Below are 69,292 nucleotides of genomic sequence, written 5' to 3'. Positions count from 1 at the left end.
GGCCATGGAAAACACTTTGGCTTTTTCTCTGAAAGAGATGGAGCCACAGCCAGGGTCTGAGCAGAGGAGAGCCGTGGACTGACTTGGGTTGTAACAGGCCCCTCTGGCTGCTGTGAGGACAGACTGAGGCCCCTGAATCAGATTAGCGATCATGTTGAACTGTGGAGAGCAGGGGCCCCGGGGGCCAGCACCATAGCCACTTGGCAGACTTCCCTGGGAGGCTATGCATTCTCTCTGGAGTGTACGGTAGGGTTCCACCCCTCCTCCTGTCCCCTAGAAATGCAGCACATGCTGGGGAGAAGCCATGAGTGAAGATGACCTCACTGTGGGACCTCAGGCCAGCTCTGCCTTCCCCTGGGTCCCGGATTTCCCCCTTTGGGGGTTTCCCCTGAGTATAATCATTCCTGCCTGGCCAGTCTTTCTAGCGTCTCTACTCACCTATTCTCTCCAACCACATCACCCTCTTTAATGTTCCTCAAACACACCAAGCATTATCCCACCTCAGGGCCTTTGCATCTGCTGTTCCCTCTCTGCTTGGACACTCTTCCCAAGATATGTATATAGTTTACAGCTACATGGCTGCCCCCTTTATGTTCTTCTTTTTCCTGCTTAAAGATCCTATCCTCAGGAAGCTTTCCCTGACTATCCAAAATGGCGCCCCATCTCTCTACCCCTGCAGGCTTTGTGTTTCTTCATAGCAGGGGAAACAAGGCACACACAGCTGGAATTTTGAAGAGACCTAAATGAAGGAACAATTCACAGAGGTGTGGGGAGGGTTCAATAAACCAGTAGGGTCACTGAGCTACCCAGGGACTGGCATCGGAGGGGCGCTGTGACTATTCCCAGGCCTGAAAGGGCAGGGAAGGAAACTGTTCCTGAAACCCAGGGGAAACTGGAGCCCAGCCCCGGCCAGTGAACACCTGGCTTTCTCTGTCCTTGCAGTGTGCGGTCACCTACAAGGGTCTCTCATTGGCCAACCCAGCTGGAAGCCAGATGGGGCAGAGTCTAGCTAATGAAGTCCACACGGTCAACCTCCTGGGACACAGAGCAGGACAGGGAAGGAGAGAGAACGGACTGGGGGACAAATAGAATATTCAACCGGTTAATTTAGTGTTTTCCCTTGTCTATAGAATAATATCGAGCGTGGGAGGTCCACGAAGACAGGGATTTGTGTCTGTTGTGTTCCCTTCTGTGTTTTTAGTACCTAGAGCAGTGCCTGGCATACAGCAGGTTCTTAATAAATATTCGTTGAAAGAATAAATGAACAAAAAAATACATATAAAAGTATAATGCAAAAGTGAAAGGATAAGCCACAGACTGCGAAAAAATATTTTCAAAATGCATTATCTGGCAAAGGACCAGTATCCAGAATATAGAAAGAATTCCCACAACTCAATAATAAGAAAACCAATAACCTAATTTTTAAAATGGCAAAAGATTTGAACAGACACTGCATCAAAGAGGAACTACGGATGGCAGATAAACATGTGAAAAGATACTCCACGTCATCAGTCATTTGGGAACTGCAAATGAAAACCACAGGGGGATATGTACCATCATACGCTCATGAGAGCAGTGAAGCTCGCCCAGGCTGACCGCACGAAGTGCTGGCAACGATGAAACTCTCCTACAGTGCTGGTGGGAACGCGAAACGGTACGGTCGCTTTGCAAAACAGTTTGGCAGTTTCTCATAAAGTGAAACATACACTGACCATGCAACCCAGAAATCCCACTCCTAGGTATTTATCCAAGAGAATTGGAACTGATGTTTACACAGAAACCTGTATGCAAATATATATAGCAGCTTTATTCACAATCACCCCAAACTGGAAATAACTCAAATGTCTTTCAAATGGCAAATAAATAAACAAACTGAGACGTCCTTATTTATTCCTCAGTAATGGAAGACAAACCACTGATGCATACGACAGAGAGGAATCTCAAGCGCACAATGCTGAACGAAAGAAGCCTGAATAATAAGGCTACACACTGTATGATTCCTCTTATAGAGCATTCTAGAAAAAGCAAAACTATGGGGCTAGCACACAGATCAGTGGTTGCCAGAGGTTAGGGATGGAGGGAGTGGCTGACTTCAAAGTGGCCGCAAAAAGAATTATTTTGAAGTGAGAGGACTGCTCTGTGTCCTACTTGTGGTGGCAGTTAACAGACTATTTTTGTTTGTCATGCCTCAGAGAACTGAACACTACAAAGGGGAAATTGGGGGCTGGTCCTGTGGCCGAGTGGTTAAGTTCGTGTGCTCTGCTCCAGCGGCCCAGGGTTTTGCTGGTCCAGATCCTGGGCACGGACATGGGACTGCTCATCAGGCCATGCTGAGGCGACGTCCCACATGCCACAGCTAGAAGGACCTGCAACTAGAATATACAACTATGTACTGGGGGGCTTTGGGGAGAAGAAGAAGAAAAAAAAGAAAAAGATTGGCAACAGACGCTAGCTCAGGGCCAATCTTTAAAAAAAAAATGAAGTGTATATTTCAAAGAAGGGTTATGGTTGTGCCTGTTGTTATGCCTCCTCTCCATGTGGTTTCTGCACAGACATGGCTCAGGAATGCCCCTAAAGTGAAGGAGGAGCCATGACCATCCCGCAGCTGCTCAAGGTAGAGCTTTGTTTGTTGACTGTTAGCACCCCAAAAGTCATACGCTTGTGTCCCCCAAAAATTCATATGCTGGGGCCCTAACCCCCAGTGTGACTATATTTGGAGATGAGGCCTTTAAGGAGGTAATAAAGGTTAAATGAGGCCATAAGGGTGAGGACCTAATCCGATAGGACTGGTGACCTTATAAAAAAAAAGGAAGAGACACCAGCACGCTCTTTCTGAGTGCATGCGCCCAGAGGAAAGACCTTGTGAGGAAACAGCTAGGAGGCGGCTGTCTACAAGCCAGGAAGAGAGGTCTCATCAGAAACCAACCCTGCTGGCACCTTGATCTCGGACTCCCAGCCCCCAGAACTGTGAGGAAATAAATGTCTGTTGTTTAGGCCACCCATCTGTGGTGTTTTGTTATGGCGGCCTGAGCAAACGAATTCATTGCCCTTCAGTTTCAGATCTGGTTTCAGGAGACTCATCTTGACCGTGTGTGAGGGCAGCAGGCGCTCCAATGGCAGAAGGGAACTTCAGCACATCCTCCTTGTCTGGTTGAAGGGGGCTCTGAAGCTCAGAGAAGGCGTGTGTGGCCCAGGGAAACCGCGGGATGAAACCACAGCACTCCCACGGATTGGATCCTGGGGGCTTTGTCCACAGAGCATCCTCAGCCACACTGTAGGAAGAGTTAGAATCGTTTTGGGAGCTTTCAAAACTGCTCTGAGTCTCCTTTTAAAGCCCCACTCCAACCTGGTTCATGCCAGGTTGTTCTCCCATGGAACACGTTGGCAGTTTCAGAGCCACTGATGCCTTATGTCAGGAGAGTAGCTGTGATGGTATAATCTCAGGCCTGGTGGCAGCCCAAGGGAAGGGGTAAATGTTTGCATCTCTCTAGATGACAGAGACTGGGGAAAGCTGGGGTGAATCAGGGGTCACAGCCTACATCTCACAAGATACCAAATGCAGGAGCTGGGAGCAATGACCAGCCAGGCAGGATCGGTGACTGAGAGCCTCAAAGGGTAACGGGGTGTGCGTGCCTGTGTGGACGTGTGTATGCACACCAGCATGTGTGAAGTTATGTGTATCTCTGCATGGTGTGCCTATGCCCGCGTGTGTGCATTTACAATGCATTCATACATGCACACATATGTGGTCCATGTGTGTGCATTCAGGTTTTGCTGGTTTGAATGCAGGTGTGTATGTGCGCTACACAAGTGTAAGTGTGCGTTTTCGTGGAAATGCTAAGGTGCAGATGAGCTCAGCAGGTGCATAGGAGCTTGTACCCTGACGAGGGTATTTGTGAAAAGCAATTGTGCACATGCATGAGGATTGCTTCTGCATGAGATTCTGTGTTCAAATCCTTATGGCCACGGATGCAAGCTTGAGTGTCTGTGTCTGTGTGTGCACATGTATACCCCAGAATGCACATACATGGCTGTGTGTGAGTGCACAGGTGCAGGGGAGCCCACTGGCCCAGGCTCGTGTGTCTAGTGTCTGTGCACATATACCCCGGGTGCCACACATGTGAAAGTGTGAGTGAGCAGGTGCACACATGGGGCTGGGCCTGGATGTTGGTACATGTGTACCCCTGGGAGCCTGTGCACGAGCATGTGTGTGTGCATAGCTGCAGGTATTTCCATTGGCCTGGGCCACGATGTCTGTGCTCATGTCCCCCAGGGGGCTCATGAATGCACACGTGTGTGTGCATGGATACACAAGTGCTCAGGAGCCCGGACCGTGGTGTCTGTGCACATGTACCCCTGGGCACCCATGAATGTGTGTGTGCATGAGTGCAGGTGTGTCCACGGGCTCAGGTCTAGGCATCCATGTACATGTACTGCTGCGTGCTCATAAACATGTGTGTGTGCACAGGTGCATATTTGTCCATGGGCCCAAGTCTGGGTGTTTGTGCACATGGACCCTGTATGAACATGCATGTGTATGTGGATGGTGAGGAGTGCCCATGGACCCAGGTCTTGGTATCTGTGCATGTGTAACTCTGGGGGCCCATGCGTGTGTGTGTGCATGGTTTCAGGCATAGCCATGGCCTGGGTCAGGGCACATTTGTACATATATCCCTAGGGCCTATGCATGAGTGTGCTCATGTGTTCTTGGATCTGGGTGTCTGTGCACGTGTCTCCTTAGGGGCCCACATATGGCATCTGTGCATGCATATGTGGCCGTGTGGGGGGGACGGGTGTACAGCTTCACTTCCACCTACACCTGGCTGAGGATGGAAAGGGAAACCAAGAAATGCACTTCCTCTAGGAATCCAGGTTTTGGCAAAGCCAGGGGCATGAAATTCACGACCCTCTTGCTCTTCTAAAACCTTGTTATTTGGGACAAAGCTGGAGCTTGGAAAATGCCCCTTCCTTCATTCAGCCCTGTGCTCCTGCGTTGAGCACTGTGCCAGGCTCAGTGGTAACCCAGAGACAGTGTGGCCAGATTCCAGGCTCCAGACTCCAGGCAAGATGAGCGATGCTTATAAGCCACCATATAAAGCAGAAGTGCCAGGAAGCCGCTCAGAGCAGGGAGAAGAGACTCTGGTAAAGCTTCCTAGAGGGTGGGACAGAAAGGTACAGGGAAGGGAGCCCACGGCAATGGGGATGGGGGCGCGCCTGGGCACGCGGGAATGGGAGTAGGGAGACAGAAGCCAAGGCAAAGGAAACTCAGAAGGCAAAGCCTGGAAGTGGGACAGCAGTGTTTCTTTGGTCAGGAAATTGCATCTGGCTGTCTGATCACTTGGAGACCAAGTGTCCAGGTCTGGGAGGGGCCCAGAGATGAATGAGGGTTGGTGGGTTGGAGCATTGTCTGTCTGTCCCCAGAACAGGCAGTTTATACTTAGGAAGCTGTTTAGGGTTCCATGGGCCACTAGGGTCTAGGGTAAGCCATCTGCTCTTTCTGGGCCTCAGTATTCTTTGCTGTCAAATGGCTTGCTGGTCTGCATCCCAGACCCAGGAAGCATTTAGCCTGAAAGAGCAGCCCATGGGCAATGAGCAGGCAGGGTGGCTGCTCCCCAAGATTGGGCCACCCTCTCACTCCTTGCCACCTCTGAGTCCTCACACCCTGCCCCCAGGGGCAAGGTTTGGAAATGGGCTTGAGGGAGCCATGCCTACTGGCTTGTCAGCAGCGAGGAGGCCAGGCCCAGCAGGGCTGCAACCCTGGGCTAGAAGGCAGCACCTCCACTGCTAGCCCTGATCCCCCACCAACCTACCAGGGCATGGCAGGGGAGGCACGGGGACCCCCAACCCTTTGCCTGGCTCTGATTGGACATGGGATGACTGCTGCTCCTGAATTCCAAGTCTGGGCCAGGTGTAGAGCAGGTTTGGAGAGGGCAGAGGGGTCTCCCCTTCCAGTCTCAGCACCCAAGCCCTGTCCAGCTTCACCCCTAAAAAGCCCCTCAGGTGCAGGGGTAAGGCCTTTGCTGTGCCTCACCTCAACCCCAAGCCTCCAGGGGGTCACCACCAGTGAGTGTGGGATGTCAGGCAGCAGTGGGCCACCGTGCACAGCTGTGCAGGCTGTGCCCTGGCAAAGGACGCCCAGCCACAGAGGGAAGCAGGGACAGAAATGCAGCCTGGGCTCCTCTTGCAACCCTGGGGCCTGGCTTGGGGCCGTAGTATCAGTAATATGGAACCTGAAGTGAGTTTGCTCACCCGTTGCACAGCAAGCCAATCTCTGACACCAGGTATAGTGGAAGAAAGTAGAAATTTTATTATTGCACAGCACTGGGCAAGGAGAGAGGGCAGCTAATGCTGAAATCCCAAACTCCCTGAAAAGCTACAAGAAAGGGTTTTTATTTGGGGTTTTAGGTAGGGGAGGCAGGAGCATACGGCCTTGCTGGTCGGAGCTTTCCCACCAGCCTGTGTTTGGCCTTGAGACTACTTACAGAGAGGAGGGACCCCATGACCTTGCTGGTCAGCAGCTTTCCCACCAGCCTGTATCTCTTTGCAAGGATGAGATAATGAATCAAGATACTTGTCCTTGGCAGTGTCTTTCTCCATGGACGATAGTGGATTCTGGAGCCAGGAAGCCAGGGAGTAAGCAGGAAATGAGCGTTTTGGTTTTAACCCCATATATGCTGGGTTTAATGTAGGAAAACTGATATCAGGGTTGGTATCAATCCCCCCCTATTTTATGTCCATCCCTCAATCTTGAGGGATTTGGGGCGGCAACCAATCTAGCTACTTCCTGCCGAAATGGGGCATAGGTTGTTTCATCTCATTGAATCAGTCTTTTAATAAGGCGGTGATGCTAGTGGGCTCCCGAAGTTAGGCCTGTATCATGTAAGTAAGTAACCAGGTATTTAATAAGAAGTTTTTCTAGAGAAACAAAGAGAGAAAAACAAGGTTAATTGTTGGAGCAAATTATAAACAAGTTTCTGAGCCCAGGGGGCAGCCAATCAAGATTCCTAGAAGTCAGGGCCAAAGCATCTTTTGCAGTTTGAAATGTCTCTGATGGTGTCATCGAGCACTCTGGTAGCTTTTTGAGTGGCTTACACAGCAGTAGACATAAATCTCTCTTAAGTTTATGTTAGGTTCTCCAGCTTCAGTTTGCAAGGCTCTAGGAAAAATGGCAGATTTAGTTTTTAATGACTCCAAATGAAAATGATAGGGGAAAAAAACCCCTGAAAATGTTAGTTTGGAGGTTTGTAGCCAGATATTTCAGGAGACTAGAAGGATTCAAGATCCAGTCCAGTTAACAGATGTAAAACAAAAATTTCAAAGACAATTGAAAGAACTAAAATCCACTATCTATAAACTATAAGATGTTTTATATAAACATCTATAAAATGTATTATAGTTTCCATTGAAACATAATCTTTCTCTTTAAAATCACCCTCAATTTCACTAGACATAGCCAAATTAAGACTAACTGGTTTTCAAAATAAGTCTAGTTTTAATAAATTTGGCATAATTATTTACATAAGTACAGCAAGAATAGTAACTGATTATACAGGCTCTTTTAAATCTGCTTTGCTGGAACCTCATAAGGAATTGATACCAACCCTATTATCAGTTTCTCTACGTTGAACCCAGCATATATGGGGTTAAAACCAAAACACTCATTTCCTGCTTACTCCCTGGCTTCCTGGCTCCAGAATCTACTATCGTCCATGAAGAGAGACACCGCCAAGGACAAGCATCTTGATTCATTATCTCATCCTTGCAAAGAGATACAGGCTGGTGGGAAAGCTGCTGACCAGCAAGGTCATGGGGTCCCTTCTCTCTGTAAGGAGTCTCAAGGCCAAACACAGGCTGGTGGGAAAGCTCCGACCAGCAAGGCCGTATGCTCCTGCCTCCCCTACCTAAAACCTCAAATAAAAACCCTTTCTTGTAGCTTTTCAGGGAGTTTGGGATTTCAGCATTAGCTGCCCTCTCTTCCTGCCCAGTGCTGTGCAATAATAAAATTCCTACTTTCTTCCACTATACCTGGTGTCAGAGATTGGCTTGCTGCGCAACGGGTGAGTGAACTCACTTCAGGTTCGATATCATCAGGAGAAAGGGGTGTCCTTTTCTGAAGTTCACAAAGGCATTACGTGTGCTAGTGGCGCCCCTTAGCGTCCAGGTCTTTAAAAGCAAAGAAATCAGGAGATGAGTCGGAAAGTGGACACAGCCCCAAGGGCTGGGCACGCCTCAGCCAGAGAGGCCTCTGTGCTGGAAAGTCTCAGCCATTGTTTAGTCCAGCTCTATATATTGTCAGGAAAAACTGTGAAGGCTTTTAAATGGACAGAACTATTCCCAGATGTCCTTTCAATGGACACTGGTGTCACCTAGTGGACATTTATGGCTTATCTGATCTACAGGGGGTAGCACCTTCATCTCTGGCTGGGCCATTTTGAAACTCCACAGAGACACAAGTTAACATGTGCAGGGCTGATGATTCCCATTCATAAACACGCAAATGCATTTTGTGTTGTCAAGATACAACTGATTTCTGCCCTGTAGAAAAGATGATTCCAAATATTCTAATGTGTCTATTGGCAAATTCATTTCAGTGTCCCTGTAGCCTATCTATGTCTGTTCTGCAGATTCTCCTTTGAGCTAATTGAAACATCTTACCAGTTCTCTCAGTAATAAAAGACCTAAGTGTAACCTTTGACACATCTTCACTTTATAGCTGTATGAGTCGTGAAAGCACCATTTTGGAAATTATCCTTCAACTCCATCTGCCAGCTCGTAGTACAGATGAGGTCACCAAGGCGGGAGGGGAGGGACTCACTTGAGGTGACACTCAGGGGCTGGGGCTGGGAGACAGAGCTGAATCCAGGCCATTCTGGGCTCTGCCCTGCTCCTGGAGGGAGGGTGCTGTGCTTTTCCCGGAGCGTGGATTGGGGGTCTGTGACACATCCTCCACCCTGGGGATGTGGAATGACCCTCTGGGGTGAGGGCCTCCCCTGTGGTTCCCACCCTCTGTGCTGTGCCCTCATTCAGATCCAAGACAGCCAGCTCCCCACCCCCAAGCCATCCTGGCCGTGGCAGTTTGGGTGGATTTTTTCGGGCCATGCAGGTGCTGAAATGCCCCATTGCAATCCTGGGCTGCTGCGCAGATGACACCTGTGGGAAGGACTTTATTCTCGGGCGGGTTGTTTCAACTGCTGGGCCTCAACTTCCTGATTGATAAAATGTGGATACCTATGGTTCCCCCCGTACAGTAGTGTGGAGAAGACTAAATGAGATAGTGGACGTGAAGCTCTTCAAATAGTCTGGTACAAAGTAGATGCTCAATAAATATCAGCTGTCAGTCATTAGGTCTGTTTGCTTTGCAGAACTTCCAGTGGCAGACATTTCGGAAAGGATGCTTGATGCTGGCCTAGCAGGACCAGCTGTTCCATCCCCAGCTAAGACAGCCAGCAAGTGCTCCCTGGGTGATGGATCAGCGAGTCAGAGCCCTGGCCAGTGAGGACACGCTTGGCTTGCTCTCTCTGGCACCCCATGCTGTCCCCCAGGGGATCCTGGGGCCCAGAGGCCAAAGGGAGAGGAGCACAAGGAAAGGCGAGTTCCCAACACGTAGCTGTGGGGTTTCCTGGAGCAAGTCACCTCTTAGGGTCTTGGTTTCTCCATCTGCAAAATGGGCACTTTGGAGCTGAGAATTGCTGAGGACCTTTGCAGCCACCTTTTAGGGAAGAACAGATGGTCTCCAAGAGCATAACGGCTGCAAGTTGAAGCTCCCTCAGGCCAGGCCCTGCTTTCGGAGACCAAGCACAGCAAACAAGGGGAGAGGCACTCTCCTTTACATACAGGAAGTGGCCCATCAGGGTGAGAGGCAGAGTTGACCGAGAGCCCAGGTGCCCAAGTTTCTGGGCTCGTGTGGAGGAGATTTTGGTCAAGGTCACTCCTGAGGCCTTCCTGGGGAACTTGTAGGGGCTGGGTGATGAACTCAGTGGCCTGAGGGGTCCCCTCCCGCCCTTGGACCTGACTCCTGGCTGTGACATTGGCACGCTCTGACCTGAGAAGACCAACCTTCAAAATGGGCAGAGAACTCCACCAGCGCATGAGAAGGCAGGAAGGTAGATGTACTCTTCAGGGATCTTGGGGTTGTAAGTGAGAGAAACACAAGTCAAATCAACTGAAGGAAAAGGGACTTAGGGAACTGAAGAGGCCTGGGCAGAGCGAGTGGGGTGTGTACCCCATTTCTCGCTGGGAGGGGGCTCTGCTTTTTCTTTGACAGCTTCACCCTCAGCAGGCTCTCCTCATTTGGTGGCTGCCTCACCTCCCCCTGAACAGCTAGGAACCCCAAGGGGCAGAAAAGCCCCTTTCCCTACAGTCCCAGCTTTAGGTCATGCAGCCTGGGTTGGGTCACATGCCCATTCCTGACCCCGTGGTCAGGATAACAGATTGCTCTGATCAACCAGGCTGGTCAGAGGTCATGGGTCCTGGAGCTTTGGGCCAGGTTTGGGGGAGTTAGCCCCATCAGAACCACAGGCACTGGGATGGGGTGAGGTGTGTTGTGAAAAGAAAATGGAAGGTGGTGTTTAAAAAAAGGGAAGACCTGCTGAGTTGACAAGAGGAAGGCCTGCCTACCACAATAGGCTACCACTGACTCCTTAAATAAAATCACTGGCAACCTTCATCCCTCTCTGCCTGCCATTTGGAGGTCCTCAGGTTTATGCCATAAAGTAACCCCATCTCTCTCAGCCACCAGAAATTCCGCCTCCTGTGACAATTAAAAATTTTTACTAAGATGTTAATGTCTTCCAGAAGCAGTTAAACATGTTTGCAGCAGAGGCTGTCTAAAGAAAGCAAAGCCTCGCTGGAAATAATTTAATCTACTGGTGGGATTTAGGGCAGCAGGGCAAAAGGACGGAGGATCTCTGGGGAGACTTCCAAGAACACAGTGGACCTAGTGGCACAAAGGCAGCCCAGGAGGAAAGAGGAAACTCCTGCCCATCTTAGGTCTCCATTCAAGGCGGATGGCTCTTTTGCTCCCTTCCTCTGCGGGATCTGTCTGTCCAGCTGTCAGCCTGTCACTTCAGCTCTGCTTCAAAGCTGTTGTGTAGGTGTGTATTCATCATCAATTTCTAACACTGAGAAAGGATCTTTCTAAAGAGGGAGGTCTGTTCTTCTGCATGATTACAGATAAGTTCTGTGTGGGAGGGTCAAAGGGGAGGCTCCAGGAAGCAGATAGGACAGCTTAGAACATTAGAATAGTCATCACCACTCTTCCATCCACCCACCCACTCACCCATCACCCAATCACTCACCTAGCCTTGCACCGATTCATCCACCCATCAGTCACCCACCTGCCCACCTATCCATTCATCTATTCATCCATCCACCCATCCATCCATCTGCATACCTACCCAACCATCCGCCCACCCACCCACTCATCTGTCCAACCATCCATCCACTCCCACGCACACCCATCCACCCACTCACTCATCCATCCACACACATAACTGGTGACTGCTGTGGATCCAGCCTGTGCCATGCATTGGGAGCACAGAGATGAGTCACGTCTACCCCCTGCCTTTTAAGCCCTCCCAGTCTAGCTGGAGAGACATCCTCAGGCATATCTCACTGCATGATTCTGTGATCAATGCTGTGGGATCCCCAAGGAGCATTTGATTATGACAGTGACATTTTAGCTGCATGTTTTCAGATCTGTTGGTGTTTACCGAGAGAGAGGAGGAGGGAAGCCATTCCTGGAAGTGGGAACAGCATGAGTGAATTCTGGGAAGTGTAAGAGAGACGAGTGTAGTTGAAGCACAGGGTGGATGGAGGGCCAAGGCAGAAGTTGACACTGGAAAGCTGGGCAAGGACCTTTAATTCCTAGCCTTGGGGAGCCAGGAGTGACATTTGAGCAAAAGAGCCAGCACTCAGAGAGTGTGGCTAGAGACCTGGGGGTGGCCAGCCACTCTTGCTACAGGCTCCAAGAAGACATGCATGCCAAATCCAGCCTGCAATTCAAAGAAACAAAAAGACTCCAAATCTCAGGAAGGATGCCTTTATGGGAACTGTCCCTGAGATGGACAGATGGATGTGTAGACAGCTGGTTTGTGTGCAGATGTAATCATGAACGCTGGTCCATGCTACACACTCTGGGGACATGTGCCAGGGACCCAACGTGGTCAGAGGCATTAGGCATGTGCATCCCAATATACCTGGCTCTGCAGGGCTGGGAGGCTTATGGGATGCACGGCCACATTGCCAAGGGAAGAAGAGGGAGGGGAGTGCTGATGGCCGTGGCTGGAGCAGCCATGTTGCTGGATGTCTCTAACCAGAAGGTGGAAGCTGCTCCTAGCTGGGGATCTCAGAATTTCCTTGAGGGAAGTGGCTTCTGAATTTTCCTGAGTGTAGTCAAATTCTTATCTAATAAACCATCGTAGGCCTCTTGTCAGCAGCACTGGGCACCATTGGCTCTGTCGGACAGCACGTCTTTCACAGAAAGCAAGAGCCAGGAGGACAGTCGAGAATGTGCCCTAGGGATGACATCTGGCAGGGGATGGGGCTCAGTGGCTGGACAAACCTCCGTGCTGTAGCCTTCCAGGTATCAGGCCCAGTTATTAAAAGCCCACTGCTTTAACAGCTCAACATAAGGTGGGTGCAGTCAGATCTTGGGGCGCCAGACAGATCTGGGGCAGGAGACAGTGTACCAGGGGATCCTGGGGTGCTAGGAGCTGTGGAAAGGCCCAAGCTGGCTCTAGAAAGAAGGGGAGCAGCAGCCTCCAGGGTAAGGAGAGGCCTCAGTGCCTTCTCAAATCCGGAGTGTCCCCTTGGCGGCCCCATGCCAAGCACTCTCCAGGCAGGCAGAGGCCAGCAGCACCCATCCCTCGCTCCCCTGTGCTATTCAGTTGGCTGATAGAGTCCTGTAGTCAACACTTGCTGGACATCACCTAGAAGCCCAGCCCAGCCCAGCGCAGGCACTGGGGGCCCCAGACAGGACAGAGGTGCAGGCCCTGCTTAGTGGGGGGATGGGCACTCCTATGTGATAAGGTTTATGAAGAGTGTCAGTCCACGGTGTGGGAATCCCGGAGGCAGGAGGTGGGAAAGGCTTTTCCCACCTCACAGGTGATACTGAGCTGGATCTCGAAGGGAAATTACCAGAGCTCAAGGATGAGAAGCCGAGGAAGGGTGTTCCAGGCAGAAGGCACGGCATGGGCAAAGGCGGGGAGCTATGCAAAGGGAAACTGAGAGATGGGAATGAGGCATGCTCCTGGGGACAAGGTCTGTGAGGGACCAGACTCTGGGACACAGAGCAGCTGGACCAGGAAAGATGAAGCCCCTTTGGGCTGAATCCTCACTGCCTGAGCCTCCTTGAGGGCAGCCCAGGTGTGGGGTTCCTTATCCCTCACCTCAACCTGGGATCTTACTGCTCCATTCTACAGAGAAAGCTAAGGCTGGGAGGGAAAGAAGCCATCCTCCAGAGATGAGCACGTGTGTGTCCTGCTGGGGAGCTCTGTGGCCCATTCAGGGAGGATGCCGTCACCCTCCTGTTGGGGCTTGGCTGGGCTGGGATGGGCTTGGGGACAAGTCTTGTGTCTGCTGGACATAGCTCACCTTGGGGTTAGCTGCTACAGTTTCCAGTTCCCACCCACCTGTCAGCTCACGGTGGGACTTTAAGGAAATCACTTTATCTGTCTAGACCTCAGTTTCTCCATTTGTTTAATGGCATTCTTGATGCTGTAGGCTCAAGGGCCACTTAATTAGGATTCTGTGAAGTAGAGGTTCCAAAGAGCCCTTGAACTTGCAGCAAACTCTGTAAGTGCTATCAAAGCCCTCCAGCCAAAGCCCCCCAGGAATACACCTGGAATCAAAGAAGTTGGGTTGATCTCTCGTTGCAACAAGAGACAGTGCACACCGTGGGGAACCGTGGGGTGTCTCAGTAAGAGGGTGTTAGAGAGGACTTCTTCTTGGATGTGGGGTGGTGTTGGGCGATTTGAGGGTGGGTTTAAGGAAGTGGGACTTTGCTCTGGATCAGAAGTGGGGTGATTCTATGATTGGGTATCTTAATAAATCAAATCTAGAAAGAGGAAAGACTAGAGTGAGGCTGAAGTTGTAATTGGTAAAGAAGCAGCATATCAGCCAGGTTGGGGGACTACCTGGTCATTTTCCTGGCTTGGACAATGTTCATGTTCTGTCCGTGTTCAGACATGGTTATGGAGTGGTCTTGTTTTTGTCTTGAGAGTTTGTTTGGAGGTTCTAGGGGGGAGCACACCTACTCATATACCCTTGACCAAGGAACGGTCCTCCTCTATCAGGGAAGGTCATCCTCTTTGTCCGAGCACACAGCTTTGGGAAGGACACACATGGAGCGGTGAGGGAGGAAGCGGATACCCGCCTAGCCAGCCAGATCAACCCTGGCGATCAGTGGGGTGACAGATGTTGCAGCCAGATTGCCCTCATATCCTGTTTTGTCTTGATCTATCACAGTCACAGAGCGGCCTTGTCTGAGGCCGTTGTTCTACGAAATCGCTCACGTTCAACAGAAGGACACCAAGGTCTGGCTGTGAGTATGAGACCAGCTCCTGGATGTGGGGGCTGCTTTTCTCTTTCTCAGGGTGTTCCTAAGGAGAAGGCTTTAATCAGATTTTCTGGGAGATCTGGGATCCCACAAAGAAACAAATGCTTAATCTCTAAAATTACCTGTGGCCCAGTCAGGCTTTGAATCACAGATACCTTTTGATAGATGGCCCCTCCTGTGGTTTATCACATGTGACTTCAGTAGCTGCTTCCGTGAAATGGGCAGCTCCTATGGCAGCATCAGGTCATGTGGGGGAGAGTGGAGCCACCTGCAGAGGCTCCGACAATGTTGGTGAAATTAAATCACCCTATACAAACCAGTCTTTGTGAAATTCAATCCCTCAGTCTTAAAACCAACATGGACTGTTGTATGGCAGCCAGAAAGACTGCTTGGCTTCTCCTGTGAATAGCAACTTTTCCTCTTCTGTGTGCTTTTTTAAACGTCCTTTTTACAACCCCAATGGAGGGCAATATGGCATCTAACAAAAGTGCATACGTTTTTTTCCTTTGCCCCAGCAACCTCACTTCCAGTAATTTGCCCTAAAGATACATTTCAACAATGTGAAAATACATATGCACAAGGTAATTCATTACAGCACGGTTGACAATGGCAAAATATTGGCAACAATGTCAGTTTCTATACACAGGCAGTGGTTGAATAAACTGTGGTACATTCACACAATGGAGGCCTACACAGCTGTAGAAAGATCGAGGAAGAAAAAGAAAAAAAGAACAAAGCTGGAGGTATCACACTCTCTGGTTTCAAAATATACTACAAAACTATAGTAATTAAAACAGCACGGCACTGACAGAAAAACAGAAAGATAGACCAGTGGAAGAGAACTGAGAACCCAGAAACAAACCCACATATCTTTGGACAGTTAATTTTCAACAAAGAAGCCAACAACACACAACGGGGAAAGAAAAGTCTCTTCAACAAATGGTGTTGGGAAAACCAAACAGCTACATGCAAAAAAATGAACGTAGACCACTATCTTACACCACACACAAAAATTCACTCAAAATGGATTAAAAGCTTGAATGTAAGACCTGAAACCATAGAACTCCTAGAAGAAAACATAGGCAGTACACTCTTTGACATCAATATCTTTCTGAATATTATGTCTTCTCAGGCAAGGGAAACGAAAGAAAAAATTAACAAATGGGACTACATCAGACTAAAAAGCTTCTGCACAGCAGAGGAAACCATCCACAAAACAAAAAGACATCAATTGGGACATGATACTTGCAAATCATATATCTGCTAAGGGGTTAATATCCAAAATATATAAAGAATTCATACAACTCAACTACAAAAAACCAAACAACCCAGGCAAAAAATGGGCAGAGGATCTGAACAGACATTTTTCCAAAGAAGATACACAGATGGCCAATAGACACATGAAAAGATGTTCGATATCACTAATCATCAGGAAAATGCAAATCAAAACCACGAGATATCATCTCATGTCCGTTAGAAAAGCTGTAATTAACAAGACAAGAAATAATAAGTGTTGGAGAGGTTATGGAGAAAAGGGAACCCTCATACACGCTGGTGGGAATGTAAACTGGTGCAGTGACTGTGGAAAACAGTATGAAGATTCCTCAAAAAATTAAAAATAGAACTACCATATGATCCAGCTATTCCACTTCTGGGTATTTATCTAAAGAACACGAAAACACTAATTCGAAAATATATATGCACCCCTATGTTCATTGCAGCATTATTCACAATAGCCAAGATTTGGAAACAACCTAAGTGCCCATCAACAGATGAATGGATAAAGAAGATGTGGTACAAATATACAATGGAATACTACTCAGCCATAAGAAAAAATGAAATCTTGCCATTTGTGACAATATGGATGGGACTTGAGGGTATTATGCTAAGTGAAATAAGTCAGACAAAGAAAGACAATTATAGTGTGATTTCACTCACATATGGAAGATAAAAAACAACAACAAACACATAGACACAGAGAACAGATTGGTGGTTACCAGAGGGGAAGGGTAAGTGGGGAAGACAAAAGGGCACACGTGTATGGTGATGGATGGAAACTAGACTTCATGTGGTGAACACGATGTAGTCTCCACAGATGTTGAAATATGATGTACACTCGAAATTTATATAATGTTATCAATTAAAACAATTGTTATAAATTATAACAATTTATATAGTGTTACAAACTATAACAATGTTACCTCAATTAAAAATTAATTAAAAAAGAAGATCAAGGAAGAAAACTATGAACTAATAAGGTTGATTTCTAGGACATACAGTTAAAGTGAAAAAAACAAAATGCACAAAAGTATCTACAGTTTGCAACACTTCATGTAAGAAGCAAGATGATATAAGAAAACATACATATATTTGCTTATCTTTATAAAAAGAAACATAGAAAGGATAAACCAGCAATGAGTGAGAATGGTTGCCTTAGAGGGGCTGGGTGGAAGCAGGCTAGAAGGAATGGGACGAAGAAGCGATCCTCCTCTGAGTACACTTGTGGGTATAGTTCTGACTTTTGAAACCAAGTTAATGTTCCACATCCATAAAAAATAAATAAAATTAACAAGGATGGGGGGGAATCCTGAAACAGAATACAATCAGAAACAAAGGAACCTTAATCGTATTTCAAACACAGCCTCACTGAAGGGGAGCAGGAAGAAGAACTAATCCTCATAACTTGAACACAGTATCCATCAGGCTAACAACAAAAAGGACTGTAACAAATATTGACCTCTAGTCAGTAAACCTGTCTTCTAACGGTTAGTGTTAATGGTTAGTGAAACTGAAACTACTGAACGTGCATCCTAGGACTGAGCAAATAAGTAAAATTCTTGTGGATAATGAGAATCAGCTTTCTCACTGTTGAAGAAAGGAGTTACAAAATAGCAAAGGAAAAGGCTAGAATGAATGCTCTCACATTGGATTGGTATTGCAGATGTCAGTAGGCACTCATGGATTTCAATATCTAAGTAGAAAGATAAATGTGTGTATGTACTTACACACATATGTGCATATGGATTCACTACATATACACATCTATATTCACATCCTAACTCTGTCCACTGAGAAGGCTTAGAATCAGCAACACTACAGAAACAATGAGCACTTCTGGCATTCAGATCTTGGTTTCCTAAATGCCATTCTCTACTAAAAGGAAACAAGTCTTCTTGGGGGAAATGGCTGACTCCAGGGCCAGGACTGGGAAAGTACAAGATGAGCCTGAAACATTCTGATGTGATCTTAAGGAAAGATGCGCTCAAAAAATGATGGAGATATGTCAAAAGGACAAAGGAGCCAGCTTGAGGAGACTCCCACTGGCCAAATTTAGAACAATTTGAGCATAAAAATAAATAACAATAGTTCTTTTCAACAAATGATGGGAAAACTGGACATCCACATGCAAAAGAATGAAGTTGGTCCCTTACCTCACATCATATACAAAAATTAACTCAAAATGGATCAAACACCTAAATGTAAGGTCTAAAACTATAAACATCTTAGAAGAAAACATAGGGGAAAGCTTCATGACATTGGATTTGGTAATGATTTCTTGGATATGACACCAAAAGAACAGGCAACGAAAGAAAAAATAGATAAGTTGGCTATCTCAAAATTTAAAACTTCTGTGCATCAAAGGACACAATCAACAGAGTGAAAAGGAAACCCACGGAATGGGAGAGAATACTTACAAATCATATATCTGATAAGGGGCTAATATCTAGAATACATAAAAAAAACCTACAACTCAGCAACAACAAAAAAACAAACAACCCCATTTAAAAATGGGCAAAGGACTTGAGTAGACATTTCTCCAAAGCAAATATGTAAATAGAGCCAATAACCACATGAAAAAATGCTAAACATCATTAATTATTAGGGAAATACAAGTCAAAACCACAATGAGATACCACCTCACACCCATTAGGATGGCTACTGTAAAAAATAAAGTGACAAAAAATAACAAATGTTGGCGAGATACCCTTGTTGGGACCCTCGTGCACTGTTAGTGGGAATGTAAAATGGTACAGCCACTGTGGAAAACAGTATGGCGGCTCCTCAAAAAACTAAAAATAGAATTACCATATGATCCAGCAATTCCATTTCTGGATATAGACCCAAAAGAACTGAAAGCAGGGACTCGAAGAGATATCTGTACACCCACATTCATAGCAGCATTATTCACAATAGCCAAAAGGTGGATGCATCCCAAGTGTCCAACGACGGATGAGTGGATAAGCAAAGTGTGGCACACACATACAATGGAATATTATTCAGCCTTAAAAAGGAAGGAAATCCTGTCACATGCTACAACATGGATGAACCTTGAGGACATTATGCTAAGTGAAAAAAGGCAGTCACAAAACAGCAAATACTGTATGATTCCATTTATATGTGGTACTTAGAGTAGTCAAATTCATAGAAACAGAAAGTAGACCGTTGGTTGCCAGGAGGTGGGCAAGGAGGGAACGGGGAGTTGGTGTTTAGTGGGTATGCGTGGGGTTGGGAAGATGAAAAAAGTTCTGGAGATGGATGGTGGTGTTTATTGCACAACAGTGTGCATATACTTAATGCTACTGAACTATACACTTAAAAATGGTTAAGATGGTAAACTTGATGTTTTGTGTATTTTATCACAATTTTAAAAACATGCTCGGTGAAAGAAACAAGACACAAAAGATGACATGTTGTATGACTTCATTTATATAGAATGTCCAAAAGAAGCAAATCTTTAGAGACAGAAAGAGATCCGTGGTTGCCTAGGGCTGTCAGGGGCAGATGGGACTCACTGCTCATGGGCACAAGGTTTCTTTTTGGGGTGATTAAAATGTCCTAAAATTAGACTGTGGCGATTTTTACACAAGTCTATAAATATACTGCCATTGCATTGCACAACCAACACGGGTGAATTTTATGGCATGTAAATTAGATCTCAGTTAGCTACTTTTATAAATAAATAAAGATGGTAACTGATTTTAACCTGTAAAGTAAAAGAAGAATCCAGGTGTCCCATACTGCTACAAATAAACAAATGAATAAATAAATACACAAGGAAGGAGGGAAAGCTCTTCCTGAGAGTAAAATCCCAGCTATACATGTAAAAGAAAATCATTATTTGCTCACCATCATAGTGGTAATTGCTTCAGGCAAGAATCGCCAATGGATGCTAAACTAGTGAGTGGAAGTTTGAGGAAAAATAGAGCTACATAATCTCAAAGTATGTCCCTACAAGATACCTGTTAATTACAAAGAGAAAGAGTACATTTACAGTGGAGAAACCCGGGAAACACCCTAATCAAATGATCGAAACTAATACCAACAATTTTGAAATTAACCAATACTTTGTGCCTTCAGATACACTGAGATGAACACAGTGTCACTCCTATGGAATTCATGCCAAAAATGCAGAAGCCAAATCTAATCCTGAGGAAACTTCAGATAAATCCAAATTGAAGGACATTCTTCAAAAAAACTGGCCTGTGCTCTTCCAAAACATCAAGATCATGAAAGTTAAGGGAAGACTGACACATCGTTCCAGATTGAAGGAGACTGAAAAGACCTGATAGCAGAATGCATCTCATGACCTAGGATTTCCTTTTCCTATAAAAGGACGTTATTGGCACACCTGCTAGGATGACTAAAATCAAAAAGTCAGACAACAAGAAGTATTAGTGAACACGTGGAGAAATTGGAACCCTCATACTCTGCTGGTAGGAACGTAAGAAAATGTTTTTGTTCTTAGGAAATTCATATTGAAGTATTTCGCTGAAAGGGCATTACATCAATAACTACTATCAAATAGTTTAGAAAAAATTAGATAGATAGATAGATAGACAGACAGATAGATAGAGCGAGCGAACTATACAGAGAGAGACAGAGAGCTAGAGAGAGAGTAAATATGTCATTATTATGAGGCTTGGCTTTTTTTTTTTTTTTGGCCAATCTAGTAAGTGAAAAATGGGATATCATTTTTATGAGATCTCATCTCTTTAATTATGGGGAGACCATTTAAAATGCCCCGGAAACCATAACCCAGAATGACCATGAAGGCTATAAAATTTGACAGATATTTATTGAGTGCCCATTCTACTAAGCTCCAGTGATAAAAATATGAAACACCACATCTAGTAGATGTGAAATGGTATCAAACCATCGTTTTAAGTTTGCATTTCCCTGATAACGAAAGAGATGGAATTATCTTTTCATATAGTATACATACTGGCCATTTCAGAGTCTTCTGCTGTGAATGACCTAGTCATGTCCCCTGTCCATTCTTTAGTGTACTGTTTGTCCTTTTCTCATTGATTTGTAGGTGTCCTTTATATGTTCTAGAATCTAGACACTAGTTCTTTGTCACACACATCAAAAGACTAGATGGAAACAATCAAGTCTGTGAAGCTCAGGGTCACGCACAGTGAAGATCTTCCCATTTTAAATGCCATGTCTTGCAACTAAGGGAAATATTTCCCGCACGTGCTGTGGGTCATCGTTGACTCTACTTGGGTGTGTTTGAAAAGTGAGGAAAAAAATTAGAATGAAGTCTAAATCATAAAATTCATGACCTGTGTCCTGTTGTTAAGGAAAGGAATTAGTATTCGTGCATCTGGCCTATGTAATTTATTCACTATATATATTCTCACTGTTAAATATTTTTCATTTGTAACACATGAATATTAATTTATGAGTTAAAACTCCATTTAACTTCATGTTAATTTAAAAAAAAAAAAAGAGAGGATACAAACATTCCTCTTCAATTGCCATTGGTATTTCCAAGCAAAGAACTGCTAATCCCACTCTTTTGTTCAACAGAAAGGGACACTGAAGCCCGGTGAGCGGGCATGACTTGCCCAGCTCCCAACGGGCGGGCTTGAATCTGATCAGAACCTGTTTTCCTTAGCTCCTCAGGTCACAGTGGGGTCCAGCTTGACCTGGGCTTCCTTCTCCCTTCCACCTCATACGTAGCTAAGCACGCAGTACGTGCCCAGTAAATGTTGGTTTGGAAAAACAGGCCCTTCATCAGCCTAGGGACAGAACGGAGTGCCCAGACACTGCACACTGCAGGGCAGGGGAGGCAGAGAGCAGGTGCTGCATAAATCCTCAGTGTTGGTGCAGGTAGAGCCCAATTCAAACCATTGTTGAGGACGCTGTAAATGCTTTATAAACGCTCCCAATCGGTGCTCCGTAGTAGCCTCCTGGTTCACAGGGAACACACCAGCTGCTGGAGTTACCCTCAGTGCGGCGGTGAGTCCGGTGGGGAATTTCGCAGGTAAATCAGTTCTCAACGACAAGCCAAGTGCTCACAAGGAGTCCCTAGGGGAAGCACAGGCGCCTAATTCGTGCTCCTAGGTGACCCAATTAGTACTTATTGAATGTTTCTGGCCCGTCCCTGGGGGGTGGGGAGAGTGAGAATTCCTTTAGTTCCCTCAAAGGATGGGGAAGGAGAGATCTCCGTTTATTTTCCCATCCGTGAAACGGGGTCACGACAGCGTGGAGAGCACGCGCGCGGGGTAGCATCAAGGGGGAACAGGCTTTCCCTCCTCCCTCCCCCATCTTTCCCATCCCAGCTTCCGAGGATTAGGAATTGCATGAGTCGAAAGTTTGTTCCTGGACGGCCAGGAGACCTCCAGACGCGAACGTTCCGGGGCTGGAACACCAAGAGGCCGGAAAGGTGCGGGCGCGAAAGCTCGGCGCGCGGACGTCCTCTGGCGCCCCGCTCCTCTCGCTCTCCCGCTCCTCCTTCCCTTGGTCCCCCTCCTCGCTGTCCCCGCCCCGCTCCCGTCCTCTCATTGGCCGAGCCGGCCGGCCGGGCCTCCCCGGGATTTAAAGGGCCCGCTCTCCGCGCCGCTCTGGGAACCGCAGCTCGTCCCGGCCTTGCGGCCTGCGGGGGAGGCTGCCCGGAGGAGGCGGCGACGGTGGCGGCGGTGGTGCGTCCCCGGCCCCCAGGACCGCGGCTTCCTTCCTGCCAGGTAGGTCTTCAGTAGTGCGCGCGCGGTTCCACTGCTCCCATCCTGAGCCGGCCTCTCCGTGCGGGTCTGCAGCTCGTGTCCTGGGTCCCCCCTCCATCACCTTTCCCACTCCCCCTCCTGCTCTGCCCCCTACCACCACCTCCACCTCCCTGCAGCCTCCAGGCCTGGGCAGGGCTTTGTTGGCGGCTGCAGGAGGTCGGGTGGGGGTGAGATGAAGCGTGCGGAGGATACAGGACACCCCCACATCCTTAAAAGGAGAGATGCACACGGCCCCCAAGTGTCACAGGATCTCCCTGTCTGCCCTCCACACAGAGTGAATCTACCTTGGAAACCAGGGGGTCCCTGCCATTTGATATACGGGCCTGGAATGTACACCATTCAATCACCATTGGACCCGGACTGTTCACAGCATACAAGAGACACAGGTCCTTCATCCACCGCAGGTCATGGGCTGTGTGTGTGCACCCAGGACACCCACATATGCACAGTTGGCAGCTCAGGCTAATGTACCTGACACTCATACCCTCTCCCAGACCCCCAGGGCCATGTCTCTACATGGGTTGGACAGCCCCAAACTGAAATCTGAGTGCTCAAGTCCATCCCTTGAGCATGGTCTGCCCCGTGGACATCTGGGCTCCCTCTGTGTACCCCTTTGGCAGGTCTGTCCATCTGTCCATCCATCCATAGGGGTCCGCAATGGCCACCTTCAGCCGCCAGGAATTTTTCCAGCAGCTGCTGCAGGGCTGTCTCCTTCCTACTGCCCAGCAGGGCCTTGACCAGATCTGGCTGCTCCTCGCCATCTGCCTCGCCTGCCGCCTCCTCTGGAGGCTCGGTAAGTGCTTGCCACACCATGTGCCACACACTTGCCACGTTCATCCATACCAAGCCACACCTTGTCCTGCCATGTCTTGCCAAGCCAAGCCAGGCTCCGACATGTCAGGCCACCACATCCTACCAGGCCAAGTGCCATTTAGCCACACCACATCCTACTACACCCAGCCACGCCATGCCACACCACACCAAGCCACATCCTGCCATGCCCAGCCATGCCTTTCAGTATTCCTGGGTTATGGGATTCTGGAAAGCTGAGGTTCTTGGATCTTGGGATCCTGAAATGTCTACATCCCAAGGTTATAAGATTCTGGAATACTGATGTCTCAGGGTCATGGAATCCCAAAGTACCCTGTTACAGGGTTTGGGGATTCTGACAAGTTGAAATTCTCACATTCTAAGCTTCCAAAATGCTGGCATTCTGGATTTCAAGGCATGATGACATTTCTAGATTCTAGGATTCTGGAATGTTTCCACAATCACAGCAAGCCTATATCCAAATGATAAGATTCCAAGTCCCCAAGGTTCCTATAGGATGCTGAGAATTTGGGAAATCTGAGATTCAAAGGTTCTACACTTTCCTTTTTGTTTCCTTTTATTTTAAGTGGATGCTTTATTTTTCCCAAGTTTATCATTTGGAAATATTTCAAAGTTACCAAAAAGTTAAATTGAAAGAACAGTACAATGAACACCCATATATGCATTACCAGATTCTCCAACTGTCAACATCTTGCCACATTAGTTCTATCTACCTACCTACCTACCTATCTATCTATCTATCTATCTATCTAATCTATCTATCTATCTATCTATCTATCACCTTCCTGAATCAAACTGCTGACACTTCACCTCAAATCCTTCAGTGTGTGCCCCCCAAGAACAAGGACATCTCCCCCTAATAACCACAGCCTCAAACATCACCCCTCAAGAAATGTACTCTGCGTGCAATAATATTGTCCAATTTAAGTTGATATTCAGATTTCCTCCAGGGTTCCCAAAATGCCCTTTATAGATGTTTCTTTTCTTTAAACCCCAGCCCGGCCACCTCTCCAGCTCCCCAGCACCTGCTTTGGGCCCCCTGCAATCCCACCACATTGCAACCTCTAGGCCTTTGCCCAGGCTGTGCCCTCTGCCCAGGTTGCCCCCCAATTCCTACCAGCCACCCGACTTGCCTTTCTTGCTCTCTCTGTCTCTCACCCGAAGGGTTGCCATCCTACCTGAAGCACGCAAGCACCGTGGCAGGCGGGTTCTTCAGCCTCTACCACTTCTTCCAGCTGCACATGGTTTGGGTCGTGCTGCTCAGCCTCCTGTGCTACCTCGTGCTGTTCCTCTGCCGACACTCCTCCCATCGCGGAGTCTTCCTCTCCGTCACCATCCTTATCTACCTACTCATGGGGTATGGGTGTGAGTCCTCATCCCCACACTGTCACAGTGTGGGCCCCCAGGCCGCTTCTCGTGAGGCTGTCCAGGACAGGGCAGGTGTGGGGGGTTCCTGGAGGAGGGAATCTGGGAGACTTGTTCTTTCTAAAGGCTGTACAGGACAGGCTGGACTTGGGCTTCCCCTGGAGTAGGGAGTCCTGAAGAATTACTCCTCTGTGAGGTTGTGCAGAACAGGGCATGGTATAACCCACCCTGCACCTTGGTTCCCCCTTTGTGGTCTCTGAGGCCATAGGGGTCACGGGGCCAAGACCACCACCTTTGTTCCTCAGTGAGATGCACATGGTGGACACTGTGACGTGGCACAAGATGCGAGGTAGGCAGCCCTGGCCCTCTCTCCTGCCCCAGCCCTCCTGCCCCACTCCCCAGCTCCTAACTCCCCCAGCCCTGTCTTCCCTTCCCCACTCTTCTCCCTCATTTGCCCACTCCACTGGACACGCAGGCCTCAGATCCCCTTATGTCTGTGTCTCTCCCTACCATGCCTCCCCGCCCCCCGGCCCCATCTGTCTGTCCCATCTCATGCATGTGCCTGACTCTCTTGAGTAAGAGCATCTGCCGGTCCTGGGCCTACTTGCTTACCTGCTTGTCTAATCCCATGCCAACCTGTTCACCCTTGTCCTCCTCTTTTCCTACCACCTCTCACCTGGTGCTCCCATTCCCCATGCTGACCCGTACTATACCTGTCCACTTGACTGTGGGTGCCACACACAGGGGCCCAGATGATCGTGGCCATGAAGGCGGTGTCTTTGGGCTTCGACCTGGACCGAGGCGAGGTCGGTGCGGTGCCCTCACCCGTGGAGTTCATGGGCTACCTCTACTTTGTGGGCACCATCGTCTTTGGGCCCTGGATATCCTTCCACAGCTACCTACAGGCTGTCCAAGGCCGCCCGCTGGTGAGGTCCTGGGTGGACAGGTGGGCAGGGACTGTGGGAGCCACCACGGGGCAGTGTTCATGGAGCCTTGATCCCCACAGAGCCGCCAATGGCTGCAGAAGGTGGCCCGGAGCCTGGCGCTGGCCCTGCTGTGCCTTGTGCTGTCCACCTGTGTGGGCCCCTACCTCTTCCCATACTTCATCCCCCTCGATGGTGACCGCCTCCTTCGCAAGTGAGCACAGCCTTTGAGGCCTCTGCCCTGCAGTGAGGGGGTTGGGTAGGGACCTGGGGTCTCCCTAGCTCTGAGCCTGTCTCTTAATGCTTCTGTCTATCTTCTGTTACTACAGCAAGAAACGCAAAGCCAGGTAAATGAGGGCAGGTGCTGAGGGCGAGTGGGGCTGATGGAGGGTGGGGGCACAGTCTGTGACCGTGGGTTCTGGAAGTCTGAGACTGTCTGACCATCTACCCTGTGACTAGACAGAGACTGAGTGTCTGTCTGTGGCTGTTCTTGGACCAAGATTGGCTCTGTGACTCCATATATGACTGACACTCTGACACATACCATGTCTGGCTATCCATCTGTTCTGCTGTTTCACCATTAGAAACAAGTTACTTAGCTGCAATGGGGAGTGACAAGTATGTGTTGGCTGGTGACGCTGATCTGTCTGTGACTCTGGTTAGGGGTGTGTATGGGTTGTTTGGCTATCAGCCACTGACTCCCTGTGTGGGACTGGAGTTCTGGCTGGCTGGCTGGCTGTGCCATTGTCAAGGATGGGGTGCGTAGCTGTCATTGCATGTCTGGCTTATCTGCAACTCTGGCTGGGAATGGGTCTGGCTGTCGCGTGTTGTGTGCCTATCTGTGCTGGATTCTGCCTGTGGGTCTGCCTTCTGTGGCTGCTTGGTGGAGTCGTGACCAACTGTGTGCCTGTACCTGTCTGCAGGACCAACCATCTGCCTTTGGTGTGACTGTAGGATTCCATCCGGCTGTTTGATTGTATGACTCCCTCCCCCACTCACTGGCCGCTGACTGTGTCTGATGCTGAATGAGGCTCTGAAAGGTGGAGTGACTTGCCCAGTGTCACCCAGCTAAGCAGCCAGGCATTAATCCTAGGCCTGGTTCCAGAACCTCCGCTTTTTCCAGTGCAGGACGCTGCCTGTTTTTGACTGTGTCTGACTGTATGACTGACAGGGTGGTTATCCTGAGTGCAGAATCATGTGTGTGTGCATAGCGGGTGCTTGATGGTCTCTGTGCCTAACTAAAGGACTTTTGTGTGTCTTATGGTCACCGAGTCAGGTTAGAGAGCTGCGAGGCTGGGGGTCCAATAGTGTCTGCCTCTGGCCACGTGGCTGTGTCAGGGGGTGGGGCAGTGAGGTCAGGCCTGTGACGGTGGCTGGGGCTGGATGTCTGGCCAGGGGAGGCTGTGGGACTGTGTCATGTTCCGGGGCAGCTCCTGGGTCTGTTTGAGCCAAATGAACCTAACTGACAGTGTTGTATGCGTATGACTGTCACAGTGCACCTCTTTTGCCACCACGGTTCTGTCTGTCTTGTCTACGAGTAACTCAGGCCAGCCTCCAGGGCCTCTCTGACTCTCTTTCCTTTCTTCTCTGCTGCCTTCCTGACCCCTGGGGGCCCTAGGGGCACCATGGTAAGGTGAGTCTACAGAGTGGGGCTGGGGATGCTGACATAAGGGGGGGGGTGTCATGCCGGGGCCTGGGCATCATGCCTCTCTGCCCTGCTCATTTCTCCCCAGGTGGCTGCGAGCCTACGAGAGTGCTGTCTCCTTCCACTTCAGCAACTATTTTGTGGGCTTTCTGTCCGAGGCCACGGCCACGTTGGCGGGGGCTGGCTTCACCGAGGAGAAGGATCACCTGGAATGGTGGGGAGGGCCGGGGGGCCCCTCTCCCACAGGGTGCTGCCTAGAGGAGCTGCAGGGAGGGGGGGGGGGTTCCCGGGAAAAGGAACAGCCAAGACAAAAGTGTGGCAGTCAGATGGGTTGAGCTCCCAAATGAATTTGTGTGTCTCTTTTGCCCATAGGGACTTGACAGTGTCCAAGCCACTGAACGTGGAACTGCCCCGGTCCATGGTCGAAGTTGTCACGAGCTGGAACCTGCCCATGTCTTATTGGCTAAATAACTGTGAGTCACCAAGACGCCACTCTAAGAGAGTTGGGAGTCCTCAGCTCAGGCCCTTTCACACATTCATACAACAAACATTTACTGAGCACCTACTGTGTGCTAGGCCCTTGTGGATCTGGCATTTTTATGGGGGGAGCAGATAATAAAAGAAAAAAAATACACAATAGTTCAGGTGGTAATAAGTGCTATGGTAAAAAAAAACAAAGCAGGTAAAGATCTGGGAGTGTTAGCAGGAGTATGGGCAGGGGGGTTGCAATTTTAAATAAGTTAGCCCCAGCAAGTCCGACTGAGGAGGTGACATCAAATATGTAGGGGAGGAGTGCAACAGATGGAGGGAACAGCCAGTGCAAAGGCCCTGAGGTAGAAGCATACCTAGCACATCTGAGGAACCAGTGTGGAAGAGACCAGTGTGGCAGGAGCAAAATGAGGGGGCCAGTGGCAGGAAGTAAGGTCAAAAAGGGGACATCCTGGTCCTGGAGGGCATTGCTGACCATGAGGAGGGAGCCATGGCAGAGGTCTGAGCAGAGGAGGGCCATGGGCTGACTTGGGTTATAACAGGACTCTCTGGCTGCTGTGAGGACAGACAGGGATGGGGCGAGGGCAGAAGCAGTGAGGAGGCCACTGCAGTGGTCCAGGCCTGTGATGGCAGTGGCGGCAGTGGACACGGACAGGAGAAGTCAGATTCCGGATAAATTCTGAAGGTGGAACTGACAGGATTCGCTGAGAGTTTGGTTGTGGGAGTGGAGAGAGGACAGATCAAGGGTGATTCTGAGTTTTTGCCCCGAGGAGCTGGAAGGGTGGAGTTGACGTTGGCTGAACTTGGGGAGACTCTGGGAGGAGTAGGTTGGGAGGGAAGATCAGGTTTCGGACATGTGAAGTTTGAGGCCATTAGAAAGACTTTATCCTGGGGGCTCCAACAGGTTGCGGGTCGCCTCACCCTGCCCTATGGCACCCAGGAAGGGCAGGGGGGATCTCAGGAGACTCTTGGCCTGTATCTCGCCCCTCCAGATGTTTTCAAGAATGCTCTCCGCCTGGGGACCTTCTCAGCCGTGCTGGTCACCTATGCAGCTAGCGCCCTCCTGCACGTGAGCAGGGTAGAGGGGGATTAGGGGGTAAGCTGGGCGGGGCGGCAGAGCCTCCTCCTCACGTACCTCATCCCCCCAACCCACCTGGTTCCCCCAGGGCTTCAGCTTCCATCTGGCTGCGGTGCTGCTGTCCCTGGCCTTTATCACTTACGTGGAGCACGGTGAGTGCAGAGCCCAGCCCAGCAGACGGGATGGAAGGTTGGTGGGGGACTGCAACCACCATCCCCCAAGCCTAACCTGACCCCTCACCTCCCCCATCTGTCCCAGTCCTCCGGAAGCGCCTGGCTCGGATCCTCAGTGCCTGCGTCTTGTCCAAACGGTGCCCACCAGACTGTTCACACCAGCATCGCTTGGTGAGGGTTCAGCCTGGGCAACCTCGTGCCCAGCACTCCTCCTCAAAAATATTACTTCTGTCTCCATCTTATATCTGTCTCAGGGTGCCCAGCTTACTCTTCTGGTGCCTGAGCCATCCCCATAACCTCACCTCTATTCACTGGCATTCATTTCTCTAACACATTTATCAAGCACTTCCTGTTTACACACCTGGCATTTATTTCCCCCCAATTAACATTTATTGAGCACCTGCTGGTACCAGGCATGGTTCTAGGGGCTGGAGACACAGCGGTGAACAAAACAGACCAAAGTCCCAGCCCTCTGGGACAAACGTTTTAACAGGGAAGACAGTAAATAATAAATCAGTAAAATATAATCATTTGTTAGATTGGGATTAGTGCCAAGGAAAAAAATACATAAGGGAAAGGGGCATGGAAGTATCAGGGGGTGAGTGGTTTCAATTTTAAAGAGGGAGGGGACTTTTGAGTTCCTTACTGAAGGAGGTGACAGAGGGAAGCATTCCAGGCAGAGGGAACAGTGGGCGTAAAGGCCTTGAGACGGGAGAGGGCCTGGAATCTGAGGAACAGTGTGGAGGCCAGTGTGGCTTGAGCAGAGTGAGCGAGGGGGAGAGTCGGGGGAGAGTGGTGGGCCCAGTAGGTCATGGTGGGCATTTGCTTTTGTTTGGTTTTTTTTTTTCATTCTGTTTGCAATAAGAAGTGTGGACAATCTCAAATTTGTCTCCCACCTGACAACCGATGTTTATCACCATAAACCCCCAAACTCAAAGCCCCACCATTTTTCCTCCTCTGCCTGAACACTCACATCTTCCTCAACCTGGATGCCCTCATGCTAACAGTACCCTCATCCCTGGATACCCCTTGAGCCCCCACCGGAAGATCTGAATCATCTCTTTCCTAGTCCAGGGAGTACCCTAGACATCCTCATTTCTGGGACCCACTGCACCCTGTGCATCTCCCTGGGCTCCCCTGACCAGGTGGGGCTCGGGGACAGTGAGTAGGTTCAGCTGCCAACCATATCAATCTGTCCTCCACAGGGCCTGGGGGTGCGAGCCTTAAACCTGCTCTTTGGGGCCCTGGCCATCTTCCACCTGGCCTACCTGGGCTCCCTGTTTGATGTCGATGTGGACGATACCACAGAGGAGCAGGTGAGTGGGGCCCTGGGCTGGGGGTTCCCCAGGGATTTGCTGCCTGTTCATAGGAGCCTGGAGCTCCTGTGGGAGCTCCAGGGGTGTCCTCGCGAGGACAAAGGTGGGGAGGCTGAGGCATGAGGACCTCGTGTCATGTATCTGTAGCTCCTGCAGCCAGTGCTCCTCGGTCCTTCTTCCCCATTGTCCCTCTGGTTGATTCACACCGTGGGGTCTTTTATTTGGGTGAAGTGTGCAAAATATGTTTATTTTACTTATAAAATTTGTCTTATAGAGATGTAGTACAAAACCCAGGTTTTACTTTTTTAAAAATTATTTCATAGTTTTGTTTAGATGGAATTTTTAAGGTTTCTTATTTAATTTTTAAAAACATATTTTGGCTCAGATCGAGTGTGCAAACTCGATTCTACTTTAAAAATGTCTATTAAAAAGTATATACTATTTTTATTCATGTGGAGTATGCACATTCCAGATTTTACTCCTTTTTAAATGGAAAACAATTTAAAAACTAATGTTTATTCATGTGGCTCATATAGGATCCAGGTTTTGCTTCTCTTTTAGTTAAATTTTTTATTTTTAATTGAAAATAAAACTATATTATTTTTGTCATTAAAAACAGTTTTTAATTTTTATTCAGGTTCAGTGTGCAAAATCTGAGTTTGGCTTCTTTTTAAAGTTTTTGTTTTATCTTATTAAAACATTTATAGGGGGCCAGCCCCATGGCCAAGTGGTTAAGTTCAGGCGTTCTGCTTCGGTGGCCCAGGGTTTCGTCAGTTTGGATCCCAGGCGTGGACATGGCACGGCTTGTTAGGCCACGTTGAGGTGGTATCCCACATGCCACAACTAGAAGGATCCACAAGTCAAATATACAACTACGTACTGGGGGGATTCGGGGAGAAAGAGCAGGAAAAAAAAATTTTTTAATAGTTAATGCTATCACATGGTTCAAAAACCAAACAGTATTCAAGATATTCAGGGGAAAGTCTTGCTCCTACCGTCTACCCCCTGTCCTCTTACAGGTGACTACTTTTATTCATTTTATTAAAATATCCTTCTAAAATTGAAGCATAATAAACAAATATAAAAATGTATTTTAATTCCCTCTTGCTGGCTTTTACTCTAAAGGTAAGACATGAATGACACTGTTCTGCATATTGCTTTTTTCACATAATAATAACTTGAAAATCTTCTGCTTTAGTACATAGAGTGTCCTCATTCATTTTTTCCATTGTGAAGACATGACACAGTGTAGTTTGTTGCTTATCGGTGGACACCCAGGTGATTTCCAGTCCTTTCCTTTTGCAAATGATGCTCCAGCAAGTAACACCCTTGTACCCATGTGGATTCACACAGGTGCAGACAGAATTGTAGGATCTGTTCTTGATGGTTGCAATGGAGGAGTTACCTTTTTGCCCTCCCACCAACAGTGTGTGAATGTGCCTGTGGCCCCATTAACAGAGTGCCTCTCACACTTCCTGGATATGTTTGCCAGTTTGAGAGGAGGAAGATTATGAGTGAGGCTGAGTATCTTTTCATATGTTTAAGAGCCATTTGTTTTTTTCCTTTACTGAGAATGGGCTACTCACCTCCTTTGCTAATTTTTGTCTTTTCAAAACATTGATTTCCAGGAGCTCTTTATATATAAGGGAGAGTGCTGGTCAGAGAATGGAATTGCCTTGTCTTGTTTTTAAAATGATTTTTAAAGAGGAAGAAAACACAAAAGAAAAAAATTAAATCTGCTTACCTTTCATATGTACCCAGTCTCCTCTCTTGAGCCTCACCTAGGGTGACCATGGAGTCACAGAAATGTCCTTAAGCAAAGGATGGGTTTTCTTGAGACCTTCTTTGTTCTTGCTGAGTGGAACCATCACCTCTTTCTCTCCCACAGGGCTATGGCATGGCATACACTGTCCACAAGTGGTCAGAGCTCAGCTGGGCCAGTCACTGGGTCACTTTTGGATGCTGGATCTTCTACCGTCTCATAGGCTGAGGCACATCTGTGGACCCTCACAGCTCCCTCAAGACCCCTCCTCAGAGTGCCAGCTCTGATGGGGGATGAGGGAAGGCCCTCTCTCTAATTCTTGACCCCTCTCCATCCTTGCCCCCCCAACACGCCTACACATACACACACACAAACACACATACACCATTTCCATGCCTGTTGATCCCCACCCCACCACAAGGCGGGAAGGGGGTGGTCCCTGCTGGGGCATAGGGGTGGGGGATGCTTGGGGAAGCAGAGAGGGGGAGATCCGGGGTCTCCCCACCTTCCTTCTCCCTTTTTATATACAGTTTGTTATTGTCAAATAAAAGTAGGAAATATACAAAAGGCTCTTTCTTCACTGCTCAGTGGGGAATAGGTGTGAGTGAGGAAGGGGGCACAGCATAGATATAGCTTGGAAGCTGGAAACCATGAAAAGGGAGCAGGTTGTGATTGGTTCCAGATTAATTTACTACTGTTCATGAGTGGATGATAAGCCTGAGGATGGCACTGCTTGATTTGAGTGAGGCCAGGACAGATTGGATAGTGGGATGTGCGGGAAGCCTGATACTAATTGGCTGGAAAACTGAAGGAGTCCCATTCCGATTGGTTGCTCTGACTGGGACAGAGAGGAGGGAAAGCAAGAGAGATGAAGAGTTGCTGCTTATTGATCCCTAGGACTGAGAGTTGTGCGTTCTCATTGGATGGGAGATCTGGGATGGGTCTGGATTCTGATTGATGGCGCCCTCTGGCTGCCCACTGGCTTAGAGTTAGGGAGCTCTGAATGGCTCTTTAGAGTTGGCACAAGGATGACCGCTGAGGAGTTCTGAGCTCTGAGGGAGAGGGCGGAGGCACGATGTACAGGATGTGATCTGCCTGTCGTATTAACAGTTTCCTTGCCCATTTGGACATTAGGATTGAAGGTTGGTCCGGGAACTAATTGGTTGCTCTGCCTAGAAAATGAGGGCAAAGGTGAGAGGAAGCAACGCAACGCTGGTTCAACAGCAGACGAGGAGGACGAACACTTGATTTCCGATGTGATTGACTGATAAGGTAGGTAATTGATTCCAACACTCGCTGCAGATTGGCCTCGGCTGCAAACGCCCACCCAACTCCTGACTCGGGCTCAGCCAACAGCGAAAATGGCACCACGCGTGAGGGCGGGGCCGGGGGCACATAGAGAGCTCCTATTGGTTGGGAGCGGCACGGGCCGCCTTTCCAGCCCCTCCATTGGTCAGCCCGGTAAGGCGAGGAACCTGACCAGAGGTTGGGGAAGAACTAGGGCTGTTACGGAGCCCGCGAGCTAGGCTAGAGACAGCCAGGAGCCCGGAGAGGCCATTGCGACCCCGCCGCTGGGTGAGTGCCCTCCACCCGCCGCGCCACTCCATCCCCTAGCTCCCAACTGCTAAACGGCCGGCCCTCGGCGCGCCTAAGCGAGACCCTTGCCCCTCCCGCCCTCCCACGCGCTTGCGCGAGAGCGTCCCCCCCGCCGGTCCCCCCCCCGCCGCCCCCCCCAGTTACTGCGCGGTAGTCCGCACGACGGGAGATCCGCCTTCTCGTTGGGCAGCTGGACTAGAGGGTTCTAGTTCTGATTGGTGGTCTCTGCATTTGACCCTCCTTTTTCTTTTTAGCGCCGCGCGCCAGACCTCTGTCTTCCACTTTTCTCTCATTTGCAGGTTGGCTGCGTCGTGCGCTGTTGGGGGAAGTGTCTGGTTTTCACACACTGAACCTGAGGGTCGTAGTTCTGGTTAGCCTTCTCGCGTCTGTCCTGCAGTTACCGTGACTACGGGGAGGGAATAGCTTTCCGTTGAACGATGCGAGACACTGACCCCTGCAATGGGACCCAACCTATTGCTGTGTCCCCCACCAGAGCGTGACTAATCAGGGCTGGGACTAACCTAGTCTGGTTCTTGTGTCTGCCTACCAGACTGTGACCAATGAGGACGGGAACCAGACTTGGATCCTGTGTCTTCCCCAGCAGACTGACACCTGAAGGCTGGCACCTGGTCTGGTTCCCGTGTCTACCATATCATACGAAGGGCTGGAACAAGCTTTCAGTCTTTCTGTGGGCTTATAGTTATGTTTTTTAAACAGCATATAATTAGATTATTTTTAATCCAGTCTTACAGTCTGTCTATTAGCTGAATAATTTAGTCTATTTACATTTCTTGTGATGGTAAACTACTTGGGTTTGATTTTATGATCTCATGTGTTTACTGTTTGATCAGGTTTCTCTTCCTTTTTTCTGCTTTCTACCATCCACACACAGCCGTCAGCTTACAACGACATGACCACCAGCGCCAGCCCCTTGCACCCATACTGGCCTCGGCACCTAAGGCTGGACAAGTTTGTGCCTAATGACTGCCCCGCCTGGCATCTCCTGGCCGGCCTCTTCTCTGTCTCTGGGGTCTTAGTTGTCACCACGTGGCTGTTGTCAGGTCGTGCTGCAGTCGTCCCACTGGGGATTTGGCGGCGACTGTCCCTGTGCTGGTTTGCAGTCTGTGGGTTCATTCACCTGGTGATTGAGGGCTGGTTCAGCCTCTACCACGAGGACCTTCTTGGAGACCAAGCCTTCTTGTCCCAACTCTGTGAGTCCTGAGTTCTTTGAGGTGCTGTGGGAGGGAAATTTCTGGGCAGGGATTGGTTTAGATGTTTACCCACCCACCAACTCTTCTTCCATTAATTAATTAACTAATTAATTAATTAATTTTCTTTTTTGGGGGGAAGATTAGCCCTGAGCTAACTGCTGCCAATCCTCCTCTTTTTGCTGAGGAAGGCTGGCCCTGAGCTAACATCCGTGCCCATCTTCCTCTACTTCATATGTGGGACGCTACCACAGCATGGCTTGCTAAGCAGTGCCATGTCCACACCCGGGATCCAAACCAGCGAACCCCAGGCCGCCAAAAAGCAGAATGTGCACACTTAACTGCTGCACCACTGGGCTGGCCCCTAGTTAATTAATTTTCAAGATTGGCCCTGAGCTAACATCTGTTGCCAATCTTTTTTTTTTTTTCTTCTTCTTCTTCTTCTCCCCAAAGCCCCCCAGTATGTATTTGTATATTCTAGTTGTAGGTCCTTCTAGTTGCGCTATGTGGGACGCTGCCTCAGCATGGCCTGATGAGCGGTGGCATGTCCGCGTCCAGGATCTGAACCGGTGAAACCCTGGGCCACCAAAGTGGAGTGTGCAAACTTAACCACTCAGCCATGGGGCCCACCCCCATTAATTTATTTTTAAAAATTATTTAACTTTATTGTTGCATGTATATTCACATGGGTCAAAAAACAAACCATTTGGAGAGGTATGCATTGAAAATCTACCTTCTATCCACCAAGTTTCCCCAACTATTAACCACTGTTAATAATTGCTTGTTTCCTTCCAGGGTTTATTTATATATAGATTACACAAGCCTCAATTTGCTCAATTGTAAAAGAGGGATAATAGTAATACCCAAATATATGTAGGACACTTACAACAGTATTTGGCAGACAGTGGATGCCATATAACTTTATTATTATTATTATCATCATTATTGTTTTAATTTTTCCCTTTTGTGTAAATAAATAGTAACATGCTATATACACTTTTGAACTTTGCTTTTTTTTTTGCTGAGGAAGATTATCCTTGAGCTAACATCTGTTGCCATCCTCCTCTTTTATAAATTTTTTTAAAGATTTGCCCTGAGCTAACATCTGTTGTCAATCTTTTTTTACTTTTTGCCTCTTCGCCCGAAAGCCCCCCAGTACATAGTTGTATATTCTAGTTGTGGGTCCTTCTAGTTGAACTGTGTGGGTCGCCACCTCAGCATGGCTTGATGAGCGGTGCTAGGTCTGCCTCCAGGATCCAAACCAGTGAAACCCTGGGCCGCCAAAGTGGAGCACATGAACTTAACCACCTGGCCCTGGGGCCGGGCCCCCCAGTCCTCCTCTTTTTTTGCTTGAGGAAGATTAGCCCTGAGCTAACATCTGTGTCAATCTTCCACTACTTTTTATATGTGGGTCACACCTCAGTGTGGCTGATGAGTGGTGTAGGTCCACTCCTGGGATCCAAACCCATGAACCCAGGCCACTGAAGCAGAGCGCACTGAATTTAACCTCTACACCATGGGGCCAGCCCCTGACCTTTGCTTTTTTTAATGACGTAACTCCTTATTAATTCATAAAGAGCTTTCAAAGCACAGATGTGACAGAATTATTTGACTTGTCCAGTATTGATGGGCATTTCCCCCCAATTTTTTGCTCTTATAAACAATACATCTTTTTGGCTTCATGATAAAGCTGCTATGAACATTCTTATAGAAGTCTTTGTGTGTAGAGATCTTTCATTTCACTTGGATAAATATGGAGGAGTGGAATGGCTGGGTCGGATGGTAGATGTGCATATAACTTTGAAAAACTGCCAAACTGTTTTCAAAAATGGCTGCACCATTTTATATTCCCACCAGCAGTATATGAAACGTCTAGTTTCTCCACATCCTCAATGACACTTAGTATGGTCAGGTGTTTCTTAAATTTTAGTCCTAGTGGATCCGAGCGATATGTCATTACGGTCTTAATTTGCTTTTCCTTAATGACTAATGAAAGTTTGAGCACCTCGCATGTGTTTATTGACCATTTGGAAATCCTCTTTTGTGAAGAACCTATTTCAGTCTCCTGCCTATTTTTGTATTGGGTGATCTTTTTCTTATTGAGTCTCTCCTCACTCTTTCATTCTCTTATCTGTTCACCCGTGTGCTCTCTCTCTCACTTATTGGCTTCTTCACTCACCCCGTCATCTACACCTGCTTCCCTTTTTCCACATTTATTGAATACCAGACAATCACAGCCACACTTACTGTTCTGTGTCAGACTTGCATACATTATCTTGTATACACATGTTAACTCTAGGGTCCAAACAATTACCCCATTTCAGATGAGGAAACTGAGGCATAGAGCGGTTATAAAGCCTGCTGTCTTACAGGGGCCCTGAGCTCTCACAAGTCTGAGTTCCTTTTCCTGCCTTTATTCTTCATGTATGTCTTTTGTCTTCTTCAGGGAAAGAGTATGCCAAGGGGGACAGCCGATACATCCTGTAAGTCTTGGCCTCTGTCGAGGGAAACCTGCACTGGTTTGGGGTGGTTGTTAGTCAGGGAGCACTAATGGGGTGCCCTGAGGGTAGAGCACAATGATGCCAATGTCTCTCCATCCTTTCTCCCCACAGGAATGACAACTTCACGGTATGCATGGAGACCATCACAGCTTGCCTTTGGGGACCCCTCAGCCTATGGGTGGTAATTGCCTTTCTCCGCCAGCAGCCCCTCCGCTTTGTCCTACAGCTCGTGGTCTCTGTGGGTGAGGAGAGGGCCCACACTGGGTGCTGGAGGGGTTGATGGGGGTTCACAGACATAGGGGCATACCTGCAGGTGGGATCTCTCAGTTGTGCCCATCCAGGGCCAAGTCAGACTGAATGACAAACTCTGAGGTGCTGGAACAGCCATGCCCCTTTTGGCCTGCATTCTCAAGCAGAGAGAGTCCATTTCTCCTCCTCCTCCATCACAAAGTCTCCTGTGAAGGTTAGATGAGGTGGCCTGTGATGGCGGGCAGCCCCTGGATCCTCCAGGGTCAGGATTCTGAGCTCCCTTCGTCTGAGATTCAGTCCTCTTGTGTTCTTACATTGTTAGCTTTCTTTAGTTCCGTAAATGTGAGTTCTCTTTAGTCCTGGAGTCCTGAGCTGTCTTAAAGGGTATTGAGCTTCCTTAAATTCCAGAGATAAGAACTCTCCTGAGTTCAGAAATTCTCAGCTTCTGATTCCTCAAATTTTCAGCTGTGTGATTTCAGAATTCTTAGCTCCCTGAATTTGGGAGGCTTGAGCTCTGAGACCTTGAATGATGACTTGGAAAATGCCCTGGAATGGTTCTTCCTCCTCACAGGGTTCCCCCTTCCCCTTCTCCCTCCCACAGGTCAAATCTACGGGGATGTGCTCTATTTCCTGACAGAGCAACGTGACGGATTCCAGCATGGAGAGCTGGGCCACCCGCTCTATTTCTGGTTTTACTTTGTTTTCATGAACAGCCTGTGGCTGGTGCTGCCAGGAATCCTTGTGCTTGACTCCATGAAGCAGCTCTCTCTTGCCCAGAGCACACTGGACACCAAAGCCACAAAAGCCAAGAGCAAACAGAACTAATGAGTGATGGACTGGGCTTCAACGCTGGCTCATGAGCAACTCTCTACCTGCCAGAAGAGTCCAATCCTTGCTCTCACGGGTTGGAGGGACAAAGTGAATTGATCTGTCAAACTCAAGCTGATTGGGTGGGCGCCAAAAGGGACAGAGACAGGAGGAAGAAAGGAGCTGTATGGAGCTACTGCCAGGAGCTGTTGGAACAAAGGTACAAGAGAACACAGGAGGTTTAAAATCAGGAAATAAAAGATCTTGACCCTAACACTGAGAGATCTTTAATTACTAACCCCAGAGATGCCCCATGACTGACCCTACAGACCTCTCCATCACCCATTCATTCCACAGACCCCCATCATCATCACTTAGACCTCTAATCTATGACCTCACTGACCCCACAGATTCCTGTGATGGCTGGTTAGATCCATGAGAAACCCATAATCTCTTTTAAGGAGTGATCGTCCAACTATACCCTTGGCGTTCTCTCCAGAACACACTTTCTCATTTTTTGCAATATGGACAGGCTGAGTGAGAATTTTCCAAATCTTCAAGTTCTTCAATTTACTCAGCCTCTTCTCTCCTGATCAGGCACCTCACAGACTTACCCATCACTAGCCTAAAGACCCCCATCACTCACCCCACAGACCAAACAAAACTCACCCCACAGATCCCATCATTATCCCCTAAAACACCCATCACTGTCCCCACAACAGCCTTTCGTTCACTCATAGACGTCCATCACTCACACCACAGACCCCATCATTGCCCCAGCAGACCTCCCATCATGTACCCTACAACTGCATGAGTCACCCCATAAACCCCCCCATCATGTATCACACAGACCCTGTCACTCTTCCCACACACCCCCTATCATTTACCTCATAGGCCTCTCATCACTCACCCTACAGATGCCCCATCACTCACCCTGTAAACTCCCCATAACTCAAGTTGCAGAATCCATCCCTTACTTCATATTCCCCTATGACTCACCCCACAGATCCCCAATTACCCCCACAGACCACCTATCATGGACCCACAGAGTCCCATGATCCACCCCACAGATACCCCCATCCTACAGACCCCTCCCCCACTCATCCCACAGTCTCTGTCATTCACCTCATAGACCATCAGTCATAAAACAAATGGGTATTTGAGAAATTTTGGAGAGATGACAAAGAATGAATAATAAAACTGCAGGGGCCGGCCCGGTGGCACAGCGGTTAAGTGCTCATGTTCCGCTTCGGCCCGGGGTTTGCCGGTTCGGATCCCAGGTGCGGACATGGCACTGCACATGGAGCCATGCTGTGGCGGGCATCCCACATATGGGGTGGAGGAGGATGGCCATGGATGTTGGCTCGGGGCCAGTCTTCCTTGGCCAAAAGAGGAGGATTAGCAGCAGATGTTAGCTCAAGGCTAATCTTCAAAAAACAAAAACAAAAACAAAACTGCAGATACCTGTAGGCTGGCTCTAAGTGACCTGTGCAGGGCAGGACTTCAGTTCAAATCCTGGTTCTGCTCGAGCCTACAGTACAGCTTTTGAGAAATGCCTCACTGTTAAGGCCAAAACCATGCATCACTTTCTCACCTCAGATCCACCACTTACCTCATCACTTACTTAAGGCATGCTGCCTCCTTGCTCTTCCTCACACATGCCCGGCACAGCCCCACTTTCTGTCCATTGCACTGTCTACTCTTTCTGTCACTATCCCTTTGACCTTGAGCATGTTTCTCCCTGACTTTGAGTACTCTCATCTGTAAAATGCTAATAGTAATAGTACCTACCTCATAGAGCTTTTATGCAGATTAAATGAATTAATATATGTAGGTAATCTGGCCTACACTTCGTATTTGTTGAATGGAAGAATAACCAAATGAAAGAGAAAGTTCTCCCAAGGATTATAGCAAGGACCTTCTTTTTGATCTTGCTTCCCTGATCTTTCTATCCAAGGCTTTCTCCACAACCAAGACAGAAGCGTCTGACCACATCATACCCCCATCTAAATCCTGTGCTCCAGTGCCCTCAGCATAAACCCCAAGCTCCAGGCTAATGTTTTGCTCACCCCATCCTATGATAATTTTAATGAGAAGCAGACTCTCAAACTACTTGTTTCCATCAGGAAATCCAGCAGTGCCATAAAAAGTGTTGACTCCAGCACATGGGACAAGAGACATGTGCTAATAACCCTCTTCTGGCTTTCAAGAAAAATTCCCAATTACTTATACCTTCCAGAAAATAGATGTTTATTTAATATTAATACCAAGGCAACAAGTTATTTAAAAAGATACTAAAATATAATTGCAAACTTCTCTAAAAAGTCAACATTACAGGTAGCACCCATACAACCCTGCAACAATAGCTGAAGTCCAGGCACCTTACAGGACTCCTTTGTTAGAAATTACATTGTGAGGGCAATCTATTTTGTCCAAACCATATGGATGCTGTGCAATAAAGCGAGGAAAATGCCTTTTTGCATTTTGCAGTGTAAGTTTCTCAGAGGAGTCTAAGAGGTGTTCAGTCATTCAGCTGACATTTAGTGTACACACTGTTTAATAACAAGACCGACCTCAACGTGTTGTAAGGTTTAGATAAAATGAAGGCAAACTTTAAAAAGCTAGGACCTCCAGGGAGCATAAAAATGGCTTTTTTTGGTAAATTATTTATTGAAGTATAGCACGCAGAAACTGCAAAAAACATACACGTACAGCTGCATGCATTTTCACAATGTGTAAATTATTTTTTAAAAGATTCTGGAAAAAGGATTATTTTTTCCTCCAGTGCATTCATCCAAAGCGAGGGCCATAGGCATTTGAAATAGATGACGTCATCTGTAAGGAAAGATGCGAGGTGACTTTGGGCGGGGCGGGGGGGGGGGGGTTGACGGCATCTCGCAGCCGCTTCCTTTCCCCGCCTACTTCTTTCGCTCGAATGGGTCGTCACTTTAACACACACCTAGGTGAATCCGGAAGTAAACTGCCTAAACAACCGAATCGCGGACGGGGGGAGGCGGAGCCTCAGCAGGCGCCTGCGCATTGGCTGAAGTGAGGCCAACGGCCCGGCCTTGGGGGACGGGGCTCCAGGCAACGGCACCATATGCGCATGCGCATAGGCGACCTCCACCCCGTGCCAGGTGGGAGGGGCGGGGGGGGAGTGGGTAGGGTCGCGTGGCGCCTTCTGCGCCTGCGCTCGGGCGCAAGGTGGGGCCGCCGGCGCCCGCACTCTGGGGTTCTCGCAGGGGTAGGGGGCAAGGGTCCACTGTCACGCTGAGACGGGTGGCGGGATGGCGATGGCCTCTGGGTCCTCGGACTTGGTCGGCTCCGGAGCGCCCCCGCCTGGCGGGGGAGCCCAGGCGGCGGCGGCGGCAGCTGAGGAGGAGGAGCGAGAGGTGGTACGGGTCCGAGTCAAGGTGAGGCTGGCGGCCCGGAGCTCCCAGGGGAGGGCAAGGTGGCTGCCCTAGGATGGAGGGCGGGACCTGATATTTGGGGTGTTACCTGAGGGGCGAGGCTTGAGGGCAGAGTGATGGTGGCGGGCGGGAGGCGGCTGGGGGGCTGGACCGGGAATGCAGGGGCAGGGCGTGAAGGCGTGGGGACTGAAAATGGAGGATAGGGACCTATGGAATGGATAGGTGGAGATTATGGGCCGAGAGGAGGAGCTGTAGGGTTGAAGGAGGGGCCTTAATCGTTGGGAAGTGGGGCCCTGAGGAATGAGGGGGGCTACTGCTGTCTGAAAAGGAGGCGCTGAAGTCAGTTCACGTATGTGTTGAGAGTGCACCCTGAAGGAGCTGACCTGCTCGTCGGGGAGACACACAGCTAAATCAATGAGATGCTTTGGACACTGGTGAATGTCATGAGGAAATAACGAAAAAGATTGTGAACTAGGGAGTTACTTTAGCCAAGGTTGTGTAGGGAACTCCCCAGAGAGGTATTGAAGGAGAAGAGACCCGAATAAAAAGGAGTCAGCCATATGCATGTCAGCGGGGAAGAGTGTTCTAGGCAGAGGGAACAGCAAGAGCAAAGGCTGGGAGGTGGGGATGAGCTTGGCATGTTCCCTTAAGTTCCCATGTTGCTGGAAGCGAGAGAGTGAGGGGAAGAGTGGTAGGAGGTGAAAGAGAGGTAAGAGAGGGGCGGACTGGGAGGGCCTTTGGTGTGTACTCTGAGTAAGAAGGCTGTTGCAGTGGTTCCAGCAAGCAGTGACTGGGGCGGCTCGGACTAGGGCGGTGGTATTGGTAGTGATAAGAGGGTAGATTCTGGAGACGTAAACATCGCTTCAGTGTAGTAGAGGAAGCTCTAAGGTAGAGGTTTGGGAGTGCAGAAAATAGACGATGTCTGAGCTGTGGTGAGCCAGTTGAAGAAAGTGGGAAGGACTTTCCAGACAGGGGGATCAGCACAAGCAAAGGCTTGGAGCCAGGATGTGTTCAAAGTAACTTCCAGCAATTTGGTAGGATCAGAGTGTAATGTTTGAAATAGCTCACTGGAGGGAGGCTGGCTGGAGAGAGGGGTCCCATAGGCCCACCTGCTGGGGACTCTGGGGCTGCCTTTGAAGAGATTAAGCAAGGGAGTGTTGTAGATAGATGTGCTAGATTGGTCGCAGCCTGGAGGACTGACTTAGTAGGGGCTAGACTGGACATGGTGATCCTGCAAAGCATTGTTGAGGAGATCTAGAAGGATTGGATGCCAGGACTATTGCAGGAGCCTCCTCCTGGCTGGACTGCTGCTTGCTCCCTTGCCCCCTCCCCCAGTCTGTTCTTTGCAGAGCAGCCAGAAGGATCCTGTTAAGTCCTAAGTCCGACCACATCCCTGCTCTGCTCAGAACCCTCCCAAAGCTCCCTCTTCACCAGAGTCCTCACCATGGCCCAGAATGCCTGCCTTGGCCTGGCCCCCGCCACTTCTCTGACCTTGCCTCCTATGCGCACTCCACTTTAGCGTGGCGAGGTGGCCCCTGATGGCCTACCCCATGTCTTCTCTCCTCAGAAATGTGAGAGCTGCTTGCCACCTGAGTTCCGCTCTTTTGCTGTGGACCCCCAGATCACCTCCCTCGATGTCTTACAGCACATCCTCATCCGAGCCTTTGACTTGAACGGGTGAGTGATGGGGTGCTGGGGACCGGCTCACGGGCCCCCCACCTCAGCAGCAGTCGTTTGGCTTCTGCATTGTTGTTGTCTGGTAGGGTTTTTGTGTGTTGTTTGTTTTTTATAAATAATCCCACGGTGAACAGCCATATTTGCACATCTTGAACTGTTTGGGGAAATCTAGTCATAGGATGAATTCCTCGCAGTGGTATTGCTGGCTTAAGGGCTGTACGCTTTTTAAAATGCCAGTGGATGGTTCCAAAATGCTCTCCTGACAGGTTTCACCAATTTACCATCTCACCAGCAGCATGTAAAATGCCTGTTTCCCTCACAAACACTGGTTACTGGAAAACACTGGAAAATTTGCCAACCTGATAGTTGAAAAGTGGTGTCTCTTGGGGGCAGGTGTGATGGTTATTTTGTTGTGGTGGTTATTTTGGAGGAATATGCGCACATGGCAACAAACTCAAAGAGTGCAAACGTGATTGCTGTTGAGGATGTTTCCATGGTTACAGTAGTTATCACACAACATACTTCTTTGCACAGTTGTGCCAGTGTATCTGAGGAACAAATTCTTAGTTGTTATTTGACTTTTCTTGCATAAACATTTTTTGTTGTGAAAAATAACATACAGATTGCTTTATTTTTTATGCAGTAAGAAGGCTGCTTTCTTCCTACTTCTGTCCCTCAGCTACCCTGTTACCCTCCCTAGGGGGGACCAACATTTTACCAGTTTCCAATGTGCTCTCCAGATACAAGCAGGTGTGTATCTGTTTCTGTGTTTGTGTAACAAAGTGGAGATAAACGATCTGACCTCAGGATGCCCACAGTCCTTGGCACAGTACCCAGCACATAGTGGGAAGTTGTTTTCAGCACCTTCTGTCTTCCCCTGCTTCTTTTGGAAACTGTCCCTGGGGCCTCCAGGAAACTGGGGCACTGAGCGCTGCCACACCTCTTCTGTCCAGGAAGAAGAACTTTGGCATCAACTACCTGGGCCGGGATCGGCTGGGGCAGGAAGCTTACCTCTCACTCCTGTCTGACTGGGACCTCAGCATGGCCTTTGCCACCGCCTCCAAACCTTACCTGCAGCTGCGTGTAGATATTCGGCCCACTGAGGACAGTGAGTACCTGTCATCCCAGAGGTACTGCTCTGGGACCCACCCTTTCCCGATAGGATGACTCCACCCCTTGCAATACCCTCCCTCACAGTGGGCTAGGGAGGAAGGTATCCTAGGTCCAAATCCTGGCTTGGCCACTGGGCCTCAATTTCTTCACCTGTAAGGTAGAGATAATGCTATCTTAAGGCCACCATGAGGATTAATCAGGGAAATTCATGTAAAATGCCTGAAACAGTGCATGGCTACATAATGAATGCTCAAAAAGTATTAGCTCTGATAACAATAATTATTGTACTATATTTACCATTATGGCATATAATCTAGTAATGTATATTACAATTATTTAATTCAATATAACAATAGAGCTGTAGTGTTGTATGTTTCAGTTATTATAATGTGTAACTAGAATAATGCTGATTATAATAAAAGTAGTTGTATTTATTCATTCACTTGTTCTGCACTCATATACATTTGTTTGCACTCTTGCTCACTCATTCATTTGTTCCCTGGAACTCTCAGGCACTTCTCATATTTGTTCCCCAACTCTGGCCTGTGCTGGTCCCTGGGAGCACACAGATCAAATAAGACATGCTCCCCAGGGGCCGGCCCGGTGGTGCAGCGGTTAAGTGCGCACGTTCCGCTTCTCGGCGGCCCGGGTTTCGCCACTTTGGATCCCGGGTGCAGACATGGCACCACTTGGCATGCCATGCTGTGGTAGGCATCCCACATATAAAGTAGAAGAAGATGAGCACAGATGTTAGCTCAGGGCCAGTTTTCCTCAGCAAAAAGAGGAGGATTGGCAGCAAATGTTAGCTCAGGGCTAATCTTCCTCAAAAAAAAAAAAGACATGCTCCCCAAATGTGATTATGGACCATACATTAGATATTAGTGTTATATTTCCTGGGTATGGTAATGTATCATGGTTATTGAAGGAAAATGTCCTTGTTCTCAGGAAAAACACAGTTAAGTATTAAGGGGTAAAGTGTCATAATGTCTGCAAATAATCCAGCAAAAAATAATATGTATATATACAGAGAGAGCGAGATGAGGCACATGTGGCAAAAATGTGAACAGTTAGGAGACCTAGATGAAGGGTGTGTGAATGTTTGATGTATTCATCTTTCTAACTTTATTGTAGATTTGAAAATTTTTTTTTTTTTAAGATTTTATTTTTTCCTTTTTCTCCCCAAAGCCCCCCAGTACATAGTTGTATATTCTTGGTTGTGGGTCCTTCTAGTTGTGGCATGTGGGATGCTGCCTCAGCGTGGTTTGATGAGCAGTGCCATGTCCGCGCCCAGGATTCGAACCAACGAAACACTGGGCTGCCTGCAGCAGAGCGCGCGAACTTCACCACTCGGCCACGGGGCCAGCCCCGATTTGAAAATTTTTTAAATAAAAAGTTGCGGATTGGAAGGCATGGTTCCCAGCCTCGGGGAACTCATGTGCCCATTTGGGATGACTGAGGCATTTTATTAATGTCATAGTAACATATAAATAGCTAACATGGGTTGAACACTTGGGGCCATTCTACACACATAATATTTATTCATTGGATTGTCAAAACAGTCCTACAGGCTAGGACTGATCATTATCCTCATCTTATAGATGGGGAAGCTGAGGCTCAGAGAGGGGACAGGATTTGTCCATGTCACAGAGACAGTGAGTGGAGGAGCAGGATTTGAACCCAGGTAGTGGCTGAACTGACTCCAGAGTCCTTGCTCTTAACCTTTTGACTCTACAAAATTTTGGGCTTGTTAAGATGGACATCCTTGAGAAAAAGAGACAAGAGAAAAAGGGAGATAGGCAGAGAGAGAGAGAAACAAGAGTCAGAGAGAAAGGTGATGGAGACAGGCAGAGAGACAAGTGGAAAAAAACAAGTAGCCAGAGACACAGGAACCTCTGCCGCTGAGTAGCCCTATGTGCTTAGGTCAGTCGCTTAATTAATTCCCCAAGCCTCGTTTGCTCAGCTGTAAAGTAGACATAGTAGCAGTATTTCAGTAAAGAAATCAAATCTGCTCAGCTAATAAACATGTGAAGAAAACCCCAACTTTATAAGAACTGAGAGGAATGCAAATAAAGCAGAGAGATGCACACCCATCAGTTTGGCAAAAAGACATTTAAAAGTCTTTTTTTAAAAAAAGCATCAGCTTTCCGGTTATTGATGAGTCTGTTCTTTTCCTGCTGTTGTCTTATTTACCAAATTCCTGCGTATACATGGGTTTGTTTCTGAATTCCTGATCCTCTTCTATTGATCTCTTGTTAAATCCTAACCCAGTTCCATCTTGTTTTAATCACATAGCTTTTGATATGTTTTAATGTTTTCCTTTTTAAAAATATTTCTTGAACATTCTTGTGCGCTTACTGTTCTTTTCATTTAATAGAATTAGCTTATCATTGCTTTAAGATCCTAATGGGAATTTGATTGGAGTTGCATTTTTTAAAGAAACTAATTTTTAATCCCCAGTAAATACATCCTCCTTATTAAAAATTATTAAAACATTTCAAATAATGCTGGTCTTTTGGAACCACTATGCCTAATCTTAACTCCCTGCCCTTTTGCCCTGCAGGAACCACTTTGATCAGTTTGATACGTAACCTTGCAGGTCCTTTATTTATTCACTCAGACAGGCACACACACAAATTTATCCACATACAGAGATACAAAGTAGATTCGTATTTGTATATATACACAGATGGTGTGTGTTTAACATAAATGGTATCATACTCTACATTCATAAGTATCCAATAGATGGAGCTGTTATGAATATTATTAAGGCATTCTTGTGATCATGTTCATGACTGTGAAAGCAACAGGAATGTTGTGACCACTTGGACGGCCCGGTCCCTCTTTCTAAGGAAAAGTCAGTTTCTGTCACCTCTACAATTAGGAGATTACTGCGCCTAGACCTTCAGCCAATGTGTGCATTGGTGATCTGAATCCTCCTTCTGTCATATGTATTGCAAATATTTTTTCTCAGCTTATATTTTGTTTTATGGCTTTGTGGTGTCTTTTTTTGTCCTCTCAAAAATTAAAATTTGTATGCAGCCTTATACCTATATTGATGTTTTCCCTTATGATTTCTGAGTTTTTCCTCTTACTTTGAAGCATCTTCTCCATCCGCAATCTTATATAAATATTCTCTTACATTTTATTTTAATATGCTTATTTTCTTTTTTACATATAAATCTCTACTCTGTCAACATTGTGATAAGTAGACCTAGCTTTTTAAAAAATTCCACATAGTCAGTTATGCCAGCATCATTTATTAAATAACCACCTTTTCTACACTGATTGGAAATGCCGCTTTTGTCATATACTGAGTTCCCCTATGAACTTGGATTTATTTCTGGGCTTTCTATTGCATTCCACTGGTTGGCTCCATTTGTCTATTGCTATGCTAACACCATATTTTTAGCACAGTGGTTTTGTGGTAAATTTTAATAAGGCAAGCATTACCATCCTCCCACTATTCTTTTTTTGGCTCATCTTTTTCTTAACTATTTTTAAATGTGAATTCTTTCATATGAACCTTAAAATAATTTTATCCAGTTCCAGGAAAAACCCCATTAGATTTCTAATTGGCATTGCACAGAATCTATATGTTAATTTAGAGTTTGGGAAGTCTGACAATTTTATGATGGGGAGATGTAGTGCGTATAGCATGTATTATGGAATACCACAAGCGGGGCCTGGGGCAGCACCCCATCATGAAACACTGGAATGTTTCTTCAGGGACGTGTGTATATGCACACTTAGTGGGTTACATGAAGACCATATATAGTCTCATGTCAGTTCAGATCAGCTTTGGCCACTAGATGAGTTTGTGCTTGTGGAAATCCTTTGCCCATTTTACTAATGGGTTCTTTTTTCCTTTCTTTAATCTAAAGAATGGCTCTCTTTCCCTGGAACATTTCTGGCCTTGAGCGGTGCTTTTTCTGACATTCACGTTGCTGCTCTTGCTTTCTGTTTGTTTGTGTTTGCCAGGTATGCCTTTAGGTTTCTTCAGTTTGCAACCTTTCTTTGTCACCTAGTTCAAGGTATGTCTCATAAAAACTTCACCGCTGGATTTATGCTTTTTTTTTTTTTGACACAAATGGCAGTGAAATCTTTAGGCCATTTTTTCCCTCCAGTGTCTCCCACCCTACCTGGCCCTTGAAATGGAAGCTTTAGAACACTTCAAATTCTTCTTCTTCTTCTGATCCCTAACCCTTAACTTCTGGGTTTTACTTAGATAGTAATTATTTTTCTTTTTAAATTCCAGCCTCTCATTATCTTTTCTTTATAGTAGGTTACTTATGTTTCAGGAATCCTAATGTACCACTTAATATTACAAACTCCCCATCACAGTATCTGTGTCATTTTCTGTTTAACTGTATATATGAAGCACCTGGAGGGACTGGCCCGTGGCCAAGTGCTTAAGTTCGCGTGCTCCGCTTCGGCGGCCCAGGGTTTCGCCAGTTCGGATCCTGGGCATGGTCATGACACCGCTCATCAAGCCACGCTGAGGCGGCATCCCACATGCCACAGCTAGAAGGACCCACAACTAAAAATATACAGCTATGTACCGGGGGGCTTTGGGGAGAAAAAGGAAAAATAAAATCTTTAAAAAGAAAAGCACCTGGGGCCCATCACTGTTTACCCTCCCTTTTGCCTCCCCCACCTTGAGCCCTTGTAGTCTCATTCAGTAGTCATTTGCTTAGAGCACTTCTTTGTTCTCCTCCAATAAGGGGCATGGGGTAGCTGGACTCTCACGATCAGAATGTCTTTCTCTGGTTGCAATAGAGACATGCTCTCTTGGCTGAGTGCAGGGCCCTTGGATCTCAGGCATTTCTTCTCTGCTCCATGGGTGCCGTGAACCACTTGCTTCTTGCTCCCAGAGTTGTGGAACAGAAGCCCATTGCGAGTCTGACCTTTCTGTTGTAAGCGGCCTGCTTTTTGTCTTTGGAAGCTGGCAAGAGTTTTGCTTCATTCTTAGAATTGGGGCACTTCACCAGCATGTGAATAGTGAGCAGAGGCCTGTTGTATATACTGTTTCTTGATTAATCCTATCTGAGACTTGATGACCCATTTCTTCATCACTGTGACATTTTCCTTCATACCTGTGTGATTATAATCCCAACCTGATCCCTTTTCTCCCCCTGCATTTTCTAGTATTTGCATATTGGGTCTCCTGGAGTTGCCCTCCAGGTATGTCTACTTTTTCCGCTCAAATCATCAACCTTCAGCCCTGTGCCTTGAAGGAGTTCTTATCTTTGGTCTTTCACACTGTTGACCTTCGTTTTGCCTGTTCAGTAGTGTGACCATCTTCATTTTACCTGTGAAGTGTTTTAATGCCCTGATTAACATTTTAACAATTTTTTTCAGGCTTTTTTTTTTTTTTTTGGTGAGGAAGATTGGCCCTGAGCTAATATCTGTTGCCAATCTTCCTCTTTTTTCTTCCTCCCCAAAGCCCCAGTACACAGTTGTATATCCTAGTTGTAGGTCGTTCTAGTTCTTCTATGTGGGATGCCGCCACAGCATGGCTTGATGAGCGGTGTGTCGGTCTGCGCCCAGGATCCGAACCAATGAACCCCAGGCCACCGAAGCGGAGCACATGAACTTAACCACTCAGCCACAGGGCCAGCTCCTGATTAATGTTTTAGAAAGACCATTCTGGCGGCTGTTGGGAGAAGGTGGAGAAGGGCAAAGAGGAAGCAAGAGCTGGTTAGGAGGCAGATGCAAGAGAGAGATGTGGTGGCTGAGACAGGCCACCACATTGTGGAGATGAGAGAAGAAGTGGAATTGAAGTATGTTCTGCATGCAGAAGCCACGGGGCTTAGTGACAGTTTGGCCCTGGGAGTTGAGAGAGTGGGAGGCAGCAAGGATGTCCCTCAGGTTCCTGGCTTAAGCAACTGGAACAGATAGGGGTGCTGTTCCCTCACATGAGGAGCAGAGGAGGAGGTCGTGTCTGGAGTGGGTCTTGGGCTCCCGTTTTGAACCTCTTAGGTCTGCAGCGTGCTGTGAGACATCCAAGGAGAGGCAGTGACATCCAAATGTGGCCTGGGGTTTGCTTCCCCCTCAGCTCTGTGGGAGAGTACAGTGGACTCCATGGAAATGCTGCTTAGGGATGGTGTTTGCCTGCAAATGACAATGGCTGAAACAAATCAAAGTTGATTTGTTTCATATAATAGAGTTTGAAAGCCACTGGACGTTGCTTTTGTCAGCTAAGCAGCTCTGTGGCCCCAGGGCTGACATCTCTTCAGTCTCTCGAATTTACGTTGAGGTGGCCAGTGCTGCTTCAGCCACTGCTTCACATTTGAGGCGAGAAGAAAGGACGTGAGGGGGAGTAAAGAAGACAGAGAAGGGGCGAACTTCTGCAATGTTCCATGGGCCAGAACTGGATAAAGTCAAGCATAGCATTACCTCCCCTGCCTAACATACGTGACATACGTGTTCCACAAATGCCTGTTCTAAAATCTGTCTGGGCGCTGGAGCAAGGTGAACGAGGTTCAGATCCCAGCCCCACCATTTCCTGGCTGTAGAATCTTGGCCACTTACTGGTTGTTCCACCCGTTTTTGTCATCGTCTGTAAAATGAGAATGGTAATGGTAGTGCATACCGATTTGGGAGGAGGACTAGCGTGAATGTGAGATCAAGAGTTTGGGTTCTCAAGCTTTGGGCCTGGGCTTCAAATTTTGGTTCTTTCACTCACTAGCTGTGGGGCCTTGGGCAACTGTCTTATCCTGACTGTGCCTGTTTCCTCATAGAAAGAGGGGCGATGATAATGGTGCCTAACTTACAGATGGATGTGAATATTAAATGAGTTAATATTTGCAAAGAGCTCAGAACACTTCCTGGCACTTAGCACTATGGAAGTGTTGTCTCATGTTCTTAGTATTTACATTCAAGTTAAGCCCCTGTCAGGGTACCTGGCTCATTGTAAGTGCTAATAAATATTACTTTATATTATTAAAATATTACTATCAGAGTCTGCCCAGCCATTTTGTGAGACAGTTACCCAAAACAGTTTTAATTTTTGTGTGACTTGGATGACATGGGAAGAGAGAGTGGGAGCCGTCTGTTGCCCTGTGGGTGGCCCGGCTTTGGTAGGAGAGGAACCTGGCCCTGAGGTCTGGGTTTCTCATTCCCATTCTCACATCACATCATTCTGTGTGCCCAGGCCCGCTGCTGGAGGACTGGGACATTATCAGCCCCAAGGATGTCATTGGCTCCGACGTGCTGCTGGCTGAGAAACGGTCATCGCTGACGACAGCTGCCCTGCCCTTCACACAGTCAATACTCTCTCAGGTGGTTTCTGGGACCCCTGGGGCCCAGCTAGGGTTGGAGGGCAGGGCCTACCTGGCACTCCTGATCCTTAGCATTCTGGTTGGCACCTGCCCCTGTCCTGCCCAGCTGACTGGTGGCCTCTCGCCCCCTTTCCTTCACAGGTGGGCCGCACCTTGTCTAAGGTCCAGCAGGTGCTAAGCTGGTCATATGGGGAAGATGTCAAGCCCTTCAAGCCACCCCTGAGCGATGCTGAGTTTCACACATACCTGAACCACGAGGGCCAGCTCTCCCGCCCCGAGGAGTTGCGCCTGCGGATCTATCATGGTGGTGTTGAGCCCTCCCTGCGGAAGGTGAGCCTCCTCGGTCACACATTGGCTCCATCACTCCTGCAGTCGTGAAGAGCTCATGAGACACATGCAAGGACCACACTGTTGTGGGATGGCCGTGGAGATATTCCAGGGCAGCAAGCTCTCCTTCCGGGGGGGGCAGGAGTCAGAGGTGGGAAGGCAGACTTTTCTGAAGGAGGACAAAGGCCCAGGGAGGGTGAGTGATGACAGATAGACACTGGGGTGTGGCAGCTCATCTGGAGAACTTCAGCCTCATCCCTTTTGTCCCTGGCCAGGTGGTGTGGCGGTACCTGCTGAATGTGTATCCAGACGGGTTGACAGGCCGTGAGCGGATGGACTACATGAAACGCAAGAGTCGCGAGTATGAGCAGCTCAAGAGCGAGTGGGCACAGCGAGCAAGCCCCGAGGACCTGGAATTCATCCGAAGTACAGTCCTCAAGGATGTCCTGCGTACTGACCGGGCCCACCCCTACTATGCAGGGCCTGAGGATGGCCCACACCTGCGAGCACTACACGACCTGCTCACCACCTATGCTGTTACCCACCCACAGGTGTCCTACTGCCAGGGCATGAGCGACCTTGCCTCGCCCATCCTTGCTGTCATGGACCACGAAGGCCATGCCTTTGTCTGCTTTTGTGGCATCATGAAGCGCCTGTCTGCGAACTTCCATCCTGATGGCCGTGCCATGGCCACCAAGTTCGCCCATCTCAAGCTGCTGCTGCGACATGCTGACCCTGACTTCTACCAGTACTTGCAAGAAGCTGGTGCTGATGACCTCTTCTTCTGTTACCGCTGGCTACTACTCGAGCTCAAGCGTGAGTTCGCCTTTGACGATGCCCTCCGCATGCTTGAGGTCACCTGGAGTTCACTGCCCCCTGATCCTCCTGAACACGAGGTAGAGCTTGTCGGACCCCCCAGCCAAGTGGCAGACGCTGGTTTTGGTGGCCACAGGGGGCGGCCTGTGAGACAGAGGCACATGCTAAGGCCTGCCGGTGGAGGCCGTGCCTTCGAAGATGCTGTGGACCACTTGGCCATGACCAGCCAGGGGCCTAGTGGTGGGGGGCGTCTCCTGAGACAAGCCAGCCTGGATGACCTTCAGCAACTCAGGGATAACACAGGCCCCAGGAGGGACCCTCTGGTCCAGCTGCCCCGCCCAGCTGCCCTTATCAGCTGCAAGTCTCTCTCTGAGCCCTTGCTGAATTCCCCAGACCCATTGCTCTCTTCCTCTTCCCGCCCTGATTCCCCATCCTCCTCATCTCCGCCATCCACCCAGGAGGCCTCTCCCGCTGGCGACATGGCTGCAGGATCCCCCTCCATGCCAGAGTTGGGATCCCCACAAGACCCTGGGAAGTCCCTGCCACCCTCACCCCCACTGGGCCTGCCTCCGCCCCAGGAGTTTGGCCGGGGAAACCCATTCATGCTCTTCCTCTGCCTTGCCATCCTGCTGGAGCACCGTGACCACATCATGCGCAATGGGCTGGATTACAACGAGCTGGCCATGCATTTTGACCGTCTCGTGCGAAAACACCACCTGGGGCGTGTCCTGCGCCGGGCCAAGGCTCTCTTCGCTGATTACCTGCAGTCAGAGGTGTGGGACTCAGAGGAGGGAGCCGAGGCCACGGCCCCATCTTGATTGGGCTCCCTCCACCCCACCATCAGCCCTACCATATTTTCGTTCTCTGCCATAAGGGCCTACACGTGAGACCCCACCTCCCTGCCTGCCAGCCCTAGACCTGTCGGAGCATGGGGCCCTCTCTCCCCAGGTCTGAGAGTATGGGGCTCTGCTTTGGCACTGCCCCATGGAGGCCATGGCCTCTTTTTTCTGTTTTTGTCGTTTTGTTTTTAACAACTGTACTTTGCACACATGAAGGTCTTCGTGGTCTGTGTATTTCTCTGCCCCCTCCCTGGTTTTTGTTGTAGTGGAGTCCTCGGGGGCTCTTTACCTCATGGAGCGGAAATACTTCACTTGGTGGAAAGTGGCTTCTGCTTCCCCAGTGGCGGGAGAGTGGTGGGGGAGTGCTGAGAATCAGTTCTAGAAGGTGAGCCCAGGTCGAGGACTGCTTGAGGAAGGCCTAAGGCTGTTTTGTGGTACATCTGTCTGCCTCTAAGGGTCTGGATTATGGGTGTGAATGCATATTCTCAGGACAAGCCCCTGAATGAGGAATGAGAAAGAGAGTTCCTGACTCAAAAAGGGCAAGGTTCATTACAAAGACTGGGAAGTATGAGCTACTGAGAGAGAAACGTTGGGCCAGCCACCTCTGGCATTCCACATGTCACCATTTCTAGGATCCAGACCCTTCCCTGTGAGTCTTAGGCACTAGTGCTGGCAGTCCTGGGCACGAGTCTAAGGCTCCTATTTTTGTCACTTGCTTTGGGGCCAGCTTGAGGGACTGTGGCCTTGCCATGCCTAGGGCTCTAAGCCCTAAACTGGGTTTCCAGCTCGTGGGTACCTGTCTAACTGTTTCAGCAATAGAAACCATTTATTTGCCTTCTCCATCCTACTGATGTAGACAAACAAATCAAGCACTGATAAAGCTCAGGCCCTAAAAGAAGTCACCTACTTATTTGGAGGATAGTGATCAAAAGAAGGTCCTTTTTCCCACTTAACTTCTCAGAAGGTGGATTATCTCACAGGCTGGGTACTGTCCTCCACAAAGGACATGGCAGACGAGGTAACTGGGGTCCTTCAGGTCATGACCTTGCTGTGCCAGGTTCCGGCCAGAAGTTGCTCCACTAGGCAATGCTAACAGAGGTGAGGGGCATCAGGGCAGCCATCTTCTCATCTGTCTCCCCCAGTAATGCTGTATAAAGCTGGAGATGACCCTTAAAAGGCTCCCATCACCCCCCAGTTACCAAATTCCTCAGATGAGGGCTCAGTCACTGGAAGAGCACGACAAGACCATTCTGTGTCTAGGATGCTCCAAGACTGAGGGTCCAACAAGTACATTTGTGGATAAGGGGCTCAGACCCCCACCCAGGGCCATCCAAGATATGGCGATATCTGGCCCTCTGAGAATCTGAAATGTCCCCTTTGTCAGTAACCAGCTGACACCCTCTGGGTGCATTCTGTGATTAACGAGCGCACATATTTGACGGGCCAGACAAGTCAGTTGTGTGTATGGCGGCTTGGAGCCCCTGAGGGCCAGAGGAGTCCTGACTGTGAATAGGAAGCTCAGATACCCTGAAGGGCAGAGACCTCTATTAGTCCTTGAGGATTCTTGAGGCTTCTGGTTCCTGCCAAGATGGCAAATAGCATAAGCCACTGATTCCCTTGCCTGAAAGTAGCCCCGGAGAAACTACGGAGGGAAACATGAGTTCCAGAAACTGCAGCACAGCTGTGAAGGCCTGTGGGGACATGGAAGTGTGTCTTTAACTGGCCTGTGTTTTGAGTGGTGGATGGCTGGAGGCAGCAAATACAGGACAGGTTAGAGATGTAGAGTCTGGCTCTTACCTCTCCCCCATGTTGACTTGGGAAGGTCCTTGTCTGCCCCCTCACTGCAGAAATCATCCAGATCACTGGTATAGGTGTCTGAGGAGGGGCTAGTATCAGGGCAGCAAGGACCATGCTGAGGGGAGGAAGTGAGCAGCCCGAGGCCATCACTCCACCTCTCCCCCTCCAGACACCAGGGCCGGTGGGGACACCTAGGGAGATGGCCTCTTCTTAGGGTTTAAATGTGGAAAGCCTACTAGAGGAATTGTCAGGTAGTGTGATAGCAGATGGGAGTGACAGGTCTGCTTTCGTGGTGCCTGGGACTGTCCACCCTCTGGCTCATCTCCCCACACATCCCTTTACCCCCTGAACTCCAGGCAATTGAGCAGAGTCAAGTCTGGCCTTCAGCCTCCCCTCAGTACATTTTACCAGCCACAACAGCTGCTGAATTCAGGGGAATATGAGCTCACCACCAAATAACTAGACACTGGGCCAGTATAACTACCTCCAGAGAAAAATAAACTGGATGTATTAGTTATCCACTGCTGTATAACCAATTACCACCCCTCGCCTCCCCCGACTTAGCAGCTTAGAACACTAGATATTTACTGTCTCAGTTTCTGAAGGTCAGGAATCTGGGAGCAGCTTAGCCGGGTGGTTTTGACTCAGGGTCTCTTTTGAGGGTTCAGTCAAGCTGTCATCCAGGATTGCAGTTAGCTCAAGGCGTGACTCGACCGAAGGACCCACTTCCAACATGGCCGACTCACCGGGCTGCTGGCAGGAGGCTTCGGTTTCTCACCACCTGAGCCGCTCCATGGAGCTCCACACAACACATGGTCTCAGCGAGCGGGGAAGAGACCGTGACCAAGACAGAATCGAAGTGCCTACTATACTTAACTTCAGAAATGACATACCATCACTTCTGCTGTATTTTCTTGGACCAACTCTAGTACAACACGGGAGGGAACTACACAGAAGGTGGGGATCACTGGGGACTATATTGGAGGCTAGCTACCACACTGGGTGACATAATATGTGAAGCAGAAGTATTGGGATAGACAGATGAAGAATTTTAAATAAGTATAATAAATAAGAGAATATTAGAATAGAAAACAGAAACAAGAGATATAAAAAGGACCTAAAGAAAATATTAGATATGAATATGATAGGAGAAGAAAAGGAACAGAAAAATACTGTAAATGAACATGAAATGAGATGTCAGAAGTTTTAATATAGTTATTACAAAAATATTTAGAACACAGATCCTCACTGGATTTAAAAGTCCAACAGTATGCACACACATACAAAGATTTAGAAATGTTGGAAGTGAAAGGATGGAGAAAAGATAGCAGACTAATGAAAGCCCAAAGAAAGTTGGGATACCCATTCTCATAGATAACAAAATAAAATTTAAGATCACAAAAGACAAAGGACATATTGACAAAGAAGATACGTCTGCCGTAAACACACACACTCCTAAGAAGCCCTGAACATTTTCAAGCTTGACGTATGATTTTATATATATATATACATATATATAAAAAACATGTATGGCATATATAATATATGTATCTCCCTCACTTAGCAAATGGAGAAGCCTCCTGTTATGCTTACTCTTAGCAATTGCAAAAATAGACCTTGTTAGGGCACAAAGAAAGCCTCAGTGAATTCAAAAGTGTCAGTATTAAGCATGTTCTCTGACCATAATGCAATAAAATTAGCAATAATGAAAAGTTTTTTTAAAGCCCCATTTTTGGAAAGTAATTACTAAATAACCCTTGGGTGAAAGAAAAAATCGTAAAGGAACTTTAGCAATATTTAGAACTAAATATTAAGAACACTATGTGCAAAATTTTGGGGACCCAGCAAAATTAGTCAATAGAAGAAAATGTATAGCTTTACATTTATCAGGATAGAAGAAAGATTGAAAAATAAATGATCGGCATTCAACTCAAGAACTTGGGAAAAAAGAGAAACCCATGACTCCGTGAGTCACAGGAAATAATGTAAGGAAGGAAATGACTGCAATAGAGAATTTAAAAAGTAATGATAAAGAATAACAAAATAAAAAGCTGGTTCTTTGCAAATATTAATGATAGGCCTCTGCCAAGACTGCTTTAAAAGAATGCAAAATACACAACAAAAAGAGGGAAAATTACAGACACAAAAAGAGGCTAAATATTGTAAGCTAATACATTTGAAAACCTAGACGAAAGGCCTAAGTTTCTGGAAAAATTAAAGTGTGCTCAAATATCAAGTTTTAAGAAAAACTGAAGTGATAGTCAAAGACACTCCATCTCATTGTAACAAAACATTCAGGCCCAGACCCAAATGGTTTTGCAGATATAGTTATATCAAACTTTCAAGGAACTGTTAATTCCCAAATATACAAATTGTCCCAGAAAATAGGAAAAGAGCAAATGCTGCCCATCTCATTTTTTGAGGCTAGTATACTCTTGATTCTAAAACCAGATGAGAAAGATACAAGACAATAAAATTATAGACCCATTTCACTTAATATAAATGCTGAAATTCTAATAAAATATTAGCTACCTGAATTCAACAGTGTATTTTTTTAAAATCACAAGTAAGATTTATCCCAGGAATGCAAGCATGATCCAAATTCGAAAATGAATGAGTGACCACATTAATAAAGTAAAGGGGGAAATCATGATAATCTCAAAGCAGAAAAAAAATATAAAGTTCAGTACCTGTTTATGATATTTTAAAAAAAGAATTCCTAGCAAACAAAGTAAGAGTAGAAGAGAACTTCCTTAACTTGATAAAGGTTTTGTGCCAAAACTTACAGCAAAAATGCCTAATAGAGAAATTTTAAATGCATTTTCCTTTTAAGATTAGGAACAAGGCAAGGATGTTCGCTCTCAATACTACTAGTTAGTATACAACTGCTATTGCTGTAAGGAAAGAAAAAGAAATGAGGTATCAGTTTTGGAAGGAATTGATAAAGCCCATTTGCAAATGATAAGACTGACTACCTGAAAGAACCAACAGAATGATCAGAAAAGCTGTTAGGACTAGTAAGGGAGTTCAGCAAGGTTCCCAGATCAACCTATAAAAATCAAAAGCATTTCTCTATAGCAGCAATAACCAACAAGAAAATAAAGTATCTTGGAAAGAATTTAATCAATACAAAAGACCTCTGTAAGAAAAAAAATTAAACTCTAATAACAAATAGATCAGCTGAATAGAGGAGAGACATTTCCTGCTCTTTGCTGGGAAGATCGGGTTAAAACAATAAACAGTTATTATCTCACACAGTTTCAGAGGGTCAGAATACCAGGAGTGGCTTAGCTGGGTGGTTCTGGCTTAGGGTCTGCCATGAAGTTGCAGTCAGGATGCGGATGGTCTGCAGTTATTTGAAGGCTTGACTCCACTTTCAAGAAGGCCTACTCACATAGCTGTTGGCAGGAGGCCTCAGGTCCTCCATAGGGCTGCTCATGACATACCAGCTACCAAACCACAGAAAGAGCAATCTAGGGGCTGGCCCTGTGGCCGAGTGGTTAAGTTCATGCATTCTGCTTCAGTGGCCCAGGGTTTCACCGGTTCGGATCCTGGGCACGGACATGGCACAGCTCATCAGGCCGTGCTGAGGCAGTGTCCCACATGCCACAAACTAGAAGGACCCACAACTAAAATATACAACATGTACTGGGGATATTTGGGGAGAAACAGCAATTAAAAAAAAAGATTGGCAATAGTTGTTAGCTCAGGTGCCAATCTTTAAAAAAAAAAAGAAAGAAAGAAAGAGCAATCTGTGTGAGAGAGAGTGGGAAGCCAAAGCGCCTTTTATGACCTAGTCTTGGAAGTGACATGCTCATTCTGTGCACTACAAGTGAGTCAATAAGTCCAGCCTACACTCGAGAGCAAGAGAATTAGGCTCCAACTCTTGAAGCCAGCAGTATCAAGGAGTTTACAGACATATCTTAAAACCTCCACAGGTAATGTTATTAAAATGTTATTTCTCCCCAAATCTGTTAATTCAATGCTATTTCTCCCCAAATCTATTAATTCAATGCAACCCCAGCAAAACTTCCATTACTGTTTCTAGAATTGCAATAAACTTACATTATGATTTGGAATAATGAAGGACTAGGGACAGCTAAGATAACTTTCAAGGGGCTGGCCCCGTGGTGGAGTGGTTAAGTTTACGCACTCTGCTTTGGTGGCCCAGGGTTTTGCCAGTTCAAATCCTGGGTATGGACATGGCTCTGCTCATCAGGCCACTCTGAGGCGGTGTCCCACATGCCACAACTAGAAGGACCCACAACTAAAAAATACACAACTATGTACCGGGGGACTTTGGGGAGAAAAAGGAAAAAATAAAATCTTTAAAAAAATAACCTTCAAAAAGAAGTTATGACGGGAACTTGCCCCACTAGATATTAAGACATACTAAAGGCGTTAGTAATTAAAGAAAAAAAAAACTGATATTGGCCTAAGTAGACCAAGGGAACAGAAAAAAGGGCTCAGAGACACAGCCGTGTCTCTATGGAACTTAATATATGATATAAGTGGTACCACATACACAAAAGGGTGAGACAGACTGTTTAGCAGTTGGTGATGGGACATCTGGCTCATGATATGGAGAAAAATAAAACCAGATCCCTACCTCACACCACATACAAGGATGGACTCTAGATGGATTAAAAACCTAAATGTGAGAGCAAAACTATAAAGTTAATAGAAGAAAATATAGAACATCTTTGTGACCTGGGGGAAGAGAGGGATTTCTTTAAAAGCACAGATCATAAGGAGGAAAAATTGATAACATGGAAATTTTTTTTTAAAGATTTTATTTTTCCTTTTTCTCCCCAAAGCTGCCAGGTACATAGCTGTATATTTTTAGTTGTGGGTCCTTTCAGCTGTGGCATGCAGGACGCCTCCACAGTTTCGCCCCACGAACGGCGCCATGTCCTCGCCCAGGATCCGAGCGAGCAAAACCCTGGGCGGTGGGAGCCAAGCGCAGGAAATCAACCCCTTGGCCCTGCCCGGCCCTGATAATATGGAAATTAAGGATCTTTATTCAATTAGGATACTACTTACAGTTAATTACACAAATGTCAGAGTGGGAGAAGCTATCTGCAATTTCCAACACCCAAGGGATTTGTAATTACACTATGTGAGGGACCCCTGAAAATCAACAAGAAGAGGAATATGGGAATTTGTCCAATAGAATATGAATATGAACAAGCAACTTACATGAGAAAACCCAAAATCAAACAAGCACATGAAGAGTACCCAAAATTATCATTAATCATTTAAAATACAAATTGAAAAACTAATGAAATACAACGACTACTGTTAGACTGGAAAATTTTTGAAAGTTGGATAATGCTAAATCTTGCAGAGACGGGAATGTGGGTATCTTCATACATTGCTCCACCCATTCCAGACAACAATCTGGCACTGCTTACAGAAATTAAGTGCGTACATCCCCTATGACCCAGCAATTCTTCTCTAAGTATACATCCTAGAGGATTTTCACACCGTCCCATAAGGGAGCGTTTACAAGGCATTACTTATTGAAAATAATATAGGTGTTGGAGGCAACCCAAGTGTCCTTGTTGGGAGTGCCTAGGGGTAAGATGATGCAGTGTATGCACACACTGGAGTTTACGGCAACCATCAGAAGCAACAGACAGATTAGATGTGCCCATAACAACACAGATGGGTCTGAAAAACAATGCTAGATAAAAAAAAAAGTAAAAAACCGAATGACACCACCATTTACTTTAAAAGCATAGACGAAAATGCAGATTTTATATGAAATCACGCAAAAAGATCACATTAAACCAAATAAAATAGTTAACCGTGGGAGAAAAAGAATGATAGCTAAGTGCAGGAATAAAAAAGAATAAATAAAATGAGGGGCTTTGCATGGAACAGCAATGACAATATGTCATGAACTGTGAAATATGATCAGAGCTCAGACTCTTTGAGAGGCAAACAAGTACCTCTCTTTTGCATGAGGGCTCAGATTCCACGAGGGCTACCTAAGGCCAGTATGTATGTGGACAGTATGAAATCTATTCACGTCCATCCTGGGCATAGGAGGTCTGCATATGGCAAAAGCCAGACAAGTCCATTTTGTGGATGGTAGCATACTGTACTCCAAAAGTTAACAAATTTGGTCTGTGTCGGGGGGGGGGGGGGGGGCTGACCGTTAGAAGGCTAAACAAGTCCTTTCTACGGATAAGAAATTTAGAGTCTCCGAGGGCAAACTAACCCATTCTTCCTTGATGGGGAGCTTAGAAATGAAAAGTCTGTCAAATTCATTCGCTGTAAAAGTAGCTCAGACACTCTGAAGGCTGGAGAAAACCAAATTGTACAGTGGGTTCAGACACTTCTTGATTTGGATAAGTCCATCGTGTGTTGAAAACTCTTTCTGTGGATCCAGAGCTAAGCAACACTGAGTGACAGCAAAACTTGTTCTGTGGATTGGGATTTACTCCCTCTGAAGATCGGAGCATCCTGTTTTGTAAAAGACACCTCAGGCAGTCTAGTGGCGGGGAAATCAAAAGACTGGCTTCAGGAGGCTGTCAGATAAGGATGAGAGAGGAAGTCAGAAATGAGAAGTAGTGACACCAGGGAAAAGGGTCCATTACTAGATATTGGGTAGAGAAGAAAAGGCAGGGGTCAGGATCAGATACTAAGAAAACGTAGGGTCTGATGTTAAAGACTGTGAAGGGTGACGACATCAAGGACAGAGGGGGATCAAACATGAGGTTAGAGGACTAGAAGAGGAGGAGGTTATCAGAGGACTGTAATTATATCGTCCGGGACCTAAAACAAGATAACTGAGATGGCGAGGAAGATCTCAGAACTAATGGGAGAAATGATGTCAAGAACCGTGAGGGTGATGTCAGAGACAGAAAGAAGTGAGAGCCAAAAGGGTTGCGCGGAAGGGATGAAGACGGCTGGGACCGTGGAGGGGTGATGACGTCACGGTGCACCAATCGCACGAAACGCGCCTCCATTCCCGGAAGCCTACCGAGCGCTTCGCTCCCTTCGCTTTGCTGTCCTTTCCTCCCACCCCGCCCCTCGCTGGCCCCAGCCAATGAGCGCGCACGCCCCCGCGCGCTGGGGAACGTCCTGTGACGTGTCCGCTACGTGCGCTTTATCAAGCGTCTTCCCGCGCGGCAACCTCCCCAGTCTGTCTGCTCCTCGGCGGTGGCTGCTGTCTTGGTCTCTTACGCCTTAAAGCCCAGGTAAGCAGAGGCTTGCTTGCGGCGCGGCCGCTGCTCGCCTCACTGATGTGTGCTGCGCCGGCCGAGAGCGGGGTGCGCGAGCGGGGAGAGTAGCGGCTTCTGACACGTAGGCTTGGGCTTCTCCGGGGCGGGCGGGTGTCGTGCTCGGAGGTGACACTTTGCGTTGGGGGGCAGCCTGGCGCGCTGTATCCGAGAGCAAGGGATGCCAGGAGCGGCTGGCGGCGTGGGTGGCAGCGGTGACCACGCGACGGCCAACACCTGCGGGCCCCGCTTTTGCCCACGTGACCGCCGCCATCTTGTTCTGCGGGTGCAGGAGGAACGCAAGGGTGTTCCGGGCCTGCGCGGCGGCACAAAATGACGGGCGTGGCGGCAGGGGATGTTGTGGGCATGCGCGAAGGCGGCCCCCAAATGGCTGCCAGTCTGAGCCGGCCCCCAGCATTCCCGCCTTTTCGACCTGCCTTCTCGGGCTGTCCTTAGTTACCCCGTATTTTGTTTCTCGGGGCTATTTTCTGTTCTCTCCATCCTTTTTCACTTCTCCAATCCCTGTCTCCTTCCTCCCGCCTCCACTGTGGCCCCCGCCCTTCTCCGTGCTCTCACCCCAGCATTCGAATTCACTGCCATGTCCTCTGAAGAGGGGAAGCTCTTCGTGGGAGGGCTCAACTTCAACACCGATGAGCAGGCTCTGGAAGACCACTTCAGCAGCTTCGGGCCTATTTCTGAGGGTGAGAAGTGGGCCAGACCCGTGGTTGGGGGGTGGTGAGAGGAAGTCTGGGACCCTTGCATCTCAAGAAACATGGAGAGAAAAGATCAGGACCCCAGGCCTTCACATACTTAATTCCTTTTTTGGTTCTAGGCTTAAAATGTAGTCTGGGGCTCAGGAGAAACCCGATAACTTGGAGTTGAGGCTTGGTGGAAGGGGCCCATTCCCCCTATCTGACATCTCTTGCTACTTTTCCTCTTAGCCATCTCTCTTCTTTCCCCAGTGGTCGTTGTCAAGGACCGGGAGACTCAGCGATCCCGGGGTTTTGGCTTCATTACCTTCACCAATCCAGAGCACGCCTCAGATGCCATGAGAGCCATGAATGGAGAGGTGAGGCCTCCTACCTGCATAGGGGCCCTGCCCCGATCTGTCGCTTCGACCATTCTTTCTGTTTTTCCCTCTGTGTCTGCTAGGGGCAGCGCGGCCACCAAGCCCCGCAGTGCCCACTCACAGGAGCGTGACTGCCTTCTGTTCTAGGGGGTGGAGGGCAGCGGCAGACAGAGCCGGGCTGCCTGGGAGGCGACGACTGGTCCTGCATGAGGCCGAGAAGCCACCTGTGGATGGTTGACCTGCCCTGGGCTTAGGTAGTAGAGTCTGCAGACCTGCGGGCCTGGCCCGGAGAGGACCTCGTGAGTCTTCTGGGATGGACTCGGAAGCCTCAAACCAAGAGAGGTGTCTATCTAGCCCTAATAGTCGGGCAGCTTAGAGGAGTGGGGAGGAGAACTCAGCCTGAGTTCAGTCAAGATGTAAGTAGTAGCAGGGGGAACACGGTGGATTCAGGTCGTTTTGTGGGATTCTCTAGCTCCCAATAAAGCCATTCTGGTCAAAGGAGCTTGTTCTGGAACGCGGCACCCAGAACCTGGTGCCCAGCAGGAGTTTCTGGGCTGTTTTGCCCACCTGCCCTGCCCACTCTCCCCTCACTACTGCCCTGTCTGACCGCCAACCCATCCTCCTTGTGTCTCCCTACACCTAGTCTCTGGATGGTCGCCAGATCCGTGTGGACCACGCAGGCAAGTCGGCCCGGGGAACCAGAGGGGGTGCCTTTGGGGCCCATGGGCGTGGTCGCGGCTACTCCAGAGGTAAGTGCAGTGGTAAGTTTGATCATGGGGTATGGGGAGAGCCACCTGTTAGTGGTCTGTGTCTGGACAACAGCCATTTAAATCTTTCTTATCTGCTGCAGGTGGTGGGGACCAGGGCTATGGGAGTGGCAGGTATGACAGTCGACCTGGAGGATATGGATATGGATATGGAAGGTCCAGAGACTATGGTGGCAGGTGGGTAGCCAAGAGGTTGAGGTACTTTGGTGGTGCTACTTCCCTCTCCCTAAAAGCTTGGGCGCCTGAGTGCTTGTACATGTCTTACCTTGGTGTTACTAGCGTTTGCTTTTACAAACTGTGATGAAACTGTAAAAACAAGTTATGTATAGTGCATTAATAAATTGTGAGGGTATGATTGCACTATATGGTAGATCTGTTTTTTGCATCGTGTTGGTTAATTGTGAGTCTACATTGCATTTAATGTTTAATATGACTTAATGTTATGTGTAAGTTATACATCACATAGTTATGTGATTTGTATACCACATTCATGTGCTTGATATATTTTATGTGTTAAAGTTTATATTATAGTGCATATAAAATATGACAGGATATGTAAACGTATATGGTTTTTCATATTTTCAGGGAGTGTGTGATACATTCCTGTAACACTAGCGTGTATGTTTTTTCCCAGAAACCAGGGTGGTTATGACCGCTACTCAGGAGGAAATTACAGAGACAATTACGACAACTGAGATGAGGCATGCACACCTAATTGTAGGTGAGACTTGTATGGGACAGCTGATCAGACCTTTGTCCACCAGCCCTGTCATGTTCCTCTCGTTTCCTCTTGCCTGCACACACTTCACCTGGCCCACCTGACATCATTCCTAGGCCTCCCTTACTCTCAGTGCCTGTCAGGACTAGTATGTTTGCAGGGTTGGGGGCGGGGATCTGCAAACCTGTCTCCCCTGTAATCTTTTTCTCCTGCTAGGCATGGAGGAGATGAAGGGGTATTCCTGTTGTCCAGCCCTCAGTATCTTTATCAGCCCTGGGAGGTGAACATGTTAGCCTATTCCTTCCCAATATCACAAGTCTCCCCCTTCTTACTGTTCTCAGATACACAAGGAATAAAACTTCTTCTGATCCAGGATCATCCCTCCAAATGGCTGTATTTATAAAGATTTTTGGAGCTGCACTGAAACAGCTGTTTTAGTATGTCAACTTCTGTTTTTGAATTGAGCTCCCAAGGTAGCTTGTTAAAGACCTTTTAGAAAGCTCCATGTGTTTTTTACAGTTTTTCTCCCATTTAAAAACAAATTCTGGAACGTTTGTAGAGTGTGGGTATTTTTCCTTTTACCAGTTTTTTAGTTTGGGCTCTCAGGATTGTTGGTCTGACAAAAAATGTTTGGCCAGACTTATGTTTTAAAAAATCATGTGCGTCTAGGAACATTGTAAAAACGTGTGCACAATGTTTATCATGGTTTGGAAGCAATTTCTGAATGTAACTATAAGAATCAAGAACATGATTACTTGGAGATGTTTTTTACTCAAGATCACTGCCCTGGTTATATAGAAGTTTCTTAAAAATATTTGTGAATGTCATTTTTTTTTCTAATACTGGAAGAAAAAAAATATTCTGTTGTGTCTCATGTAGTGTTTAGGATGTCCTTCACGGAGATGATTAAAAAGTTGAAACCTGAAAACAAGTTGACGTCGATAGTGCTTTTTCCTTACTCGACCCAGTTTACAAATTAAAAATACAGGGAGATGAGGCGGAGGGAGGCGTTGAGGGGGGTGGACAGGAATTGCCAAAAGGGTAGAGGCCTTGAATTCACAGTTCGGTTGAGTTTGGGATTGGTTTGGGTATAGGTGACATCCCCTTATGGCTGGAATTGGGTTTCCTGAGATGGTCTTCTGATCCCATTGTCCTGATCAGTGTCAGCTTGGGAATCAGACTGCTTGGGTTTGACTCTTCCCTAGTTTCTCTGAGCATCAGGTGGATACCCTTCTCACAGGATTGTTTATCTGGCAGGAGCTAAACCCTACGTTAAACAGTTGTTCCAGTTCCTTCCCCTGAAATCATGGTGGAGGAGGTCCGTCACCTTGGTGTGAGGGACATGAGAGAATCCTGGTTAGAAAACAGTTCTGAGGGCTCAGACTCTATTCAGATTCCAGGATTCAAATCCAAGCTGTGTTGCTTCCCAGCTGTTTGACCTTGGGTGAGTCTAACGTCTGTGCCTCTGCTTCATGGGCATTTTATTTTACATTTTCTCTTGAGGGTTAGTGCATTTAACAGGCATATACAGCCATTGAGAAAGTTGGCAAAGCCCTCAGTCACCGGGATTCTGTCTTCAGTGGGAAAGTGAGGGAGCCTTCGCAGGTGGTGTGGGGTGGCGGTGGCCCAGTCTGGTTTGGTCTTAGTTCCTCAGTTCTTTTCCCTCTAGTTGTGGTTCTGATGGCTATATTGGAGGCCCATGGGCTTTTATTCTTCCACTTGGAGTTTCTGATCACTTATGTCCCTGGCTTCACCTGGCTGATGTCGACCAAGTACCACCAGATTGCAAGTTCCAGGACTTCCTCAACTGTCTTATTCCTGTCATTCATGGGCATGTGTCAGTGGGCTGAATGTGTCCCCTCAATTCATATATTGAAACCCTCCCCGCCCCAATATGATGGTATTAGGAAGTGAGACCTTTGGGGAGCGATTAGGATTAGATGAGGTCATGAGGGTGCGGCCCTCATGATGTGCTTAATGTTCTTATAAGAGTCATGAGGAGACTTCCCTCCTCTTCTGCACTCCACCGTGTGAGGATACAATGAGAAGTTGGCGGTGTGCAACCTGAAAGAGGCCCCCACGGAACCTCAACTGTGCTGGCAGCCTGATTGCAGACTTCCAGCCTCCAAAACTGAGCGTTTTCTATTTCTAAGGCACCCGGTCTACAGTACTGTTCCAGCAACCCGAACTGACAGACTGCATGGGTCCTTGTATTGTGAGAGTCCCAGTTTTGGCAGCCTGCCTCCTGGGTCTCCTAGTTAGTTGGGACAGGTCCCAAGCATCCTTCCTCCCACGCAAACAGTCAGGAATTTGCTTTGGCAGGTGGATGGAGACTCGGACTTCTTAGACCTGCCTGGCCCACTGAGCCAGGCGCAGGCAAAGGGGTATTGTGGCTACTCCCACCAGTGAAGGACTTGGTCTAGGGAGGCGTTGTGTGCTGGGCCTTGAGGGAGCTAAGGTAGTGGGGGCCAGCAGGAACACCATTACTGCTTTGTAGGTGGGTAAAGGGGGGGGCATCTCTATTCCTTGCCCCTCTGGAAGTAAAGTGTCCCTTTCACCAGTAGTGTGGCAGGAGGCAGGATCCCATAATCCAACACAGAGTTCCTGCAACAAAATGTTACCCTAAGTGATGTCAATGAGGACCATAAATAGTCTCCTAGACTGAATAAACTTGATCAACCTGCTCTGCCTTCAATTTCCAAAGGTGCGTTATAATCCAGCCCAGGGAGGCCCAGTCTCTTGCTGTTTATTTGCTCTAAGGAAAGGGGCCCAGAGGATTCAGTGTTGGTGTTTCTCTTGCGCTACAATGGTTGAGTGAGAAAATTTCCAGACACGAGATTCGCTTTGACCTGAATCTCAACAATGTGCATTTCCCAGGAACCCACTGAGACCAGACACTCCTCGATGTTCAAAGGTGCCTTCAGAGCCTATGAAGACCGGCCAGGGGGCCTACAAATACTTGTGATATCTCCATACCCCATCCATTTCAAGGTCCAGAAGAAATCCCAAGCCCCGCCCCTCCTACGCCCAGTGGGCCAGAATCACTGTTTTCAGACCCTGCTTCCTACCTTAATTCTGCCTCAGGTTCAACATGTGTAAAATGGGAGTAATAGTGCCCACTTCGTGGGGGGGTTAAGGATATTAAATGTGATGTGTTTTGAATAAGGTAGGTCTGCAATACTACCCCCACACCCTTGTCCTACATTCTGGATTTGGGGGTGCAGAAAACTTTGAAGAAGCTTTTAAAGGGGCCAGCCCTGTGGCCGAGTGGTTAAGTTCGTGTGCTCCACTTTGGAGGCCTGGGGCTCACAGGTTTGGATCCAGGTGCTGACCTACGCACTGCTCAAGCCATGCTGTGGCAGTGTCCCACATAAATAGAGGAAGGTTGGCACAGATGTTAGCTAAGGAACAATCCTCACCAAAAGAAAGTTGCTGTGAATATTTTAGATATGCAAAAAAGCGTGTTGGACAATGATCAGTAGCCAGTATTTCTTACCACTCCTCTGCTTATCAAGATAAAAGATGCCGCAGTCCCTGCCCAACTGTGTTCTGTTTCCAGCCCCCAAGCTTCCCTGGGCTAACAAGGGCCACGATCCTTTATCATTCAGAGTGCACAAAGATCTGAAAACCACAAGTGATTTTTCCAAAGTTTGTGACAAGATCTGACCTGAAGCCTTTCATGATCTTTATTTTTCCCACTTAGCGTGAATATGTCTGCAGTATATTAGAGGAAGTCTAGTG

The 69,292-nt window shown here is 47.8% G+C and overlaps 4 protein-coding genes across 12 annotated transcripts; all 4 read left to right on the top strand.

Moving 5' to 3' along the window:
• The first annotated feature begins 22,413 nt into the window (after nucleotides 1-22,413).
• PORCN (porcupine O-acyltransferase) lies at nucleotides 22,414-32,662 on the top strand. 7 transcript variants are annotated; one of them, XM_046673379.1, is made up of 15 exons: nucleotides 22,414-22,527; nucleotides 23,215-23,359; nucleotides 24,562-24,754; nucleotides 25,068-25,111; nucleotides 25,507-25,688; nucleotides 25,769-25,899; nucleotides 26,015-26,032; nucleotides 27,304-27,318; nucleotides 27,419-27,544; nucleotides 27,703-27,803; nucleotides 28,812-28,897; nucleotides 28,986-29,049; nucleotides 29,156-29,241; nucleotides 30,276-30,386; nucleotides 32,275-32,662. In XM_046673379.1, the coding sequence occupies exons 2-15, from the start codon at nucleotides 23,224-23,226 to the stop codon at nucleotides 32,374-32,376; spliced, it is 1,395 nt and encodes a 464-aa protein (XP_046529335.1). In that variant the 5' UTR covers nucleotides 22,414-22,527; nucleotides 23,215-23,223; the 3' UTR covers nucleotides 32,377-32,662. The 7 variants fall into 7 exon arrangements, with proteins under 7 accessions (XP_046529335.1, XP_046529336.1, XP_046529334.1 ...); XM_046673380.1 differs by having other exon boundaries at nucleotides 22,417-22,527; nucleotides 23,187-23,359; nucleotides 28,812-28,888; XM_046673378.1 differs by having other exon boundaries at nucleotides 22,417-22,527; nucleotides 23,187-23,359.
• Nucleotides 32,663-33,242: 580 nt separating this feature from the next.
• Nucleotides 33,243-38,783, top strand: EBP (EBP cholestenol delta-isomerase). 2 transcript variants are annotated; one of them, XM_046674088.1, is made up of 5 exons: nucleotides 33,243-33,420; nucleotides 34,637-34,955; nucleotides 37,399-37,435; nucleotides 37,565-37,695; nucleotides 38,304-38,783. In XM_046674088.1, exons 2-5 carry the CDS (start codon nucleotides 34,655-34,657, stop codon nucleotides 38,525-38,527), a joined length of 693 nt encoding a protein of 230 aa, XP_046530044.1. In that variant the 5' UTR covers nucleotides 33,243-33,420; nucleotides 34,637-34,654; the 3' UTR covers nucleotides 38,528-38,783. The 2 variants fall into 2 exon arrangements, with proteins under 2 accessions (XP_046530044.1, XP_046530043.1); XM_046674087.1 differs by lacking the exon at nucleotides 33,243-33,420 and adding an exon at nucleotides 33,585-33,723.
• Nucleotides 38,784-41,693: 2,910 nt separating this feature from the next.
• On the top strand, nucleotides 41,694-56,053 carry TBC1D25 (TBC1 domain family member 25). The gene is made up of 6 exons (XM_046674059.1): nucleotides 41,694-41,922; nucleotides 43,487-43,596; nucleotides 44,550-44,704; nucleotides 51,863-51,990; nucleotides 52,131-52,319; nucleotides 52,592-56,053. Exons 1-6 carry the CDS (start codon nucleotides 41,797-41,799, stop codon nucleotides 53,948-53,950), a joined length of 2,067 nt encoding a protein of 688 aa, XP_046530015.1. The 5' UTR covers nucleotides 41,694-41,796; the 3' UTR covers nucleotides 53,951-56,053.
• Nucleotides 56,054-62,844: 6,791 nt separating this feature from the next.
• On the top strand, nucleotides 62,845-66,482 carry RBM3 (RNA binding motif protein 3). 2 transcript variants are annotated; one of them, XM_046674106.1, is made up of 7 exons: nucleotides 62,845-62,976; nucleotides 63,579-63,698; nucleotides 63,960-64,066; nucleotides 64,710-64,815; nucleotides 64,917-65,010; nucleotides 65,468-65,550; nucleotides 65,893-66,482. In XM_046674106.1, exons 2-6 carry the CDS (start codon nucleotides 63,596-63,598, stop codon nucleotides 65,526-65,528), a joined length of 471 nt encoding a protein of 156 aa, XP_046530062.1. In that variant the 5' UTR covers nucleotides 62,845-62,976; nucleotides 63,579-63,595; the 3' UTR covers nucleotides 65,529-65,550; nucleotides 65,893-66,482. The 2 variants fall into 2 exon arrangements, with proteins under 2 accessions (XP_046530062.1, XP_046530061.1); XM_046674105.1 differs by having other exon boundaries at nucleotides 65,468-65,554.
• Nucleotides 66,483-69,292: the final 2,810 nt, after the last annotated feature.

This window comes from Equus quagga, chromosome 10, assembly GCF_021613505.1.
Source record: "Equus quagga isolate Etosha38 chromosome 10, UCLA_HA_Equagga_1.0, whole genome shotgun sequence".
Lineage (NCBI taxonomy): Eukaryota > Metazoa > Chordata > Mammalia > Perissodactyla > Equidae > Equus > Equus quagga.
Note: the sequence above shows the minus strand (reverse complement) of the source record. Positions and strands in the feature narration are given on the sequence as shown.

Bases quoted from the DNA above. Each gene is read 5' to 3' on its own strand.
- PORCN (XM_046673379.1), top strand. From the start codon at position 23,224: ATGGCCACCTTCAGCCGCCAGGAATTTTTCCAGCAGCTGCTGCAGGGC. The intron at 24,755-25,067 runs GTATGGGTGTGA...TTTGTTCCTCAG, and splicing joins CTTATCTACCTACTCATGGG to TGAGATGCACATGGTGGACA. The intron at 28,898-28,985 runs GTAGAGGGGGAT...TGGTTCCCCCAG, and splicing joins CCCTCCTGCACGTGAGCAGG to GGCTTCAGCTTCCATCTGGC.
- EBP (XM_046674088.1), top strand. From the start codon at position 34,655: ATGACCACCAGCGCCAGCCCCTTGCACCCATACTGGCCTCGGCACCTA. The intron at 34,956-37,398 runs GTGAGTCCTGAG...TGTCTTCTTCAG, and splicing joins AGCCTTCTTGTCCCAACTCT to GGAAAGAGTATGCCAAGGGG. The intron at 37,696-38,303 runs GTGAGGAGAGGG...TCCCTCCCACAG, and splicing joins ACAGCTCGTGGTCTCTGTGG to GTCAAATCTACGGGGATGTG.
- TBC1D25 (XM_046674059.1), top strand. From the start codon at position 41,797: ATGGCGATGGCCTCTGGGTCCTCGGACTTGGTCGGCTCCGGAGCGCCC. The intron at 43,597-44,549 runs GTGAGTGATGGG...TCTTCTGTCCAG, and splicing joins CGAGCCTTTGACTTGAACGG to GAAGAAGAACTTTGGCATCA. The intron at 51,991-52,130 runs GTGGTTTCTGGG...TTTCCTTCACAG, and splicing joins CACAGTCAATACTCTCTCAG to GTGGGCCGCACCTTGTCTAA.
- RBM3 (XM_046674106.1), top strand. From the start codon at position 63,596: ATGTCCTCTGAAGAGGGGAAGCTCTTCGTGGGAGGGCTCAACTTCAAC. The intron at 64,067-64,709 runs GTGAGGCCTCCT...CCCTACACCTAG, and splicing joins TGAGAGCCATGAATGGAGAG to TCTCTGGATGGTCGCCAGAT. The intron at 64,816-64,916 runs GTAAGTGCAGTG...TATCTGCTGCAG, and splicing joins TGGTCGCGGCTACTCCAGAG to GTGGTGGGGACCAGGGCTAT.